At 37.5% G+C, this 55,374-nt stretch overlaps 1 protein-coding gene and 2 non-coding genes across 3 annotated transcripts; 2 read left to right on the plus strand and 1 right to left on the minus strand.

Moving 5' to 3' along the window:
- Positions 1 to 472: 472 nt before the first annotated feature.
- Positions 473 to 21,222, minus strand: LOC145674979 (uncharacterized). Its single transcript, XM_081745302.1, has 2 exons — positions 19,806 to 21,222; positions 473 to 4,405 (listed from the first exon to the last, which is right to left on the minus strand). Exon 1 carries the CDS (start codon positions 21,134 to 21,136, stop codon positions 19,916 to 19,918), a length of 1,221 nt encoding a protein of 406 aa, XP_081601428.1. The 5' UTR covers positions 21,137 to 21,222; the 3' UTR covers positions 473 to 4,405; positions 19,806 to 19,915.
- Positions 21,223 to 36,468: 15,246 nt separating this feature from the next.
- On the plus strand, positions 36,469 to 36,552 carry TRNAL-CAG (transfer RNA leucine (anticodon CAG)). The gene has a single exon. It is a non-coding gene; the product is annotated as a tRNA-Leu (tRNA).
- Positions 36,553 to 42,814: 6,262 nt separating this feature from the next.
- TRNAP-UGG (transfer RNA proline (anticodon UGG)) lies at positions 42,815 to 42,886 on the plus strand. Its single transcript has one exon. It is a non-coding gene; the product is annotated as a tRNA-Pro (tRNA).
- Positions 42,887 to 55,374: the final 12,488 nt, after the last annotated feature.

A 55,374-nucleotide genomic window follows, 5' to 3' on the forward strand; every position in this document is an offset into this window, starting at 1 on the left:
CCCACAAGTGTAAGATAGAATTGACATCTGGGCTTTGTGGAGGAGTCAGAAGCCGTTGTGGAGCTTTGTATAGTAACAATTCCCTAATTTTCAAAGCGGTGTGCTTAGGGTCATTGTCCTGTTGGAAAACAAAGACTCTGTCAAGATCCAACTTCTGCACACTGTTTGATAAGTTAAGGCGCAAGATACTAATATACTTATTAGCATCCATGAACTCTTCAATAAAAACTAAGTTTCCCACTCCAGAAGACGCCATGCATCCCCAAACCATCACACTTCCTTCTCCATGTTTTACTGTAGGGATAATATGTTGCGATTGCAATTCATTGTTTGGCTTTCGCCATGCCCATCTTTTGTCTTCTGATCCGAATATATTAAACTTCGATTCATCAGAAAATACAGCAGTATCCCAAAATTCGTTAGCTTTAGTATGGTATTCGTTGGCAAATTTTAGGTGCTTTTGTCGGTTTACTTCTGAAATCTATGTTTTTTATTTAGGCTGTCCTAGCATGAAAATTGGCACAATATAGTACATTTCGTATAGTTTGAGGATTCACAGTGCAAGTAGATGTTGACGCGATTTCTTCAGCCAAAGACACAGCACTTCTGAAGGGTGATTTTCGTGCTAAATTGACTACTTTCCGTTAGTAGCGACGTTTAAGCACTTTTCGGCGTACTGATCTTCGTCTATTTTCTGTTGTTCCAGTTTCTTGATACTTCTTTATGATGGAACTACAGTACCAAAACTAATTGAGAGAGTTTTTGCAATTTCACGATAACTCCTACCTTCTTTATAAAGAGAAACAACCCCATCACGTTGCGTCAAGGAAAGTTCACTTTTCTTGCTCCCCATTTTGACTACTAGCACTCACAACAAGAGCAGACTAACAGACATACAATGAGCTGCAGGTAGCGGACAATGCAGGTACAGTACGATTGCTCGAGTTGAACAGTACAAGTGTTCAAGGCACAGAACAGGACAGCAGTCCCTCTGTATGAATACTTTTTTGAGTATCATAATTAAGTGATTCACATTGTGTTCGCCTCCTTATAGTCTTGGCAGATTTTCAATTCATGCAACTGGTAGTACTCTTCCTTCTCTTTGTTTCAATATAACTTTTAATTTTCTGCTCCCTCATATAACTCACCCATGACGAAATTTTTGGGTGTATGAATACTTTTTTGAGGCACTGTATGTAGAGAGTCATTTTTGTGTTTTCTTTAAAATTAATTGTAATTAAAATGGTTTCATTTCACTTACTTATTTTTTTCCCTTCAAATCAATTTAAATCAGGGGCAATTGCCCTTTCCCCCAGAAGAGGAAACCTCCTTATTTTGTATATAAATAAAACCCATCCCAGAGTTTGGAGGTCTTTTCAAAGTAGCTCTAAGTAGCAGTATTAGAATCCACCGCTCTCTTCCCCCAGAAGTCTGTCCTAAATCCGCCCCTCATTTAAATGTCCCTTGTTTCATAAAAATAAAAATTTCTTTATTTTTATATCTAGAGTGTTTAAAAATGACTATCTAAAAATAAAGCCTTATATTTATGTTGTCTTTACAGGTAAAACCACAAATCTTCACGAGCTCCCATACAAAGTATCAAAATTTCAGCTTAGCATGTCAAGGGAATAATAATAATCCAGCATTCTCAAGGTCAGCCAATAGATTGCGCCACACATTGTTGCCACACTTGGTACAATTGTACCAAATTCAGCCCTTTTTGTTATTCATCGGCCCGTTGGTACCATGCTGGCATTTTCAGCCCCTTTTGTGAAAAAGTTGGTACTATTCTACCTAATTCAGCGCCATTTAACAAATACTGGCACTTGTCACATTTTCAAAAATGACCTTTCCTACCACTCACGTTGCTCATACTGTAGTGTTGGCCTCTTAAAAAATATTGTTGAACATTCATTGTGACATTGCTCCGCACGAACTTTGTGTGGAATTATACCGGGAAACAAATGAGGCTAGATGGACACATCCGCGCCGCGCATGAAGGACACGAGAAAGAAGCAGTGTGCTGGAAATTTTAGCTTGAAATCTTATCTTTAAAAAAAAAAAGATAATAAAAAAAATTGGAAGAAGACCAGCGTGTGCTCAAGTAACTCGTTGCAAATGTAAGTGTAATGTGTGTCGTTGCAAAGATTCTACACCAAAACGATAATAGCACTAGCACTAAAAAATATATTGACGTAGTTATCGGCTTACCGGGCTAATTTGCTTACTAGTGACGTATCTTCCCTTTTAATTAGCGGCCTCTGTTACACTTCCTACGTGCGACAAAAGTTTCATCTACTTCCACAGTTGTTTGGGGTCCTCCTACTTGGGCGTTTTTAAAAAGTAATTTGTAAAACGAGCACTTTTTTGAGTTGGACTCTTGGAAGAGGGGAGGAGGAAATGTTATAGAACTTCACCTCTTTTAGTTTCGTAATATAGAGCAATGTATTACACTGGTATAAAATAATTAATTCAGCCCTTTTTTTTTTCAATTTGGTACTATTTTTCAGCCCACTCCAGAGTTAGGACTGTGGCAACACTGGCGCCACACAATTTGCAGCAACTGATTTTTATAGTCCAAAAGTACAATGATGAACAGTAGCCCGAAAACAGTGATGCCAACCCATGGGGAAAATTCCATTTTGTGGGATTTTTGAGTATAATTTTTCGAATAGGGATAAAGGGAAATGTCGACAATATTTCCAGCACAAGGGCGCCCATGTTGTGGTTTCCAAGGGAGGGCAAGTATAAGCAACGTTTCAAATATAGTTACAAATTTTGCTGTAACTAATGTAAAAATTCTATTGGGTTTTCGATATTCCCAAGTACAATTTCCTCTTAGGAGAGGGCGAGCGCCCCACCTTGCCCCCGTGATGGCGCCCTTGTTTCAGCATATATGAGATTTTTTGTAAGTTTATTTAATCACCGCCAATAAAGTTTTCTATCTGAAGAAGTAGGCTAGTGACGTTTGAATAAACCTGAAATCACTGTTAATTGTCAAATTTCGTAATTTGAAAGTGCATGTTAGTGTGAAAGTGATTTATGAAAGAACTTGTGAATCTCGAAAGCAAGTAACAAACAATGTAAATTGTACTCTTGAGGCTTAAAAAGGAAAGCATGAACGGAAGAAAGTAAATTACCACATGAGAAACTGTCAGTTTCTAAAATGTCTCATATATATAACTGGAGAATGAAATTTCTCTAGTTTCATTACGTCCAGTAGAACATTATGGCACGAAAACATGATGAGAGTATTAAATTTTGACTACTAAATGTGTGTGTTTTCATCAATAATTTCAATAGTCTGTTTTAATTAAGGAAAATACTTATTAGGAATTTAGGAGATAGGCATTTACAAATAATTTACTCAAACATCGAAAAAGTAAGTAGCATAGGGCTATAGTAATTTCAATGTTCATATTTTATAAATTTTGAGCAAAATAGGAATTTCTCCTTTTAAGATGGTATTTTAGGAAGATTCCAGATTGGCATCACCGTCCAGAAGCAGTTCGCCGAGTGGGTAAAATAGGAACATAGGCCTACATGGGCACATGTAGACGATTTAGATCATCCGTCAATTACGCTTCCAGTTCGTTCAAATGTTTTTGATCATGGATCCGCGAATCGTGTGCTCTGTCGATCCTAGATTCACCTCCTACTGCTTGGAGAAAGCTCCACAAGTTGTTTTCGGGCTGTTGTTACATTTGTAATACTGTTGGACGATAAAAATCAGTTGCTCCAAATTGTAAGGCTCCATCTGTTTGGCAGACCTTGAGAATGCCGGATTATTATTCTATTGACATACAGAACTGAAATTTTGCTTCTTTGTACAGCTACCCATGAAGATTGGTGACATTATCTGCAAAGCGAATTGAGAGATATAATTATTTATTTTGAGATTGTCTTTTTTCTAACACCCTGTATAAACAAATTCATTTTGAAAAAGCCAAAGAGTTAACTAAACTTGAACAAAAACATCCAGGTACCACTGTATATTAAAAAAAAAAAAAAAACAGCATAAAAGGAAAATAATGTATATCTTTGAAATGACAAATAAATATGTTGCGCGTTAGAAACAAGACTGATGTGGCTACATAAAATTTCAGCATACTCTCCCGAACCAGCTATATCCATGTTAACACTATTGGCTAACCACCACACTTAAACGTTTATTCCCTAAATAATATCATAATAGCAAAATAAATAGTTTCATTCAGATGTTAATTACGATAAGATATGTGCTATATAAAATATTCACCACTGCACTAAACCGTAATCTTACACTCTTTTTTTATTTTTCAGTCCTCAACCTGACCACGCGCACAAAGTCCAGAGAGCTTCTTCCTACGGATAGATAGAAACCAAATAACTAGCACAGCTACCTTTCGGAAAAGCACGCAATCACCTGTAAAAGAATTGTGTTAGGATTAGTTATTGAAACTGTTTGTAACAGAAATATATTCTTGGCAAAATTAATTAAGTGTATATCATTGAAAACTTGGAAAATAAGTAAAGTATAAAGGAAACACAGAGACAAATTACGAGAAGGGATTTCTTACTCCTTAAAATTCTAAATGTTAAAAATCGGTCAGCTAACAAAATAACGATACATGAAGACATAATAAAAACCATTTAAATAGCAACGAAAGGTTAGTATAGGACAGGGAATTTTTTTTTAACAAAATGCTTAATTTGTTTGTAATATAATTTTCTATCTGTTACCTTTTAAGTTTTTAGATACAGTGATATATAAAACACTATATGTTGAAGAGCTTGTTGTGATGAGATTTTGTACCGACAGTATTCTTTACTAGATGACATTACGTCCCGTCAGGTCAAGGGAGATATTGGACGGCGAGATTTTTTTGGCCCGCCAGGATTTAGTCATACGAGATTTTGGCTAGGCGATATTTTAGGCGGCGATGGAGATTTAGGCACTCGAGGTTTTGGGCAGCGAGGTTTTGTACACGCAGTTTTGGCTAGGCGAATTTTGGGCCGCGAGATTTTGGTCAGGCAAGATTTTATCCCGCATGGTTTTACGCGGAGAAGCTTTTGGCCATCCAAGCGAGATTTTCGATCGCGAGATTCTGACCGCAATAGTTAGGCTACGAGGTTTTGTACCCAAACCTTACTGTATTATTCTCTTAGTTTTGTGGTTTGGCATACCTATCACATGTAAAACTACCGTAATCCAGAAAGTGATTTGAACTACATCGTGACTAAGTGGTTAGCATGGGCGCTTTTGGCATGGGAGACACGGATTGTATTTCGGGCAGGAGCCTATGTGATTCTGATCCATGTTAAGCTATAGGTCCACATCTCATATAGCCTTGATGCTGAAAGTGAAGCTAAACTAAAATCAAATAAAAATGATACGTAGGTATAGACTATATCATTGTCATTATGAAGTGTTCTGCCGATATAGCAGTAGCATAGCAATCAGGATCTCACATACAAATGGACGTATATAACATATAGCTAACGAAGGTAACATACATATATGTATGTAATATAAGGAAGGCTGTTAGATATAAGACATCCTGCAACGGCATGATATAATATCTAAGGGCAGTGCCTATCTAGCATACGGATAACAAATGCTCCATACAAATTTCTGTAGTAAACAAGAGAATTCCGTATATTTGTATAATATACCGCTGTCCAGAAAACGGATTTTTCTCACTGCACAATGATTCTTATTTGTTGGATCTCGATATGGCATGTTTTTATTATTATTATTATTATTATTATTATTATTATTATTATTATTATTATTATTATTATTATTATTATTATTATTATTACAGAGCGGATTTATATGCAAAATTTATGTTTTTAGTATACATGGAGAAACGCATGGAAAATATTTTTTCTGTCCGACAGACTTGTAAGGATTCGTTTGAGATGCACAGCGCATATAAGTGCATATTTTGAGTGAATTTCGAAGTGCATGCATATTTCGTAAACTTTGCAAGATACTGCATATTTCCGAATTTAATTACTGCATTCTAGCATATTTCAGAGTATACCACAAGAAAGTAGGTTATATTTAAAATGAACTGAATCACCTTGTATACGCAGATGTAGAATAATTAAAAAAAAAAGAGAAAAGAAACGCGTTGAGTTTGTTGCTCCCACTCTTAGTAACATTGACTTCTGATTGCAACAGAAGTCATTAAGGTAAGATATTTTTGTAAGAAATTGAAATTTTATTTCTTAACGTATATTTCAGTGCATATGTTAAATTTCTAATGCATATTTCAAAGCATATTTTTGATATTTTTCGGGCATATTTGCATGCATATCTCGGGGTTTGTTTGTGCATGGAAATCCGGGCTCTAATTATTATTATTATTAAGTCTATTTACGCTCAGTCTTCAGGACTAAAACTTACTGCAATATACAACAGAAACGGAACAGACGTCTTGCAAACAATCAGAATTTCCGTGAAGCGGTCCGGGAGCCTCATTCCGTAACAGCTGTCGCAAAAATTGTAGAGCGTAACGCAACGCAAAAATGTAAAATCAATTATACAGTAACTACTTTGTAAATCTTCGCAAACTAAAATGCATACTTTGCGTAGCGCTAACGGAAATCATTACGTAATGCAGCTCCGGAAGAATGAAGAAAAAAATCGTTGTATCCGGAGTTGATATATGGATAGGTGTCATTTAATTGATAGTTACATGCACTTAATTTAATTGTGAGTGAATTTCTCTCCCTACATCCATTTACACATATACATATTCTCTCTTTTTCTCCTCTCCTTATTACAAATGAAATTCGTTGCAAAACTCGGTGTGCTTGGTTCTAAAACTACTACTTTAAAAAAAAATCATACCTACTAACCGTAATTTTCATTCCATACTTTAATGGAACTTCATAAATACAAAATGTTAGCAAACAATGTCGGAAACCTTCGGGAAACCAATCTTCATACAGTCATTTAAAAAAAAAAATTAAAAACTAGAGATCAAAAGGTAGTACTATAAATCAAAAACATTTTCTTTCCTTTTGTCGGTTGCTTGATTGATTTGGAGTTTCATGATCCGTTCAGCACCAAGGATATATGAGACATGGAAATTCACCTTAACGTCAGATCCGAACTATATGAGAGAGCTTCCTCGTGGCTATATTAGGAGTGGCCGGAACCGGTTCCTGGTAGAACCGGTTTTCAGCTCTGAAAAGATTCGGTTCTAAAAGATCCGCTTCCGGAACCGGGATTTCGTATCCAGGTTTGGAACCGGCTTTTTGGAGCCAGGTCTAGAATCGGTTCCTAAGATCCGGTTCCGTACCGGGTGTTTTGGATCCAGGTGTGGAGCCGGTTCTGAAAAGCGGACCTCCAAGAACCAGTTTCTCACGGTACCGGTTCCACCGGAACTGAAACTTTGTGACCATCCCTACGCTAAACTCGAGCTGCTGGCAGGTTGTGAACAGTGTGCTAGATGAAATGGTGGAAGCGACAGGCAGGCACCCACGCGGCGGCAGCTTATCTCATTTAGCTAAATAAACTGGGTAACTGAAAAACTCATTGGCTAAAAAGGCAAATTGGCAAACTCATTTGGCTAAACACCCACTGGTGGACCAAAAATTTTTCTGGGAGGCACAAGCGGGTCTGGGCGAGGAGGCCACAATTCTCTTTGCAGTGTTTTGAAGGTGAATTTTGTGCCTCCTTTACGGGTCTTTGGGAGGCTTTTGGATCCAGGTCTGGAACCGGGTTTTTCGAATCCAGTCTGGAATCGGTTCCGGAACAGGTTCTGAAAACCGGATATCTAAGAACCGGTTCCGCCGGAACTGGAACTTTGTGGTCATCCCTAGCTATATGAGCGTACATGACTATAGCGCGGGAGATCCGGGTTTCTATTCCCGGTGAAAGCTCATGTTGTTGGGATCCCACTTCAAGCTGTAGGTCCACGTCTCATATAGAACTTTTGCTAAAAGGGACGCTAAACATAAATCAGATAAAGAAAACGAACAACATGAGCTACCACCGAGAACTGAACCTAGGTCTCCTACTCTGAAGGCTCGTACGTTACCATGTTTTTCATTTTTTGTCTTCATACTTATTAAACGAGTGTTAATGACATTTGAAAACCTATAGTCTAGAACATGTAGTAATTCGTACAGAGATTCGCCGAGAAAATTTCGTACAGCGACCTCAATCTGGGTCTCGAATTCGGGTGTCAAATAAAAAAAAAACAATATAAAAGCTTTGAAAGGAGGGAGGAAGAGAAAATCTTCCGAATTTTTTGGATCGTAACACTTGCATAGAGTGCCATTCAAAAGCCTAATCTATTCTAAAAGCCTAATCATAAATCTAAGGTAATTAGGATACGAGCAGCAGCTTAATATTCAAGTCTAAAACTTTCTCAAAAACAAAATTATTACTTTGTATTGCTTAAGAGACGAGACGAGAAACATGGTAAAAACGGAACGACACGAGAAACATGGTAAAAACGAAACGACACGAGAAACATGGTAAAAACGAAACGACATAAGAAACATGGTAAAAACGAAACGACACGAGAAACATGGTAAAAACGACACGACACGAGAAACATGGTAAAAACGAAACGACACGAGAAACATGGTAAAAACGAAACGACACGAGAAACATGGTAAAAACGAAACAAGACGAGAAACATGGTAAAAAAACGAAACGAGACGAGAAACATGGTAAAAACGAAACGACACGAGAAACATGATAAAAACGAAACGACACGAGAAACATGGTAAAAACGAAACGACACGAGAAACATGGTAAAAACGAAACGACACGAGAAACATGGTAAAAACGAAACGAGACGATAAATTTGTTGAGTCTCGTGAGCAACACTTGTTGACTCAAGCCTTTGATATCAAACATTGTTTTAGTGTTGTACAAAAATAGGTAATGTTATGTTTTGTGCGAAGTAAGTGATTCTAATTTGGATAATTTCTTTCTGACGGTGAGTCTGAGACAGTGGCGGATCCAGGGGGCGATTGGGGCAATCGCTCCCCCCGCCCCAGAGGAGAAAACTTTCTTATTTTATATACAAATAAAACCCATCCCAGAGTTTGAAGCTCTTAAAAGTAGCTCTAAGTAGCAGTAGCAACCCACGCCCCCCCCCCTCCGAAGTTCGTCCTGGATCCGCCGCTGGTCTGAAACAGATTATCGGGTAACAGGAACTAAAGTAGCGCCACGTGCTGAAAGGAAGTGCATCATCATCTGTTAAAGAAATATACTAATGTCAAAGTTCGATCTAGTGTAATCAGTATGGAGAAGACATGTGTTTGAATAGGGATGCACGCGAGACGAGACGAGACGAGAAATGGAAAAGTCTCGTCTCGTCTCGCAGCCTCAAATGTTGGTCTCGTCTCGCGTCTCGTCTCGTCTCGCAAATGTGAAGTCTCGTCTCGCGTCTCGCATAAAATTTTGAGTCTCGTCTCGCGTCTCGTGCGAGACTTTCTCGCATGGTCTCGCAGTCTCGCATATATTCTGGTCAAAATTTTGCAATGTCTTATTCTATGGCTGTTAATGAATGATGATGTGATATTCTGTCCGAAGGCAGATATTTGACCTAAAAGTCCCTTGGCAAGCTGAATCCTTGGTGGTTTGCCATTGCTTTCCCTGGGATGAATGTTCATAACATCCTAAGGAGACGGAATCTAAAGTTCAACATGGTATCCGAACTTGTGTCCCCTCCGCTCCAAATTAAAAGAAAAGTTGTGCTGGAATTTGATTCCTGGACCATTAGTTTTCGTCAAATTAACCCTTTCCGGTACCAGGCTTTTTGGGCTATTTTTTAAGACTTTCAGTCAAGCAGCTACTGCATCGTCACTATTTATCCTAGGATCATAGTTCATATCTCATTCTCTTCAGAATAGAGTGGCTTTCAAATGGTGTCACTTGCATGCTCATACCATATACCAGGAGAGGGAAAAGTGATGTCAAAGGGAAAATTTTGAGGGAAAATTTTTTCACACTTTGGGCCCCTCTGGAACGGCCCTGTGTAAACGTAGAGATCTCAAAAAACTCTGATAAATAGTACTTTGTATACTAAATGTATGTGCCAAATTTCAAGTATCTATCTTGAATACTAAGGGCGGGAAAATTTTATCAAGAATCCCCACAATGTCCCAAATTACCGTAAAACACCATGATCCCAGGTAAAAAATTTCCTGAGACATCTCTATTTACCCTAGGACTATAATACGCCAATCATTCTCTTCAGAATAGAACTGCCTTTCAGACGGTACCATTCACGTGTCTCCATCATGTATCTAAGGCGGGAAAATCCCGAAAACAGGGATTTTTGGGTCTAAATGTTTTTTTCAAGTTTTAGCCCCTCTGGACCCCCCTGTTTTAACGCAGAGATCTGAAAAATCTGATAAATAGTACTAGGTGGGCTGAATGTTTATGCACAATTCCAATTTCCAGGTGCAAAATCCCGCCAAAAAAAATATATACCGACACCATATTCCCGTATACAGAGGGAAATTTTTAAACATTCCCTGAGACATCCCTAATTATCCTAGGATCATGGTTTGCACATCATTCTCTTCGGAATAGAACTGCCTTTAAGGCGATACCATTCTCTTGTCTCCACCATGTATCTCAGGCGAGAAAATCCCGTGAAAGGGATTTTTTGGTAAAAATTTCCCTTTTTCAACGTTTAGCCCCTTTATACCCCCATGTTTTAACACAGAAGTACGAAAAAATCTCGTAAATACTCCTCGGTTGACTAAATGTTTCTGCACAATTTCAATGTTCTAGGTGCAAAAATAAGCCCGCAAAAAATAATACCGAAAATGTCCAAAATTCCCTTATACAGAAGTATATTTTCATAAAAATTCCTTGACACTTCCATAATTACCTAGGGTCATGTGTCGCACATCATTCTCTTCAGAATAGAACTGCCTATCAGGCGGTACCTTTCACTTGTCTCCATCATGTATGTAAGGCGGGAAAATCGCGAAGAAATGGATTTTTTGGTAAAATATCCCTTTTTTCAACTTTTGCCCCTCTGGATCCCCCCTGTTTTAACGCAGAAATCTGAAAAAATCTAGTAAATACTACTCGGTGGACTGAGTATTTGTGCAAAATTTCAATCTTCTACGTGTAAAAATAAACCCACCAAAAAATAATGAACATAGACCGGCCCTGCAATATTAAAAGAAAATATATATTGTGGAATTATGACGTCATCACCTCCTATGTCTCGACGCAGGAAGGTGTGAAACCATACGTAAAGTGTTCTACAATGCCTCTGGACTTGAAAAACAAAAACAAAAACAAAAAAAAAGCGGACGAAAAAGCTCAAATAAGAGAGTTAAACGCAATGTACCATGAAACATCCCGTATGGTACAGATTGTACCATGGGATCCCCAAACGGTTAATAGCATAATTTACAGCAAAACCAGCATAAATTGTTGCTGGATCCAACATTGTTTTCCAGCTTAGAGGTCTCCAGCAATATTTGGCTCTTCTAAAATATCGTCGCCACTATCAACATTTACACGTTTTGGCCGTTTCCTTGAAGGGTGATTTTCCATTATAAAAATGTTTTTATACCACCAAAAGCGCTTGTAGACAACAAAAGAACTCCTTACAACACGACCCAATTCTTTTGGTTCGTTCGCGCTTATAGCAATGTTGCATTATCGCATTTTATCAACTTTCGCTTTCAACTTATATAGTGTTGCCAGATCTAGAAAATTAAATTACTGACAGATATAGGGCCATTCCTACCATCTCGCATCAAACCTATAGGGCCATCCTACCAAACCAGTGTTTGAATTAAACTTCCGAACTAGAGGGGGATGTTTTTTTATAAATATATAGAAAGAAAATACTTATTCCATGTAAAAATATCATGTTATTTCTGCGAGCCGGACCCGGGAAAAACTTTGACGAGAGGGAATTTCCCCGCCATCCCCCAACATAAATCGCTAGTAGTAATGTGAAAAAGACAGAAACAACAGAAATACCATATTTTGCAGCAAATGGGAGTCTTATTCGCTTTTCAGACCAAAAAATAGAAGTTCATGTATTCGTGCGCGCCCGCGTGTATGTGTTTGTGTCGCAAAATAAAGTCCTAAATCGATGTTGTAATAAATTTTCAATTTACAAAGATTTTCTTTTTTAATGATGTTTAGAAACTAAAGAAGGCTTTAATTCTGAAAATCAACCTTGAATAATAATAAATCTCATAAAATGTCTATTGTCCCAATCACTTTTTTGTTCCTGGAGGCATTAACGCTCAACTTAGAAAATTCAATAAATGTAAAATCACTAGATATATAATTACATGTAATTCATAAATGTTGCGAGACTGCGAGAAGTCTCGCGAGACTTCTCGTGCGAGACTTGACTGAGTCTCGTCTCGCGTCTCGTCTCGCATGGTTTAGTCTCGTCTCGCGTCTCGCATAAAATTTTCAGTCTCGTCTCGTGTCTCGTCTCGCAAATGCGAGACAAGACGAGACTTCTTGCGTCTCGCGTGCATCCCTATGTTTGAAGCACTTCCGTACCATATACTATGTAAGCAATGTATAAATTGGCATATGTCATCGAAAAAGGAGACTCTCTCATTGTTTTCCGTATTATCAATGGAGATACAATATTGTTTTGAGAAGTGTTAAGTTTCTGATGTCATGTTCATCATTAATATAAATGTCTTTCTGGACACAAACGGTAATACCATACATCTGTGTGTTTTATTGTCTTTGGTTCCACTTTGTGATTACCGAACATGTATACAAGTTGTCATTATAACATCACTTGTGTTCTTATGTTACAACTCGAGAAATTATCTAAACTGTAAGGTATTTAAAACAAACTTAATTTGAACATTTAATTTTTTATCTCTACGTTACATACCGAATTAGTAGGTTTTAGTTCATTTTAAATGTTGATTTGATTTGGTTTTATTTTAAGTTTAGCGTCCCGTTCAGCAGCGAGGCTATATAAGACGTGAATCTACAATTTATCGTGGGATCCGAACCACATGAGCCTCCGGCGGGAATCAAACCTGGGTCTCCCACGCCATAGGCGCACACGCTAACCACTTACACGCAAGAAAGCTCTCATATTAACTGTTCTCGAAAGCGAATAATGCATGGATTCCCATCTTAGAGCCTTCATTCCGGCGAAATTAAAATACGGCTAATTTTACAGTAATTATGTGATATCTTCAAATAGACAAAAGATAATCGAAATGTGGAACAAGAGCGCCCTAGACAATATCATTTTACATGAAATACCGTTATCACGATTCACTTATCTGCTTTCGATTTCGAGCCATTTAGAAGATCGTAATTTATTTTCGCGTTTCTAAACGGCTGAAAATGGAAAGCCATTAGATGACTAGTGATAACGGTTGCTCACGCAAAACAATATTGTCTAGGGCGCTCTTGTCTACATTTCAATTATCTTTTATGTATTTGAAGATATCACATAATTACTGTAAAATTAGCGGTATTTTAATTTCGCCGGGATGAGGCCTCTTAACAGTTCTGTAAATGTTTCCACGTTAATGAAGAAGAGTAACAAATGAGATTTGGGACTAAATCGTCTCAAAATGTGTCGTGAGGTCATTCGTGGCTAAGCGGTTAGCGTACGCGCCTTTAGCGTAGGAGACGCGGGTTCGATTCCAGACGGGAGCTCATGCGGTTCGGATTTCACGTTAATCAGTAGGTTCACGTCTCGTATAGCCTCGCTGCTGAAAGGGACGTTAAACTTAAAATCAACTCAACTAGAAATGTGTCGTGGAAACAAAGGTGCAGGAGAATGTTGACTATATTAGGTATACTACTTGCTACTTTTTTTTCTTATTCGTTATAACACTGGCTCCACCGGGTTCGGGTCTCCCACAAGATTGTAACTCAATATACATTTGTACATTTCTCTAATAAAACTATACACGTTTAGCACAGAAATTATTAATGTAACACAGAGGCGTATTTAGGGGGGACTTCCGGGCTTAAGCCCCCCCCCCCCGAAATCTTACTTACTATAGTAAAGTATATGAAATATCTTGTAGAATTTTCACATTTTCAGGCAAAGGCCCCCCCGAAAGATAACAAAGCCCCCCCCCCGAAACAAAATCGTAAATACGCCACTGATATAGCATGAAGATATGATCTTACTCCTCATCTGTACTGTTTCTTTTCTTATATAAACAAACTAGTTCTACTAGTTTTTGAGAATGTAGATAGCACCTGTACTTAACAATTGTTATCTTTTTTTCTGATGTAAAATTACGTCGGTTTAATACTAGAGGGACATGATGTCTTGTAGTATTGGACCTCCTTCGAAACTTTGGATTAATCTCAACAAAAAGGTTGTCAGTGAGCGTCTGACTGCTTCTCAACCTTTTTTAACTAACGACACAATTTATGAAAGTCGAAGACAATGCGACTCACCTGTTTGAATTTTTCTGGATTGGATTTTGAAAAATGAAATGAAATCTGTGAGTTTTACGTCCTACGGTTATGCCGGTTAGGTTAAAGGAGACGGTGATTATGAGAAATGAATGAAATGGTGGAATGAAGAAAGTGGGAGAAAACGGGAGAACCCCGAGAAAACCCACGAGCACGGTGTTTGTCCACCACAGGATTGGATTTTGAGTTTAATGTCCCTTTCAACAGCGAGACTATTTGAGACGTGAACCTACAGCTTAACGTAGGATCCAAACCATATGATCTCCCACTGGGAAACGAACCCGGATCTCCCGTGCCAAAGGCACACACGCTATCTACTGATTTTTTTTAAATTAATAATAATATATGTTATACTAGTGTATGTGGGTATGTACGTACTACTGAGCATTGTGGTTGTAACTGGGGACATTCATTAGCAGAATGTCTCAAAATTAATTTTAACTAATCATTAATTACTTTATGATTTTTAAATCCTAAAATTTCGCGACAACATCGGTTGGAAATCACTGGATTATAACGCGAAAATTCCATTATAACACTGCATTGATTACTGTGTTTTGAAGGGGAAAACACACAAAAAATCATGAACTAAAGGAAATTTGGCATTCGGTAGGAAAGAGCACGAAGTTTGCTCATAATCTTTCAGTTTAAAGTCCCACGACTATGCCCTTTAGGCTAAAGGAAGCGGAAATTAAGGACGGAAGAATGGCGGGATGAGTATGTGAGAGAAAAGGAGAGTACCTCGAGAAAACCCACATATACGATGTTGTCCACCACAAATCTATTTAACTAGTGATCGAACCAGGTACCCCAGACACCAGAGGGAAGCACTCTACCACTGAGTCACCGTGGTCCCCAATTAAGCAGTTGAGTTGATTTTCGTTTAACGTCCCTTTCAGCAGCGAGGCTATATGAGACGTGGACCTACTGATTAACGTGGAATCCGAACCACATGAGCCCCCCAATAAGCAGTTGGGTAGATGCAGTGGGTTTTGTATTACAACGAGTTGTTTGTAGAAACATTAGAATAATGTTGTATTAAAAAGTTTAACAATTCGTAGTAACTGTTTTGAAAGTGTTATGCACGGAGAAAAATGCAAAATCCAGTCGACATGTAAATGCTGTTTTTACCAGGTTACGCGCGTCACCACATTAAGTAATATTGTTTCATCCGTAGTACGATTTACACCACCGTACAGCGAAAATTTTGTATTGTGGGACCACCATTTCAAATCTAGAATTAACGCCATACCCATTCCGACGGTGGTAACTTAGGTATATAATGTTATTACTACCTTCCTATGAGTGTCCCTTCTTGGTTCTTTCTAAATCTGTGACTCCCTACCTTACGAGAGTAATAGTTTTTAACACGAAATCCATCATGTGAATAAAATTATCCAATCACAGCGAGTCTAGTTCGACGCCGAACTCCAGACTTGGCATGGTGTTCCCACCTGCTGTAATTTTATACATGAAATTACATTACTTAAGGAGCGCACCCGCGTGAATACGATGTATCCACACGGAAATCCTAGTCCTTTTTTCCTCAGTGTGATTAGATATCATGGAACAAAATTATCATTTACAATTTACGCATAAACTAAAACAACTAAAACATCAGTTAGTAATATATCAGGATCTCAAGAAATATTTTAAGTAAAAGCATATATGAAACAAGTATATATATATACAGTGGCGGATCCAGGATATAATCAAGGGAGGGGCTAAACCATAATTTGCCGTTTTATTCAGTGTAAAGCTGAATTGAAACTCATTTTATCCAGTGTAAACCTGAGCGTCAAGGGGGGCGCTATAGCCCCGTAGCCCCCCCTTAGATCCGCCCTTATATATATATATATATATATATATATATATATATATATATATATATATATATATATATATATATATATATATATATATATATATATATATATATATATGTATGTATATATATCCAAATTCTATGTGTCGAGGTCGTGAAAATTCGAGAGGGAGAAATTAAAAAAATATATATCCACAAAAAGTCATATTTCAAACATATTGAAACTCTATATAGTATTGTTATTGTTAGGGGCGCACGCTGGCTCAGTGGTACAGCGCTTACCTCTTGAGAGGAAGGTCCCTGGTTCGATCCGCGGCCAAACAAATTTGTAGTGCAGAGCTCCTCCGTGGCAGAGCGGTTGGCACGCGCGCCTTTGGCGTGGGAGATCAGGATTCGATTCCCGGCGGGAGCTCATGTCGTTCGGATTCCACGTTAATCAGTGCGTCCACGTCTCATATAACCTCGCTGCTGCACGGGACGTTAAACTCAAAATCAACTCAACTCAAATTTGTAGTGGACAACATCGTGCCTGTGGGTTTTCTTCAGGTGCTCCCGTTTCCTCCCACGTTTCTCATTTTACCAATTCTTCATTCACCATTTACTTACTTTCATCCTTCTTCCTTAGCCTAAGGCGGATAATCGTGGGACATTAAACTGATATATTTCAATGACTTCTATATAGCATTAGTTGAAAATGACCGTTTATGGCTTTAATCTTGAAATCTGAACTTATTTTATGTTTTAATATGAGAAGCTTAAGATTAAATGTTTGAAGAACTACATGTAAGCGAACTCTTATGCCAAAGCAAAACTGTTTTCTGTATCTGTTTCTTGGTTTGTACACAGGGAGATACGCAAGCTGTGGGTCGTGAGAGTCCGGACAACACTTCTCCCCAAAAAGATCCCGACTTTTCTGCAGATTTAGTCTAATTTTAGGAATGACTTTACAAATTTAAATATAATTTATCCTCAAATTGAATTTGGACCCTCAAATGCTTTGGTTTTCCTGCTCGAAGTAAATTCGTATATACGTGCCTGATTTATAGTACTTATTTCTTGTTTCCAAGCTTGAATTTAGGCAATTCTTAAAACACATGACATATCTTTCATTTAGTTGGTAAGATGCTTAGGCAACCAAAACGACACCTGTGATATACTGAGTTGCATAACTTACTCTTGGTGGTGTCCAATGCCGTATCAGTATGAAACTCAACCATAATAGCCAGTCCCGTATTGAATACTGAAATGACAATTTTTAGTTATAGAATCCAGTACAGATAAATAAGTTGGTATCTATATAAGCATATCAAAGAAAGTATTTTTTTAAAAAAAATCGTAAATGTCTGTCTTTAAAAGAAACTGCTCTCTTTGGAGAAAAAAAATCTCCTTACTAAAACCAGCCGTCTTTTTTTGAAAGTCCTGTCTCGTCTCGAAAACTGTTTTTGTTGGGAGAGCTATGTCTCTCTTGTTTCGTGGACAACCTTAACCGAGAATCGAACTCGGGCTGCCCGTTTCGAAGGTACAGAACATGTAGTGTTTACATTTTCAGCTGTTCGTATGCAGCTAGAATTTTTTTTAACGCTACATAATATAAAGCAGGTTCTCCGTTTTATCTCAGATATAATTCGCGTGTGTGAAAAGAAACTTTTTTTGTTTGTTTTTTAAAGTATTGAATTAATTTGAGGGCTTACCTACTTTTGATTAGACGTGTTATGAGAAGAGCAAGCTGGAAACAAATACACATTTTATACCGTATAGTAAATGTGGTCAAATAACATTGTTTGGGAAACTTTTGTGTAACTTGAACCTCTCCTCATTTTCGACCGAAGGTGAATTTTCAACAGTTATACAAAAAAGTTTAAGTATTATTACACAATATCTTATTTATCTCCTTTCACTATTTGAAATTTTTGAGTTTCAGTAATAATTCTCTTCAAATTAGCGGGACAGGAATTTCAGAATTAAAAAGAAAAGTCCTATCTAAAAATACAGAGAGTGAATTTAGACTTAATTATTGATCAATTTATGAAATTTGGTAATTCCCCATTTTATACAGAAACTACATTGAGAAATCAAGGTTTGATTTTGATTTGATTTCAGTTCAACGTCCCTTTTAGGAGTGAAGCTATGTGAGAGCCGATAAAACTACATGAGCTTCCTCCGGGAACCGAACCTGGGTCTCCTAAGCCAAAGGCGCGTACGCTAATCTCTTAGCTACGAGGTAGCTCAGAAATGAAAGTTATACCGAAATGTGTGTTCAGCAAAGATCTTTTAAATAATGTATATCCCCCTTATTACTCGATGATTTTTGATGTTTAATTTTCCTTCCTCTTTACACCCCTTCTGGTGATGCCCTTAGTCGAATTTAATTATCTCAAATTGTCAGTATATCAATTAATAAAATAAGATTTAAGAATTCTTTTCCACACATACTAATTGAAGTTGTATCACTTATATTTTACATGGAACCAGACTTAATGTAGTGCTAGATATACTTTACTTGTTACCAGTTATACTTATATTTTACGTAGTACTAGATATATATTTACGTGGTATCAGATATATTTTACGTAGTACCAGATATATTTAATGTGGTATCAGACACAGTTTATGTGGAACGAGATATATTTTACGTAATACCTGATATTTTTTACGTGGTACCAGGTATACTTTACATGGTACCAGACATTCTTCACGTGGAACATGATATATTTTACGTGGTAGCAAATATATTTTACGTAATACCTCATATACTTTACATGGTAGCAGATATACTTTACGTGAAACGAGATATATATATATATATATTTTACTTGGTACGATATATTTTACGTGGTTCCAGATATACTTTACGTGGTACCAGACTTTACGTGATATTAGATATACTTTACGTGATGCCAGATAAATTTTACCTGGTGTCAAGTATTTTTACGTAATACCTCATATACTTTACGTGGTATCAGATATTACACTTTTAAATATGTACACGAATACTCTGCTGTGTTATTAGCGTTTAACTAGGGGAAAAGATGTCGAAGGGTTAAAAAAAATACCAATTGATAAATCTCATCAAGCTGAACAAAATTATACCGGTGAGTGTAAATTCTCATGCGCAATTTTTGAGAAAATCAAGTAAAAATTAATTTTTATGACGCTAAAAAATTACGTCGTTCGTTACTACCAATAATTTTTGTTCTGCTCGAACAGATTGTTTGTTTATGTATGTAAGGTATACTGTGTATATTTAAAAAAAATACGCTGTTAAATTGCAATTATATGTATATTTGTTTGTGTTCTTGTACCACTACACACTTTTACCTAACAATGTTTCCCGGCGGGAACTTATTTGATTGGGTTCCCATGTTAAGCTGTAGGACCACGTTCCCCATAGCCTCGCTGCTGAACAGGACATTAAGCAGCAGCTTAACCAACCAATTATTATAGTTACATGGTACTAACAGTGACACACATAGGGTCTATTCCTAACAGTGACACATATCTACATACTACCTGTAATAAATAAATGTAACTATAATGTATATTTAAATATTTACTTACTTGAATCTCCAGTCTGCTCGAAACCCCTTAAATCTTTCTCGTTTTATTGATGTTGCGTCTTCTAGAACCACTATCTGTTAGCATTTTCTTCTTTGAGTGCACTGGATAAGTTAATCATTGTCCTGCTCATCTCCCTTCTCTGGTTTAGCCGGTTTAGACACCACTTCATCCGAATCTTCTTTTGTATTCTGCTGGCTACGTCCATTCTTGGCTTGGTGTGTTGAGGATGTTACTTTCTGCTGTCTGCAAGCAGCGTCTGATGGATGATAAAGGCAGGTCAAACTCACTGAAGGCAACAAGTACCCCGTTTCATGACCATCAGAGTTTTCATCATCATAATCACTTTCAGCATAAACATAATAGTCGTCGGTGGTTATCTCGACTTTTCTGCACTGGACAGGGTACGCTGGAAGTTGAATGTAAATAGGTTGTTGCTGCGTAGGTGCGAAGGATAAATATGGAGATTGCACTGGTTGGTTGTAAACTGAGGGTGGCGCAGCATACGATTCTGGTTTTGGTGCAGATTGTGGTGCCAAGTACTCAGGTATAAGCTTATAGTAAGTGGGTATTGCTTTGGGAGGATTTGAGTACTGTTGAAAGCTGTGTTCAGGGTATTGGTATTGGTATGTTGGTGCAGAGTATGTCGGGTTGATGTTATGGTACGACGATTGCGGTTGGTAAGCGGATTGATAGGGATATTCCTGATGTGGCTGTGCTGTTAAATAATTAGGGTTTGTTTTGTGATATGAAGAAAGTGGTGTATTCTGAGGTGCATGTGCTTTATGAGGTGTTTGGTTGTATTGTTTTATGTGGTACGGTAAGGGATGTGGAGAGTAATCTATTGGCGTTTGTGGGGGTGGCGGGGGAGGGTGAGCTGGAGGATGATAAACAGGTGTATGAAGATGTGATGTTGCATGATGATTCTTGTTCTGGTCATGATGGCCGCTATGTGCTGATTGATGGGGATGATTAGATGATGGAAATGTTATTGCTGAATTGTCAGACTTTGATCCATGGTTGTAATAGTCGACCGGTGATAACGAGGGGTAAGAGTACGGTGGGTACACGGGTTGGTGAAAATCACGATACGACTTGCGAGTTCTTCCCAATTCTTCAAGATCACCATGTTCTAAAGCCGGGTCTGCAACAGGCACAAACACAATTGGGAGTCCACCCGATTTCTTGATCTTCATGTCCCCATCTGTATTTTCAACAAAATCATTGACTTCCGAATCTTCTCCAGGTAGTTCCAGCTCTTCTTCTACATCTTCCATTGACGTGCAACAAGCAGCACCTGTGAAAACTAGCCACAACAGAAGTGTAGCTTCCATCTTCCTACTGAAACAATCAAACCACGGAGACTAAACACTAACACATCAAGAGCAAAACTTATGGCACTGAATCATTTGAACAACATACCAACTGCAAATTAGTCGACTTAAAAGAAAAGGATGTGATAGATTGTTCTTCCTTTCTTTTCAAAGAGCTACAAAAGAAAAGACTAACACAGCATAATTGATATCCTCTTCTAAACGTCAAAAGCACGTTCACTTTGTTTACCTATATCCTCATAGCCTTTGTCCACCTCTTCCGTTGTCCTTTGTCTTATGCTCGTCCTGCTTATTAGATCAGTTTTATTTTCTTACAGAGCAGCAAGAATTTCTGATGAAGCATGCCGTACTGCAGACAATGTACTGCATATTTCTATAGTTATAATGTTTAGTATGTTTATGAGGCTTAGCAACATAAATATAATAAGTTGAAGATAAATGTTAAACTTAGGATTTCTTAGAGAACTTAGGTTAAACTTAGGGACTTCATTGATATTTTTATCTTAGTCTTATATTAAAAAAAAAAAACGCAATTTTCTCGAGAATGATTCGAGCCGCATTAGATATATTAATCATGTCCCTACAGTATATTATTTGGAAGGCATGGCAACTTAGAAGTCGAGCGCTCTCTTCGTACGAAGGGGTCGTTTGTTCGATTTCAGGACATGTAACTTGGGTACGGGTTTTTCTCTGTGCCCTCCCGTTTCCTTTCATTCCAGGGGTAAAAGTGGATCTGAAAAGGTAGGGGAACGCATGACGTCACGCCGTCCCCCTCTCTATCTTTGCCCATTGTAATTTTTAGGAAGTGGAGGGAGGCCACATATATTTTTTGGGAATTAGGGGACGACGTTTCTGCGTTCCCCCTCACTTTTGCCCCTGTTCATTCTATTCAATTCCATTATCATTCACTTCCATCTCTTTAGTAGGCCGGCCACAACTCGTCCAGAGGATAGGACAGCTGAGCCAAAGTACAGTACAAAGCACAGTACCGCATTTTGACTTAAGCACTTGCTAGACGGAAAAGCTTCTCGTATGTTGTAATTGAAGCACGCGGTCCATGAACTCATGCCTTTCTTTCCGCATCCTCCCCTGCCTCCCTCTGCCTCGGCTTTTGGCTGCAATGACGTAAGTAGGGGGGCCAAATGGGGCTTGTGCCCCTACAAATTTTTCCGAAAAAGCGAAAAACGAAAAAAAAACAAAAAATGAAATTTCCGAAAATCGAAAAATAGATTTTTCGAAAAAGGCCACCTCTACATGAAACATTGTAAACTCACGGTATACCTATCATAGTCTGGGTTTTAGAAATCCCCAGCCCCGAGTTTTTACCTTCTAAATCCGCCACGGGGAGCAACGAGCTGTAAAAACCATACAGTACTGAAGAGACAACCTCTAACTGCCCCCTCAAGTAATCGATTTCGTACCCTGCTGGGGCCGCGGTGGCTCAGTGGTAGAGCGTTCACCTCTGGTGCTAGGGGTCTCGGGTTCAAACCCTGCTCCCGCCAAGTGAACTTTGTGGTGGACAAACACCGTGTGCGTGGGTTTTCTCGGGGTTCTCCCGTTTCCTCCCACTTTCTTCATTCCACCATTTCATTCATCTCTCATCTTCACCGTCTCCTTTAGCCTCACCGGCATAACCGTGGGACGTAAAACAAAAAAAAATCGTACCCTGCTCATTAAGGAACCTTCATTTGTCCATAATTGTTATAAACTTCTATCGATAAGATGCAGGTCAACGCTTTCTAGGTACAAATTATGAAGAAAACAAGTAGAAAGTGTCACATGTACACCACGTGAAAGGAGTTTGGTTTACATGGTGTGATATTTTCGCAATTATTATGTTGAAACCGAAAGTGGTTGTGGATTTTTACCACTTCCGGTTTTAGTACAGATGATTAGAGTGGAGATCGGAATATATTCTTGGAATGCTTAATTGATTGTAAAAAGCGCTTCTCGCTATCTATTACATTTTTATTAATCGGTTGTAGCGATCAACGTTAAAACCGTGGTTGATTTCTGCCCCTTCCGGTTTGAATAAATGGTTAAGAGATAAGATGGAATATATTCTTAGACCGCTAAATATATTCGAAAAATATATTCGTGAAACGCTTAACCGATAGCAGAACTCCACTTCTCGCTATCTATTACCGCTTTTGATCTATACTGGTCAATGTTAAAAGCGAATATAGTTTATTTTACCACTTCCGGTTTGAATATCACCTCTGCATCCGGTCAAAATTTATACAGACTTTCTTGTCTGCCAGACGGACACTGACCAGACAGGATAAACATACAGGGTGGACCATTCATCTTGATACGCTTTTGTGACTTTTAAACTAATGGATAAAAGAATGCTGAAATTTTGTACTACTATGCAAATATCAGCAGGAAGATATTATTTGGCATACTGTACGATATCAGAAAATTAACACTGTTAATAACTCAACTTAAGATTGGATTTTCTTTTAAATGGCACCAATCCAGCTGTTAAACATTTCAAATCTATATGTTAATCAAACACCTACATTATTACACTTATTATTAACTGTTGCAAACTAAGAACGATATAGTATCACAAAGAATCAAATTTTCGTGACCTTTATAACAGTAATGAAGCAGATGAGGCAATGCACATCAAAGTGCTCACGTATGGTAAGATAGCCCCACGACTTCAAAAAATTGAAACAAAGACTAGGTCATTCGTTTGTACCGAAAATATTTTCGTTTGTACCATTTTCCTTATAGGATTACTTGAGAGGTCAACTGGGGGGCTATCTTGGTGCCACGATAGCGCCCCCCCCCCCCGTATCACAGCACAAAAAATTAAAATACACCATTCGAAAGCAAATCGTTTGTACCGTTTGTACCTAAAAAAGTTTTGTTTATACCCTGATAGTTTTTTAAGAAAGAGGGGATGACATTTGGGGGGGGGCTATCTTGGCACTAAGATAGGCTCCGTAATGTGTATTTTTCCATGCCCATTAATAAGTATATGCGTTTATTCGTGCAAATTTATGTGTATTTAGAACTCTGCTTGTGAATATCCAAATAGAAAAAGAACTTTTTGGGAATAACTCAACATTAAAATTGAATCAGCGAGTGGGAAAACAGTGTGGCTCCAAAATAAGCCATTTGGAGGGAAAGGGAGAAATAACACTAACGGTGTAGAAGTACAAGTTGTAATGAAGAGCAGTACAATTAGCAAGACCTCGCACGTTATAGCAGAATGCTATAATGTCGACTGTACATTTGTGCCATCAACAAACGAAACTTCTTTCTTCAAATATCTCCAAATGCGTTTTGTGGACTAGTAGTGGTTTTCCATTCACCGATTCCAGTGGCGTATTTAGAGGGGGCTTCCGGTCTTAAGCCCCCCGAAATCTTACTTACTATAGTAAAGTATATGAAATATCTTGCAGAATTTTCGCATTTTCACGCAAATCCCCCCCCCGAAAGTTAGCAAAGCCCTCCCTGAAACAAAATTGTAAATACGCCACTGAGCGATTCAATTAAATTTTCTCTATTTCTGTCCTTTTCCGTAAGTAAATATCGTAAAAAGAATAACAAATTGTGTACAAAGTCAGAAAGAAACTGGATTGACAGAAATAACTGGATAGCTCAATTCTATATTCTAAATGAGACGAAAGGAAGAACGCGAAATATTGTGCCACAATAGCATGTAGGGGCATTCGCTATATCGTGCGAGGCCGTATGTAGAGCAAATTGGCAATCTGGGGGCGAAGCTCTACCTAGGCGAAGGTTAGTATAATATAATTTTATTGTTGTAAGCATAGGTAAATTATACCATGTTTCTAGGAACTGCATTTAAGAAGTTACCTAACAGAGCCAATTTCCTAGTACTAACCTGGTCTAATGCTTTTTTTTTTTTTTTTTTTTTACATACATACTTAATTACAATTTTTACATACTCATTTACACTGCAATAGTGGTTATTCGGACAAAATACCGTATACAGAGCATCATCCGAAAGAACATTTTCAACATTAAAAAGGTTAAAGACATGGCTACGATCTCGGATGGTGCAGATCGACTTAGCGACCTGGCATTACTATATACGCACCGAGACAAACGTAGATTACGATCGTGTCATCGACAGATCTCCAGGAACAAGAAAGGACGTAGATTTGAGTTTGTGTTGTAACTTTCATAGAGATGGACTGCAAAGTGGCTAAGGCCGTTGTGTGGTTTCTGCCCATCGTGGTTTTGGCCCGTAATTATTTTCAATTCGTGGGTATTCCCCAAAAATCATGAGTATGAGTCTAACGTTGAACTCTTTCTATGTATCTGACTCGCAAACAAAATCAAGAAAGACGAACGAACTCGAAAAAGTTTTTGAAATTGCTTTTTTAAATATTTAACTGAAACAAAAGAACACAATAACAATCGTAAAAAATGTGTACCGGTATATAGACTAGTATTTTATATTTTTAATAAACAATGCCTATGATATTTGTTTGTTTAACGTCCCATGGTTGTGCCAGGACGGCTAAAGGAGACTTTGACCTTCTGATTATAATGGAATCCGAACCACTTTTTTCGTTCAACTGTACCCCCACCGGGAATCGAACCCGGGATCACTCGCACCAAAGGCAAGCATGTTAGTAATTAGATCAAACCTTATTATATCTGAGATTAAAGAAAAACAACAAGTTTGTTTTTGTACTTTATTCTCCATTGGTGATTTCGTTTAAAGGTGAGAATTTTTCAAAATTAAATTTTAATTTGCATTTTTTCAAATATCTGATATTGTCGAATACTATCGCCAGTCGGAATGTTAAAGGAAATACAGTTTGTGTGCAGTAATGAACGAAAACATCACTTTGGTTTTACATTTCAGATCTTGTTTCCTTCATTTTGTTTTTTACTATTTATCACTATAATGGCTTATATTGTGATTCTATATAATTGTAATTCATATTTTAATTCATGTCAAATTTATACACATTTAGCGCTAGATCTGACAAAATTTCTGTTGAGTTAGTGTAAGAGAAAGTTTAGCATTGATATTTTTGTTATTACATTATTTGCAATAGTTTATTGAATAAATTATGCATTTGCCTTCGTAGTGATTTATATGGTTAAGGAGTACCTGGGATATATTATATTTATATAGGATTTATATCCACAATTCATTTCTTTATATGTTACTGCTGTAGTTTAACTTCAAACCGTCGCTCTGGGTTACTGTTAGTAGTACAGTACAAGGTTTAAATGCAGTGAGGGTTAGTATTATGTATTAGGAAGTGTATCCATTTCATTCTCCTGTACTCGATCTGTGTCCTTAAGTGCGCAAGCTAGTTCTTTTAAGGCAAAAACCATAACATTCTTATTTCGGGGGAAAGCCACGAAATGCATGTTTCGTCAATCACTACCATGGGGAATAATCACGGAACCACTAAGCATCCTTGGAGTTCAGTTTGATTTTTTTTTTTTTTAAATTTTCAATTTGCTGAATTATATCTGATGTAAACAGAAATGAAAGCAATATGTAAAGATTGATTCCCTATATTTTGGTTCAGTTGGAACAATGTGTGACTATTAAACATCAGTTTATAATTAATTATTGTATTATTTTATTATACCAAGAAATTTACATAGAAATATCGTCATGTCTTTTGTTATTTGTTGACATTTTGTATTATTCTTTATTCATGTATATTTTTGTTATTTATTTTTGCGTAGATCGAGTCTCTTTTTTTTTTCCATCTGTTGTCCCGCAATTGTTACTCAAAATATAAATGATTAGAGCAAATTGTACACTCTTTCGTTAAAATGAATGTCATCGTCAATACAGTATTTTCTTTTGTGCAAATACTGTGCAAGACAGCGCATTGATACAGTGCGGTGACTAGTGAATCATGACACCGCCATGCCTCCGAAACGAAAGTGCGTATTTAATTTAAATCTACAGAAAGAATATACTTTCATTAAAAAAAAAAAAAAAAAAAAATTCGGGTACCAAAATGGAATCTGGGAATCAGGTTTGCACCCACCCCCCGTCCAGTCCCGCATTCATAAGCGTCTGATTCTTGCAAAGAAAAATTATGGTCACCATGAGGGTACGATCATCTTTCAGGAAGCGAACCGCTCCCCCCCCCCCAAATGATCCTTCTGGATCCGCTAGCGATGGTATTATGGTCTCTTTATCAATTCGAAAGCCATCTATGTAATTGTTTCTGATACCTTTCTAACAAGTAATGGATATGAACGTGTCATCCGGACATCCGAGTCAAACCTAGTCCATTAGATAAACATAACAAAGATATGTTCGTGCACAAAAAATTAGGTGCTATGGACAATGGAGTAAGCCCCTGAGGCCCATTAGCCCTGTTAGTATAAAAAAAATCGTAGACTCGCAGTGAAATAGCTATTGGTTCTACACTGTTCATTGGAAAGTCATGGTTTATAGTTCATTCTCCTCAGCATAAAACAAGCTTTCCAGAGGTGCTACGTATTGACGCCCATATCGTACTTGAACTGAAAAAAATAGGAGAATGTAGGGAAAATTCTCTCCATAAATCCCTCTATAACTTTTGGCCCCCTCTGGAGTGGCCCCCGGGAAAAAGTACCCAATCCAAATGTATCTCGAAAAATACAGGGTGCGGCACGTAAAACCGGCCCGTCGTAATATTCTGGTATATTGTGTTTTTGGCAACACTTAAATAATCTACCTTTCTACCAAGAGATGGCGTGTCGAGGTCGGGTCGACTTACGTGACCTGCAGCAGTCACGTGCAGCCGCAGCCAGTGAAACTTGTCGAAACCAGTTGAATAAGTAAGCGGATAAGTGTTGTGCAAGAACTGAAGGAGCCTGACCTGCAGAAGAGGGTGCATTTCTGTTCATGGCTGTTGAGCAATGTTGCCAGTGGTTTCTTGGATCCACTAATGCTCATCATGAGTGACGAGGCGTGGTTCCACCTGTCTGGGTACGTAAATTCCCAAAACAACTGGTATTGGTCGACAGAAAATCCACACGCAATCCACCAGGTACCCTTGCATGATGAGAAGATTGGTGTTTGGTGTGCCATTTCCGCCACACGCGTTATTGGGCCCATATTCTTTGAGACGACAGTGAACAGTGACGTGTATATGGGAATCCTGGAGGAGTTTTATACACACTTGACCGAAGAGGAGCGTCAGTTATGTTACTTTCAACAGGGCGGTGCAACATGCCACACATCAGCTGCATCATTGTCCCTTGTGCATGAGATATTTACACCAGAGAGGACAATCAGCAAAGGCTTGTAGCCTCCTCGGTCACCAGACTTGTCCACGTGTGACTTTTACTTATGGGGACTGTTAAAGGGAAGAGTATACGAAACAAATCCACACACAATTGAAGAACTCAAGACCAGGATCCAGGATGTCACCAATAGCATTACAACACAAGAACTGACAAGGGTATATATGAATCTCCTCAACCGTGCTCACATGTGTGTTGAAGTGGGCGGAGGACACTTTCAGCACCTGCTGTGAAGGTGAGTAGTCATATTCAATACATTACATTTCATTTATGTGTTGTAGTTAATCATATTCAATACATTACATTTCATTTTATGTGTTCACTTTACGGGCCGGTTTTACGTGCCGCACCCTGTACTATAGGGGATAAGAAATGAGAGTATTAAGTTTTGTTTTGATGGACGGAATAGGTATGAGGGGAAAGGTTGTATACCAATACGCTCTGTACATACAAAAGCGAACTTATGACCTGAACTGTAAAGAGAATATAGCCCTAATATTAAAAATATAAACTCAATAATTATTCTGATATCAAGATTTGTACCATATTCTCTGTAAAAATGAAGCAAGCGTTTCAATAGTTATCACGCATATTGTTCCGTGACACCTAATTTTTTGTGGATGAACATATCTTTGTGTTTATCGAATGGACTAGGCTTGATTCGGATGTCTGGATGACACGTTCATGTCTGTTCTTTGTAAGCATTTTTTTTTTTCGAAATCAAGTTCTTCGGAAAAGTCAAATTTTCAATTTCTTCTAATTTTCTACTTGTTTATTGAATCGATAAACCTCGAACAACGGAATATTGCGTAGAAAAAATAGTGCGGGAGATTCTTGCAACAAATCAATCGCGTTATGAAAGGTATTCCTGTGTATAGGCAGCAAGAATTTTGTGATTAATATGGAAGTGAATAGTCAGTTTTATTTCTACCAGAACTATACATTTACACATACTATACTGTTATTTAGTGTAATACACTGTATGAGGATAAGCTCTATTGTTATGCAAAATTCTGTGAAGGTCACACGTGTTGACAATTTCCTTGTTCCTAGAATTTCATACTCAGCAAAATATGCTGCACGGTCAGAGTTGTTGATTATTTCCTGCTATTCAATGACAACTCAATTGTTCATTATATATAGGCTTAAGAAAAAAATTCCATTGGCATAGATAAAAATATTGGATGTAGGATACTTCTCAAATCTAGAAAATGAAATGAAATCTTTAAGTTTTACGTCCCACGATTATGTCGACTAAGCGAAAGGAGACGATGATGATGAGAAATGAATGAAATGGTGGAATAAAGAAAGTGGGAGGAAACGGAGAACCACGAGAAAACCCACGCACATGGTGTTTGTACACCACAAAGTTCACTTGGCGCGAGCTGGGATCGAACTAAGGACCCCATACACCAGAAGTGAACGTTCCACTACTGAGCCACCGCGGTTCCACTGCTCAAATCTAGAGTTAGAACTTGAGTGTATACCTATCAAAACTTGTAGCACTACACCAAAGCCGTAGCTAAAGATTTTGGCGCTCCTTAACGCTCGCTGCCGATCGGCCCCCTGTTTAGCTCTTGCCGTGTCTCGGTTAGATAGCATTCGTGCTTTTTAGCGGCCATCTAGCACAAGTTGGTTCGTGCTTTATGCACTACTTTTAATGCCATACGTCTACACTGTATTTCGAGTAATATCGCTACCAAGTGAGCCAGGGTCACAGCTAGTGATGGACAGTGGGAATATTTCCGGTGGGAAGGAAAATTAAAAATGGGAATATTCCCGGGTTTTTTCCTGGCATATAAATTCCCGGGAAGGAATTTATTTCTATTTCTTTATTTTATTTTCCAAATTATAAGAATCATATGACTAATAACTTTATTTTCATTTATTATCATTTACTTCTAGATTTTAAATAATTTGGAGGTTTAAAAATTGAAATTCGTTGACTTTACGTTAAATAACTAATTAATAATATGACTTTTAAAAAAATCCATTTCCATTTGCACTAGAAAGTAGCATAGTACTACTTTATAAGTGATGAAAAGGAACCAATTTGTAAGTAATCTAGTAATTCTGTAGAGATGGAGGCGAAGTACTATCAATACTTCCCGAACCATCGTTAGTAATAAATGTCGGTCTGTCTGTTGTCTCTGATTCGAATTTCGCTTTCTAAGAAAGAATCAAATATTGAATAAAGAAGTATGTGTAGTCGTAAATACATATACTTTTAAAATGTAACGTTTACATATCAAAATTAGAGTTGTTTCTCAAGATGTTTCATTAGTACCGGTGTTTCCGGACCTGTGTTAATTAGGATTTGTTTGCTTCTTTTTACGCGTGTCAAGCTTTATTGGCGAATTATTGTAACTCCTTGTATATTGTTCGAAACAGACTATCTTCTTAAATTAGTAATTTAATAGTGATCAGTAAGAACGCAGTAACAAAGCACAGTGTACCTCAAAACAACATTCTGTACTGGTATATTGCCATCCCATACAGTGGCAACCTTACGAATTTTTCGAGAGACTACGTATGTTTTATGGTAGTTACTAGTGCTGTCGAAATCGGTTTTTGAGAAAACCGAAAACCGGTTTTTGAAAAAAGTGAAATTTCATAAAACCGAAATGTCGGTTTTGAAAACCGCATTTGCGGTTTCGGTTTCGAAAACCGCTTTTGCGGTTTCGGTTTCGAAAACCGCATTTGCGGTTTTCGGTTTTCAGAAAATCGGTTTTCTGAAAACCGAAAACCGCAAATGTCACAAAAATTCTACAGCACTAATATCAAGTAACGACGAGAAAACAGCAAAGAATCTTTCCCCACACCGGCTTACAGTTGCCAGATGGAGGGAAATTTCCCTCGGCGGCGTAGGGAAAAATGATCAAAATTTGCAGAAGGAAAAGAAGGTATTTTTTCTTAAAATGTCCTAAAGTGTAGGGAAATTCTATATAAATATATAAGTTGCAATTTCTCAAAGAGGCACGGCTATCGTTATTGGGAAGTAAAAAGATACAGAATAAAATATGATCGGTGTTTCCGTCTAGTATAAACTATTGCAGGTGTCTGGGACTTGCGATAAGAAGCCAGTCGACACATGCAAAACCACAACATTCACATTTATCGGAGTAGCAACAAATCAACAATAAAATTGTGTATTGCGATAGAGATTTTCTTTCTTTTTTTCTCTCTCTCTCTCTTTCTTTATATTAAGAAAGGGAGGTGGTGCCTTTTTGTTAACTTTGTGCCAAAAGAAAGAGTGGCAGTACTTTTTTAAAAATATGGGGAAAGAGTAATAATAATATAAAAGATGTTAGTCTAAGTGGATGATATTTCAAATTGAATTTCGTGAGTTGCATGTGTAGTGATCTTAAATATGGATATACCTTATTTCTATTGAGTGTTGGCTTATTACCCTATTTTAGCGGGTACCACCCGATTTTCAGGTTATATATTCGTCCCCCGCTTAAACATATCTTAATCACGAGAAACCACCCTCTTTTTGGGATTGGAGAAAAATCTAAGAGGACTTAGTTGATAAAGTGTTGGTATGGTATATTCAACGTAAACCGCTACACCTTTGACAATCTCAATCGCGATTGAGTTAAATTTGGACTCGCGCTCAGGCTCAGGCTCTGGACTGTCTGAGCAGTGCGCGTGTGCAGAATCATTTGCTAATAAGAGATCTGCTCTAATGCACAATGGTTTTCTTTGTATAGTTCATGTGTTTTCTATGTAATGTATTGGAGGTTCTATACGAATGAATATTCGTTTGTAGATGTTGTAACAAACATACTTGAATTATTCATGCCTTCACAAGCTACAAGAATGCCGAACGGCAATTTCAAGTGTAACTTTAAAGACTCTTATAGAAGCGAATTTACGTTTCTTAGCCAGGGCAGAACTGAGTTTGAAGCAAAATGTACACTCTGGAAAACTGTTTCGTTTGAAAAGTAGGATGCAGAGAAGCAAATTGGACCTCCCCTGATTTTTATATATTTTGTAAACTTGATCACGAGGAACACGAATCTGAAGGCGTTTTGACATTCCGACCTCCGGAACTCGAGATATTAAAACTTAAAGTTTAATATAGACGCTATATGAAAAAAACACAATATTCTCTATACGAAACATATTATGTCCTGTGAGATATATAAAGGTAACCAAGAAAGTTCTGTCGGTTTTTGTGGAGTTCTGTGTAAAATTGACCCTCATACCGTGAGTTGAATGCGAATGGAGATAAGGCGAAGGTCAGTTGTTGGTGTGGGTATATCCGACATTCTACCTGGTTGTGGAAGTTCAGTTACACCGTAAATGTATGTAAGGACGGAGTGAATATGGAACCTCCACAGAGCGTCATAGGGGCGTGTATGCTGTACGAGTTCCAACTTGGATCAAACGCCACTGTAGCGGGGCGGAAGATACCTCAGGCCTTTGGTGAGGGTGTCGTGATTACGCAGACAGTGCAAGGGTGGTTTAGCAAGTTTAAGAACGGTGACGAAACACTTACGAAAGACGCACCACACGTGCCGGAAGACCAACACATGTACAAAGTGAGGATCTTCAGGTAGCAATTGAGCCGAACAGACATATGAGGAACTGGTGCTAACATTCAATGTTAGTCGAGAAACCATTCGCCAGCACCTCCATCAATTTGGGAAGCACTACAAGTTGGGTCTATGTGTCCCAGATGATTTGTTTCCGGGCCAGAAGGCTACGCGTGCTGACACTTGTGATTCTTTGCTGTCTCGTCTGAGGAAGGAGCCATTTCTGGACAGGATGTTGACATGTGATGAGAACTGGGTCCTGTACGAAGCTCCACGGCGCCGTCATCATTGGTTAAAATCCCATGAACCGGTTCCAAAACAGCTGAAATCAGCAATGCAACAGAAAGTCCTCCTGTGTGTTTGGTGGACTGCTCATGACATCGTGCATCGGGAACTGCTACCGGGCGGTCAGAGAAGAACATCAATGCAACTGTCTACTGTCAGCAGATGAGCCGTGTTCAAGAAAAACTCAAAACCCTGGAGCCAACACTTCTCAATCGCTAAGGGGTTCCCCCATTACGGGACAACGCTATGCCCCACATAGCTAGAATGAGCCGGAACACCATCCTACACCTTGGATGGGAAACACTATTACATCCGCCATACTGTCCGGACATTATACCGTCCGGTTATCACCTGTTCCTTTCCTTGGACACTCACTTTAGAGGACTCCAGTTCAACTCCGTAGTAGAGGTGCTAAATGCACTTGATACCTTCTTCGCTTCACGGCAAACCAAGTTCTACCGCGAAGGAATCCATGCCCATCCCGAACGTTGGCAGAAGGTCATTGATACTGATGGGTACTATTTTTGATCTTCCAGATACGTCTTAGGTGACATATCGATGCTCTAAGTGATAGGTCAAAAAGCGACAGAACTTTCTTCGTTACTTTTATACATATTACATAAAACTACTGTATAAGTTCTAGTATCTCGAGATCGGGAAATCGGAATGTCAAAATTCGTTCAGATAATTGCTAATTTTGGTCCAGTTTACAAAATATATAAAAATCAAATAGTGTCCTTTTTGCTTCCTGGTTACTTTATGTTCGAATATCTCGAGTTCCGAAATTCGGAATGTCAAAATTCCTTCAGATTCGTGTTTCTCGTGGTTTAGTTTACAAAATATATAAAAATCAGTTGGGGTCTAGTTTGCTTCCGTTTTCACTTGATGTTCGAATATCTCGAGTTCCGAAATTCGGAATGTCAAAATTCCTTCAGATACGTGTTCCTTGTGGTCTACTTTACAAAATATATAAAAATCAGGTGGGGCCCAGTTTGCTTCCATGGTCAATTTATGTTCGAATATCTCGAGTTCCTACATTCGAAATGTCAAAATTCCTTCAGATTCGTGTTCCTGGTGGTTTAATTTACAACATATATGTAAATCAAGTGGGGTCCAGTTTGCTTCCCTGCAGCCGAAAAGTACATTGAAAGTGTCGTCAAAGAAATAACTAAAAAAAAAAAAAGCTAAGGATCGAACGTCAGTATTTGTCACCCTAATTTAGCTGTGACTTTTACAACCATCGAACTATCCCTTTCGCACTGTGCTGCACATATTACCATAATAGTCTTGCAGCAAATAAAAAAAGTTAAAACACACATATAAATCAATACATTTGTCTCGATCGATAGATGCTTTCACAATTCTTAAAAGGTGTAATTAAAAACAGCAAACATTGTTTCTGCTTTGAAAAGGACAATCCCTTATAAAACCGCAAACACGGTTTCGGGCGGCTTTCGCTTTCGAAAAGAGCTTTTTCGGTTTCAGTTTCGAAAACCGCTTTTGCGGTTTCGGTTTTGAAAACCACTTTTGCAGTTTCGGTTTTGAAAACCGCATTTGCGGTTTCGGTTTCGAAAACCGCTTTTGCGGTTTCGGTTTTGAAAACCGCTTTTGCGGTTTCGGTTTTGAAAACCGCTTTTGCGGTTTCGGTTTTGAAAACCGCTTTTGCGGTTTCGGTTTTGAAAACCGCTTTTGCGGTTTCGGTTTTGAAAACCGCATCTGCGGTTTCGGTTTTGAAAACCGCATCTGCGGTTTCGGTTTTGAAAACCGCATTTGCGGTTTCGGTTTTGAAAACCGCATTTGCGGTTTCGGTTTTGAAAACCGCATTTGCGGTTTCGGTTTTGAAAACCGCATTTGCGGTTTCGGTTTTCAGAAAATCGGTTTTCTCAAAAACCGAAAACCGCAAATGTCACAAAAATTCAACAGCACTAGTAGTTACCAACCTAATTTGTATATAACATTTAAAAATTTAATAGCTATAATTATAATTTTAGCGGTAGGGTCAAGTCTAGAAAATCAACTTACATATACATTTAAACTGTTTTAGCGTTGTACAGGTAGGCCTATGTGGACTTTCTATATGAGGTTTTTTTCTACATATTTACTCGCATAAAACATATTGTAAGTAAACACATTCGTGCTTAGTCTGTAAATAGAATAAAATGATAATAAAATAAAATAATACCGTTCAGAGTATACATTTTAAAGAATACTCGAGAGACAAGAGTAATAAGCAGGGGCGTCATTTACGGGGGCAGGAAAGGGCATTTACCCCCCTGAGTTTGAGATTTATATAGATATGATTAATAGAATAGTAGTAGGTCAGTGAAAAACGCAAAATTTTACTTATATCAAGAGGTCTTAACCCTTCCCCCCCCCCAAGCCAAATCTGAAATGACGCTACTGGTAATAAGTATACTATGATAAAAACGGATTTTATTTTGAAATCACAATATAGTAATAGAATGCAATTTTCTTTATGTTTGTACATAAATTCCCGGAATATTCCCATTTTCGGGAATCTTCCCAGGGAACATTCCCGGAAAATATTTTCACGGGAATTTATCCATCACTAGTCACTACCTAGTACTTTGGGGGAGAAACTAATTAGTTTCCTCTTTCGATTTTCGTGTGATCCGGCGATACATCAGTACCGGTATACCTAATATCTGGGAGGATAGGAGAAAAGGTTCGAGGATCGAAACGAGCTGATAATTGGAGAAAAATTTATGCAAAAACTTTATTTCTTTTCTCGTCCAGTTTCCTGGGCAACATTAAATACGACATAATTATCATGAATAAAATCTTAAGTCTATCATATTATTTTCAATAACTGCAGCTACTTTGCCATCGATTATTTTAAGTTATGTACCTCTATTTACTTTCTATCAACACTATATGACAAAATAATAATTACGGCAGTTCCTTCTAGAGTAGGCAGGATATTAGTAAAGTTTAAAAAACATTCAGCGGTGTGTTTTTAAATTCTTGTATCTTTTACCGTGCTTTTACTTTCGTTCATACCTCGGAAAGAAACGATACTTCAATTCACGATACTTTTTTTTTTTTTAATATCATTTCTCATTATAAGGGATCAGCTTATAATGAGTCTGATGAAAAATTATAGAAGAGCAGAGCATGAGAGCAAACATATAAAAAAAACTTCGAATTACAACGCAATACAGCTCAAGGCCGAGCCCAGAGTACATCTACGCGAGAAATAGCTTTCTATGAATGCTTGCGTGGCAAGTCAGGATGGCCGAGCGGTCCAAGGCGCTGCGTTCAGGTCGCAGTCCGGTCTTCCGGGCGTGGGTTCGAATCCCACTCCTGACACAACTCTTTTTTTTCATCATTTCTAAATTATCATATTAATTATAGTATTTAATAATAAATACGTCTTATTTAGTTTGCTTATATCTAATTCACGAATACTGTTAGTATTATACATATTGTAGTATCCTTAAATTGCATGCCGAATTGTCATTTATATACAGTAACAACCGTATTTTGTTGTGAGTAATGCACACATTTTGGGCAACATTTTCGAAGGGGAAAATAAGGATGGGTAGCACTCAAGGGCGCCCATGTTGTGGTTTCCAAGGGGGGGGGCAAATACAAGCAAGGTTTCAAATATTGTTTCAAATTTTGCTATAAAAATTCTATTGGGCTTTCGATATTCTCAAGTACGATTTCCACTTGGAGGGCGAGCGCCCCCCTTGCCCCCCCTGATGGGCGTCCTATGTTTTTAGCTCTCATATTGTGTGTTTGCGCGGCTAAAGTGTTATTCCTGAAACCAATATTAAAGAAGTAGAAATTACCGGTAATACTATGCAACCCTACACAACCAAACAAGGGCGTCGGATTTTGAAAATCAGTATGAGTACTTTCACAGTTTACGAGCCGGGGGATCTCGGGGTATGGAATACCACTCGAACTTAGCAGGGGATTCGGGAGTCTTTTCTCACAAAATTGTGAAAATTTACCCTTTTGAAAATATAGTTTTAGGTATTTTTGCATGAAAATTGGTTTTTATAGTGGAAAATTTTTGAATGAATGTATGGTGACATAATCATGGAAGTTCTATGGTTCTAACCTTCAATCTAAGTTCTCTTCATACTATTCCGAACGGCGACCATTTAAGATAATAGGCTTGGGTTAAAAAAAAAAAAAAAAAGAAAGAAAAAAATAACACGGAAGGATGCTAGTCCGTCATATATGGGGGTGCTCGAGCACTGGAGCCTTTGAAGTCGGCGCCCCTGTAACCAGATTTATTAAACTTACCATTGTTATGAAAACAATTATTGTTATTTCCAAGTATAAAGAACCGAATAGTGACATAAGTGCTAACCTCAGAGCAAGCACTTGTTTACTGCATGGCGCTAACTTTATTAAATACAAGTATTGATAATATTGAGTGAACAGTGCTTAATTTCTGTTTGTGTACTTTACGTGGGAACTAGCAACCTACGTTAGCTGATAGGCTATTTTTCAAAAGTTGAGAAAAAGAAATTAGTCAATCGTTCTCATATCAAGAAAGTTTTAACCCCACAGTTACGAGTAGTGTGTGCGTCAATAGTATACATGTCATCGTTAGGAAATATTGTTAGTAAACGGGAGTATTTTGTCACATATATAACACATAAGTCTAAATAAATAACAATTTTTCTTCCAGCAAAATTAAAACTGTTAACTATCATGAACAACGAATGATATATCATTTAGGTCTCAAATGTTTTCCTTCAATTATCTCAGAAACTGCACATGAGAATTCATCCTAAAGTATGTGATCTGGTTCAAGTCGATGTAATTAATCGACTGATATTATGATATATGTTTATACTTGAACAGTATTTTAGTCAAGGCTCAGCGGTAGAGCGTCCACCTCTGGTGTGTAAAGTCCCTGCTTCCAAACCAGCTCGCGTCATGTGGCCTTTGTTATGGATAAACACCGTGTGCGTGAATATTTTTCGAGGTTCTCCCACTTTCTTTATTCCACCGTTTTATACATTTCTAATCATCATCGTCTCCTTTACCCTTCCTGGCTCAACCGTACGACGTAAAATCGAAAAATTTAATTTAATTTAGGCTATATTCATTTTATTAGGTTTCATTTCATTATATCAGGCTTCATTTCATTATATTAGGCTTCATTTCATTACATCAGGCTTCATTTCATTATATCAGGCTTCATTTCATTATATCAGGCTTCATTTCATTATATTAGGCTTCATTTCATTATATTAGGCTTCATTTCATTATATTAGGCTTCATTTCATTATATTAGGCTTCATTCCATTATATTAGGCTTCATTCCATTTATCAGGCTTCATTTCATTATAACATGCTTCATTTCATTATATTAGGCTTCATTTCATTACATCAGGATTCATTTCATTATATCAGACTTCATTTCATTATATCAAGCTTCATTTCATTATATTAGGCTCCATTTCATTACATCAGGCTTCATTTCATTATATCAGGCTTCATTTCATTATATTAGGCTTCATTCAACTTAGGAACACTGTCTTCATGTTAGTGTCATAGTAAAAATATTAACGAGAGAATATTTCAGTATCAATTTGACCTCAACACTTGGCATGGTTCTCGTATAACATTATTTTTAGGTTTACAGATTAATCTTTTCTCGAAAACTACGCATAAGATTCTACACTCACATATATCATTTTGTTTAGTTTCATAAAATCTATTAAGGTACTGGAATCATATATCGTTACGTTAAGACATTTTGGGTCCCTGTGAGAAAACGGATTCAACTATCAGTCTCGCAATTAGCTTATAATATTCCTTGAACCTTCCTCTATCTAATGAAGGGTTTAATTATTATAAATATTGATACATTGGGGAAGGAAAAATTTCAAAATGGACCCTTGAAAAGTGACCATATTTGGAACAGGGTCATCTAATATGGGCACAATTACATCAATGAAAATAAGACTCAGTTAGAGTACGTTAGCTTTATCTTGGCACACTTCCCGCCAATGCATTTGGTTGGTCTCTAAAATATTTTCTGCTAGCACTTACGTGAACGTTTTAATCCAATAGATGGCTTACTGGTATTAAGTGTAGGTGACGTTGGTTATCAGTCAGCCCATCAAATGAGGTCTTTACTGTTTGGCGGGTATTTTAAGTGCTTAGTTGCCACATGCGAACAAGTCTGTTACAATGATTTGTGAGTGGTGTGGCGTTTTGGTCTTTAACCTAGTGTATTGTAACTCTCAACTTAACTGTGGCGTGCTCTAGTACGTACTCTAGTAAGTGAGAAATTATTGTAATAAGAGAAACACTGACATTAAAGTGATTAAATACTGTCAGAAGCACAATAACAGTGTTGTAAGCATGTTATAACATGGGTGTAAGCAAAACTTGATTTTCATTAAACATTATTTTTTAGTCGAAATTTCTAAGATAAAAATAATAAACCACAATAACACTCATGGGCAGAAATAACCCTTAATCTAATCGTTTGTCTACAAACTCCGTGGCAGATACGGAGAAACCTGAAAATGTTCTATGGTATGAACGAAAGAGGGCACTGCGAAGCACATCGCCATGACAGGTGTCCATTATTAATTCCTATTACGTAATTTAAACAATGGCTTCTACAACAACACCTAATAAAATCCCCTGAAATATGGCGTTTCTATTTTAGTCTACAAGAAGTTTATACTATTTAACATACCTTGCTGTGTAAAATCTCTTTAATTAGTAACTTTATAAAGTTAAAATGCACTTACCAAATATTAGAGAGACCTCACAGGAGCTCTTAACACAACACAATACACGCTCCTGAACTCGCCACAAGGTTGCCAGTTCAGAGTCAACTTAATTCTCCTTCAGTATTGAACACCATGAACATTTCTACATTGCTCAAACTCCTATTTCAAACATCCAGTGTGGAATACTGAAAGGTGCCCATACTAGTTACAGTGCCCATATATAGTTCCAGTGCCTTAATTGATAAATGTCTCATTTTCGCACATTTTTTTTTTTCTCATTAAACATTAAAATATTATAGAATAAGTCTAGGCCTACATTTATGCTGAAAAAGAGCGTACTGAACCCATATAAAAACAATTGTTTATCGTTACCTGATCGTCTTCCACTATGGCGATTATCGTTGAAATCGGAAGCCGTTGATTTTCACCAGTTCTGGTTTACATATAAAGATAACGGTCGAGATAAAATTAATTCTTAGGAAAGTCAGTTAAACATGTGATAGTACGTTTCTACCATTTCTGATGTTAGTAGATAGTTTGCAAGTGAAACTGTATCTTTCCTTCAGACGTTGATTCGATTTAAGAAAACAACGCCTGTTTTTGTTCTACTGCGATCTCACTTGAACCCGGAAATGGTTGATCTCTACTGCTTCTGGTTTGAATCTAGTGTTAACAGAAGGTTAACGGTTAATAAAGGGTTAACGGATGAGATGGGATCTATTATTGAGACGTTGGTTCGATTCCAGAGAACTGCTTCTCGCGTCTCTTACTGCTTTTTCTCTATAAATATAAATATTGAAACCCGAAATAGTACTAAATTTCTACCACTTCCGGTTTGAATAGATGGTTACCGGCGGAGTTGGAACGTATTCTTGGGACGTTGAATCGATTGTTCTTTTTTGCTTGCTCTTTTACTCACAATTTTGGTTATTGGACAGTGGCGGCTTTAGCGGGTAGGCCAGGTAGGCACGGGCCTACCCAAAAAATTGGAAAAATATATGAACGCTAAAAGGTACAATAGAGTGAATATATTTTCCACTATTTATATTAATGGTAGATAATTATTTAACAAATACCATCAACCACTACTGTAAAAGTAATTTCCTACTGTCATTAATCAATCAAATGTGTATATGTATCAATATGCAAGGGAGCGAGTCTACCCAAAATTAAAATCCTAAAGCCGCCTCTGTAATTGGACATGAATTTCATGTGCTTTGAACGCTTCACATGTGATTAGTTGGCTTTAACGCTTTTATAGGTAATAGCTTGTTGTAATAACTGTATTAGTCCTATTAATGTTAAAGGCTAAGGAAGGCCAGAAATTAAAAAAAAAAAAAAAAAAACATCGCTTCTAAAATTTGTCGCCCTGAGAGGTCGCCTAGATCCTCTATATCAGCGTTTCCCAACCTTTTTCAACTTGCGGCACACCACGGGTGTAACTTGAATTCTCGCGGCACACTCATAGATAGTATTATTTGTAAATATATAATACCGTGGTATTTTTTTCTGTGATTACTGATCTACTTCTCACAGAGAAGAAAGCTCGATCACTGTTTTTTTCCCGTGGTAAATTATTATGCTTATTTTTCATTCTAATTTAAAAATAGAAAACAATTGCAATGGAATATTAGACTCAGGTTTTTAAAACTAAGCTTTCTTTTTCGAAAACTGGATCCAACTTTTCACTAAGAAGAAAGATCACTAAATAACGAACGAACAAAAAATCTCTTTTAGTATTAAAACACAAATGTAGGTAGTTTGTAAGCATGTTTGCTTTGTCAAAAGGATTGAATGATATTTTAAAATTTCAAGTTACGAAATAGTCTGCAGCAATAAAGAAGCAATAATAGTCATAACAATGATAACAAATACTTTTTTCAACATTAAAATGTACAGAAAAGTAACACGGTATGAAACTTGAAGTTGTAGATTCATAGTAATGTGAAATACAAATATACATTTTTCCTTTGTATTGCAATTTGATTGCTATAGAATTAATAATTTGTTTCGATTTCCTCGCGGCACACCAGCGGTCAATTCACGGCACACCAGTGTGCCGCGGCACACCAGTGTGCCGCGGCACACCGGTTGGGAAACGCTGCTCTATATGGACAAGGCGGCTCTGCTCGTACAGGGCACTGATTACGGTACAGGGTGTTGTGTCTCCTATTTTGTAAAAAATAATTCGACCGTCCTGATTGGGGAACAACTGTCCAAAGATTTGCTTTAAAAGAAATCAATTACAGAATAGGAATCGTTTTCTATTAGAAGATATTTTCCCCAATTTTTAACCGACTTTAAAAAAAAAAGAAGAAGAAGGTTCTCAATTTGTCTTGTTTATATGAGCTGCTCGGATGAACATTATGGCAAGTGGAATTGGTTGTGATCGCCCAGCGCAAATGTTTTGGAGAGCAGTAAGAAGGAAATTAGTGAAATATTTATAGGCCTATATGTTTTTTTAACAATTACTTGGAGTGGTGTGTCTAATCTTGACGTGCACGTTCCACTCGTGACACCACATTCTGAACAAGAACTAATAAACATAGATTAAGGAACTATGGTAATAAATTCGAACATTTTTTTTTCTCTGATGTAATAGACTCTCTACTTCTGAAGTTTTTTTTTTTTTTTTTTTCATTTTCCTTTTGATACGTTAATATACTGCATTTGCTCAATCCTTCTATTTCCTTTTCCGTTTCACATTCTAGGAGTAAGAGAGTGATACGTGTACTTATTAGCACATATCTTAAAAGGGTTATAAATTGGAGGTCAATTACACTTGCGTTGCGAGTTCCAGCAACACGACGTGTCTGAAACGGAAACTCGCGAGAACTCACCTTCTTCTTCATCGCGGCTCAGTGGTCTAGGGGTATGATTCCTGCTTTGGGTGCAGGAGGTCCCGGGTTCAAATCCCGGCTGAGCCCGTTTTTTCTTTACTTCCTCTAAATATTTTTTAAAACCTTTTTCTCCATCATTGAAGTTTGTAATTTCTTTCTTACGATTTTATTTCACACTTCATTTCACCGAGAACGCTATTTCTATATTCAAAGGAAAATATGCATCGTCCTCAGGGATTTATTTGTAGCCAGGGAAGCCTGAGAATTTCCCCCCTTCTAAGTTTTGACTTCCTTGTCTCTTAGTTCAGTCTTCCCAGGGAAAAATACCCCTTTCATAGGCTATATAGTCTGTTACAAAATACAAGAATTCAACTTCATGTTTTAGTAGCAATCATTTATAAAAATTCCCCCCTTCTACAAAATCCACAAATAAATCACTGATCGTCCTATACGTAATGAAAGAGACAAGAACACAAATGAGGATATGAGATAGTTGTGGTAAAACATCTTGAAGTTTGCATCTGAAGTAATGTTCGTTAAGTAATGCAGTAATTGTTAATTTCTTTTCTATGAGAATATGAAATATGAAAGAGTTAACATGAGTTGACTCTTTAAAATGTGGTTAGAAATCAGGACATTTTACTTTTTATCGACAAAGGGGAGAAGCATTTCATTTTTGGTCTGGTTTTGGAGTCTTGGTGATAACTTGCTCGAGTCTCATGGAAAACACGAGTTTCCTGGAGTCTCAAGTTTCAAACCCTGTTTTGTTGTTTCATTATTCATATATAAAAACTATAAATAGATGAAATGATTGTAAACTCATGAAAGGACATCTATCAACATTTATACTCTAGTTGTAAGTATGGTTAAAATGTTAATCTTATAATTTAATACATTATAATTCAATGGCTTATCTTGAAAAGCTACAGGTGCTTACCGCACTTTATATACCACAGATTTTATATAAGATAAAAAGTGTACGTAAAACGCAGAAGCATTTCTCGATAGTCTGCATCAGCGTTTCCCAACCGGTGTGCCGTGAATGGGCCGCTGGTGTGCCGCGAGGAATCGAAACAAAATTATTAATTTTGTAGAAATCAAATTGTAAAACGTAGGGAAAAGTGTATATTTGTATTTCACATTACTATGAACCTCTACTATGAATCTACAATTTTAAGTTTCATACCGTGTTACTGTTCTGTATATTTCCAATGTTGAAAAAAGTATTTGTTGTCATTGTTATGACCACTATTGCTTCTTTATTGTTGCAGACTATTTAGCAACTTGAAAAGTTAAAATACCATTCAATTCTTTCGACAAATTACCAACATTTGTGTTTTAAAAAGTAAAAGAGATTTGTTTGTTCGTTCGCTATTTAGTGATCTTCCTTCTTAGTAAAAGGTTGGATACGGTTTTTAAAAACAAAACGTATTTTTAAAAACTTGAGTCCAATATTTCATTGGAATTGTTTTCTATTTTTAAATTGGAATGAAAAATAAGCATAATGATTTACCACGGGGAAAAAACAGTGATAGAGCTTTCTTCTCTGGGAGGAGATCAATAATCACAGAAAAAATACCACTGTGTTTTATATTTACAAATAATATCTATAAGTGTGCCGCGAGAATCCAAGTAACACCCGTAGTGTGCCTCAAGTTGAAAAAGGTTGGGAAACGCTGGTCCGCATGTTATATTTTGATATTTTATAACGTGTGCATCAATAATCATGTATCTACTACATTGGCGGATCTAGAAGGTAAAACTGGGCAGTCGTTCTTTCAGAAAAAATGTTTCCGGGGGGCACTGCTGGTACTATTCTATTTATTAATATATTGTAGACGTTTATTTTGGTGTACTCCGGGGAGGTACTCTCAGAGCGCTGGCCCTCCAAAAAAAATCATCTAGAAGAAACATGAAACTGAGAGTGGGCAGTAAGTATTCTTAGAGAATCGAGACGAGACCTCTACAAAATTTAAGAGACGAGACAAGGAAGCTTTATTTTTCGTCTCGTCTCGTTTCGTGAGTAACGTGACCATTGGAAGTTCGATATAAAGTATTTATTTGGAACCTACAAGAGGTTACAGTTGCTTAGATGTGTAGCCTTTCCCTCTGGTCCCTGATTCTATCTCAGGGGATGTAAATTTGTAGCAGAAAATCGCATGACATTGTCTGCGTGAATTTTATTAAGGTTCTCTCCAGCAGCATCGTTTCAGGCCTTGCAAGAGGAGATGGGGGAATTGTCTACCGACAACAGATTCATGTTTGTCTTTAGTATCTTAGTATACAATTAGTAAAAAGAAAAAAAAGAGAGAAGAAAAGAAAAGCAGAAAGTTTCTCAAACTCAGGTTGGGGGAATTGCCCCTGCCATCCCCAAATGAAGCCTTCAATCCCTCCCATTTCTCTCACGTTCACATTCCCCCACCTCTTTCACAATCATTCCGTTTCATTAGTCATTGTAGCTAAGCAATTAGCGTACGCGCCTTTGGTGTTTGAGACCTGGGTTTGATTCCCGGCGAGAACTCATGTGCTTCAGATTTTATGTTAAGCTTAGATCCACGTCCCATGCAGTCGCGCTTCTGAAAGATACACTAAACGAAAAATCAAATCATTAATCATTCGTGTCTTTTGCCTACAGAGCATTCGTATGGGACGTAAATTTACTATTCCAATTATACCAGGAACAAATAATGCGAAAAATACGCCGGTAGTATCTAAAGCTTGATTGAATGGCGTCCCTTTTAGCATCGTGGCCAGGAACGCGCCGTGGAAAATCAGCGCCCGGGGCGAGAGTATACGACGACGCCCCCATACATATATTCCATGGAATTTTTCTCCCCCCTTACTTCGGCGCCCGGGGCCGTCGCCCCGTTCGTCCCCCCCTCCTCACGGCACGGCCCTGATCGTGACCATATTTCTATGAGATGTGGACCTAAAGTTTAACGTGGAATCCAAACTACGTGAGAGCTCCAATAAGAAATTGAATCCTCGACTCCCCACACCGACGGAGACGTCAAGCTTAACCTGTCCCTTGTGGAAATTCATGTTTTGTATACAGCAGAGTATAGTATTATGTAATGAAATAATATTAAAATTTAATTAACAGATGAACGCCTCGTTTATTTTCTAGTGTTTTATCGTTTCATAAAGATTTATTATTATTATTATTATTATTATTATTATTATTATTATTATTATTATTATTATTATTATTATTATTATTATTATTATTATTATTATTAAAGACAAATGTCCCATTCTAACAGTCTATGAGTAATGCTATTTTTTTTAATTATTTTCATAGTAAATAATCACGCTAATAAATAACGCTGCATGCGCTGTAGTTTGCTTGCCTGAGATCGGCTGCTCACTAACCAGTACGGATACGCACGAGACGAGACGAGACAGAATTTTCCTGACAAAATTCGAGTTGAGATCAGTGGCAGATCCAGGGGGCGATTGCCCCCCAGAAGAGGAAAGTTTTTTTTTTTAATTTTATATATACATAAAACCCATCCCAGAGTTTGAAGCTCTTAAAAGTTGCTGTAAGTAGCAGTATTATAACCCGCAGCCCCCCCTCACCAGAAGTCCGTCCTGGATCCGCCCCTGGTTGAGATACAACTCTTCCAATAGAGAAATATACATTTTTCCAGTCGAGACAGCCTTAAATCTTGTCTCGTGCTCATCCCTATTAATCAGAAGCAGCCAGCCAAGCCGAAGCAGAGAATGACAGCAGAGGGTGCAAATGAAATCTTTAACGTCCCATTATTATGTCCGTTAGGCTGAAGGAAACGAATATTAAGGCAAGTGAATGATAATGGAAAAATTGGTGGAATGAGAATGTGCGACGAAATGGAGTACCCGAGAAACCCCACGGACACGTTGTTGTCTAGCACAAACGTACTGGGATTGTGACCTTGCGTAGCGTGAACGCTAACGTTCTCTCCTTTGATGTGAGCAGTCCCGGGTTCGATTCCCGGTGTTCGATCCGAAAAAGTGTAAGAGCTTTTTTTTTCAGACCAGCCATCCTGATTAAGTTTTTTCTCATTCACACCAGGCAAATGCCGGGATAATACCTAACATATAAATCCCAGGCCTCTTCCCTTTCTTGGATAGTGTAATCGCTGATGGACGTCATCCCTCATACGTAGCAGGCTACCATTGCTCCTAATGCTAACATCCCAGAAATCTAATTCCCAATCCCAAACTTAATTCCTGGGATAGAACCAGAAACCCCATAGTCGGTGTGGTTGGTGGAGAATGCGATTATAACCTGTACTGTATAGCGGGCCGAGTGCTTGAGGGGTGTGAACAACTGTAGTTAGTATATTAATATAACAAATATTCATTGTATTTTTTTTTTCTGATTTTGGGTCCATATTTTGAATCTGTGGCACTAGTGATGATTTCAAGAAATGGTCTGAGGGGAATTCCAACCAGAAACCAGGGGCGGATCCAGGACGGACTTCTGGGGGGCGGTGGGTTGTAATACTGCTACTTAGAGCTACTTTTAAAAGCTCCAAACTCTGGGATGGGTTTTATATAAGAAGGATACCTCTTTGGGGGGGCAGATCGCCCCGATCGCCCCTGCCAGGAACTACGAAAATCCCCCAGGAATATGAAATGGAATTAAATATTTCAGTTTAATATTGAATGCTTCCCACGATTATGCCCTTGAGGCTAAGGGACGATGATGAGTAGACTAAAGCAAGTGAATGATATTAGGAGAAGTGGGGGAGTGAGAATGTAGAAGGAAACGGGAGTTCCCCGAGAAAGTCCACACAAACTTCCTTGGCCGGGAATTTTGTGCACTACGTTTACAACTTAGGTAATCAACCTCTTATCATTACTTTCTTCTGCTTCAAATAATCGTTTAATAACAGGTTAGTTCCATGTGTTTGTTTTACTAAATAGCAACTTTATTTATTTATTTACTGCCTGATAAGAAATATTTGAACCCCTTGCGCATTAAGATACACATTTCAAAGTGTAATAACAAAAAATCATAAAACAGTAGTTTTTTTCTTTTTAACTCCCTACCCAATTAAGACCCTTAAATGGGTGTGCAAAGTTTGGTCAGTTTGTGGTAGAAAGTAAGACAGATAAAGTTGATTGTTTACTTAACAATGGTGGCCTCTAACAATGAAACTAACAACAATATGTGAAATCGGCACGCACCATTCCCTAGATTTTTTAACGTGCATTAACCGGATTATATCCCTTTTTGCTTAATTTTTGAATTATTCATTTTATTTTTGATTGTTTTAATTTTATTAGTTGTATATGTTAACATTGGTGACAGTGGCGCCATCTACCGTTTTAGACACAAACTATTTGGGCGTTAAAAATAACGTTAATCGAAGTGGCATGATGAAACTCAAGCTCCCATGACCATGGTGCGATCACAAGCGACAAATAATACCGATGTGCCGAAAGAAAATGCTTCTTTTTCCTCCCCCCTTAAAACACAAGTCCAAAAACGCTGAAAAGTTTGTATTATTATTTATAATGAGGAGTTGATATATCGTTCTCTATGTTACTAGCTTGAGGGGCTCGTGAGGGAATTTTTAGCCCATCCACTGCCTGGCCCGTGAATTTATAATGTGAAGCCTGACCGGAGTCCGAAATATGTTTTAGCATTTAGGCCTGAGCCCGGCCGGAGCTCGTGATCAATCAAATGGGCCCGAAATAAGCCCGAATTGCAGAAACATAATAAATAACGCAAAATTATATTTTTATTTACAGCAATTAGAGGTTTAATTTTACAGTTGTGCTTTAAAAGTTCTCCAGAAAAAACGGTCCAATATACATCGTTGTACAGTATATTTACAAAGTTAGGCCCGAAAAGGCCCGAGAAATATGGTTCTATATTTAAAAATTTACGGCCCGAGCCCAGCATGGGCCCGAAGTGAAATATGCTTTGCGGGCCCAAGTCAGGCCCGCGAGCTCGGGCCGAGTCCGTGCAGATCTCTATTGTGATGTAATCTAATTTCCGCATCGTAAAGTTTGACTCCCACATATCCCCTTTGGGTACTCCCTTGAATCAAAGTAACATGTGAAAAACGTAGGTCAAGATAGATACTTACTTTATTTCAAAATTCATTTCGAACAGTTTACCTGAGCTCTCTCGTGGCTAAGTGGTTAGAATACGCGTCTTTGGCGTAGGAGACCCGTGTTTGATTCCCGGCGGGAGTTCATGTGGTTCGGATTCCACATTAAGCTGTAGATCCATGTCTCATATAGCCTTGCTGCTGAAAGGGATGTTAAAAGTCAAATCGAGTCATACTGCTTAGCCGTTTTCTCGTAATGCGATTACAAATATCAGAAAGCAGTGTTGCGGACAAAATGTCCAATTTTTCCGGGCTTGTACACGTTTCTGTTTATTTGTAAATGAGTTTATGTATCGTTCCTAACCTTCGTAATTTGACGAGCTCATGAGATTTTCGCGTAAATTATCTCCATTTCCCCGTTAGGATATGCATTGTTACATGACAGGTAACATGATAAGAACCCAGTTCAACGTAGTTAATATATATATTTAAAAAAAAACATTTTAATCGGATCAGTCATTTTTCTGTGATTTGAGCACACCCCATCAGATCACTTTCATTACTATACGTAGGCCTATACTAGCCTTCGGTTAGCTGGGGACTTCGCTGCCAGACCCCTACATTTGCTCAGCCTACGGCTTCACACTGCAGTTATCTAACCCTGACAAATTTCGAGATCTGGCCATCCAATTACACCAATTGTAACCCCTTCCTTTCTAGTTCAAATAAAAGAACGCTCAAAGACGTGTCTAATTATTTTAAATAACAAATTTATATAACACGTTTCATGCCTTTAACATTCGAAGATTTCGAAATTAGGCAATTTTAAAGATAATAATTGCCACTCCTCTTTAACCTCCTAGTCGTCGAATTTCCAAATGTCCCTCCTTAGTGGGACCTTACGTCACAAATCTTACACCCTGTCCAAATTTCAAGTTTCTAGTTTAAGCGGTTTAGCTTGGGCATTGTTTAGACCTAATCAATCAGTGAGAACTTCTTTTGTATATAGAGTTTATATTGCTTTTAAAAAAATCTACCTTGTAACTCAAAATTCCAACTTTAATAGTCCAGAGCTCGACGCATATGATTGAATTTCATATGCGTGCTGAGTAAGTGAAGTCTATTATTGAACAAGATCGAATGATCTCGAATTCTGTTTTAATTATGCATTTTAATGGCTATTACAAATGATCTAAGCGCTTATACATTCATTGCAAACTTTTTCCAAAACATCAACTGAGGTGAATAATACACTATTTCCACTGTAAATTAAAATTTTGAAGAGTCAATGTGCCTCTGTATTGGGCTACTCTGTAAGCTTGATTTGTGGCAGTACGCTAACAACTACATTGAAGTTCCAGTTTTCCTCACAAGGTGGATGGGAACTTATTCTCTTTCTAACAATGGCTAAAAGATGGCGTTGGGTGCGAAAGCGACAGAATCGATGAATGAGAAGCGATCCTTGTAGTTGCAGATCTCAAAAAAGAGCGTTTACTTTACATGATAGTGCAAAAAAAAAAAAAAAAAAAAAAAAAAAAATCTACTATTTGTTTATTTCTTTATCATGTAGAAACTATTGTTTTCAATTCTTGTTTTAAGATTAAGTGCAAATTAATTTATGTTCTCTGGTAAATTGCAGTAAAACTTCATTCAAAGAATAAACGAAATAAAGATAATTTTCTAAAGTTATAGTAATTCCTTATTTTTTCTTTTAACTTTCAAGCGACGATATTAAAAAAAAAGTACGATGATTTAAAAGAAAAATTGAATTAGAGATTTCAATTGATTTATCCTTTCATGGCCCTCATACCAAAATAAATAAATAAATAAAGTGATTTCTTGATATATGTTTTGTCTGTCCATTCATCTCTGCAATGACTAACCCAGTTTAATTTCTTGGGCGGCAGGGGGAATACCCCTTGTCCTCCTATATCGTGATCGTGGTCACTTGTGTCTCGGTTTTATTTATACTTGCTTAGAAGCCATGCCGTTCAACGTACTTACGTACTGTACATACATATCTGCACGAAATTTTAAACTTAAGAGCCTGCCTTTCTAAAAATAATACAAAGTTTGCAATTTTTCTTTTGCTTGTTTCTCATAACTGAAATGAGATAATGAAATTCAACTTACCACAGTCATAGATAATGTAATTCTACAACAGAAATTATGAATCTGAAGAATGGTCAGTGTTGCCATCCATAGAAACTAAAGTGTTGCCACAATAACAACGCCCCTAAACTCTAAGTTAAGGCAGAAACTAGAGGAACGAACTCAACTTCATTTGGTTACGTATCATCTTGTTTTAGTTTCCTGTGAACTACTTTTTAAATAATAATTGTATTTAGTTTCCAATAAACAAAATAGTTTTAACATACAGTTATTAACACTAAGTAATAATGTTATTTAAAAAGTAGTTCACAGGAAACCAAAACAACATGATACGTAGCCAAATGCAGTTGAGATCGCTCCTTTAGTCGTTGCCTTAACTTCGATTTTAGGAGCGTTGTTTTTCTGCCAACACTGTAATTTTTATGAATGGATGTACACTGAGAAAAATCCGTTCTCCGAACAGCGGTATATTGTATAAAAATACGGAATCCTCTTGCTTACTACAAAAATCAGTATGGAGCATACGTTATCCCTGCAACATAGACACTGCCCTTAGAATGCCGTTGCAGGATGTCTGACATCTAACAGTTTTCCGTATATCACATGCATATACTTATGTTACATTCCTCAGCTATATGTTATTTACGTCTGTTTGTACGTGAGATCCTGACCGCCTATATTGTTTCATGCGGAAAGTACGGTATGTTTATACGGAAAGTATTATAACACACTCGTTTTCAGTTATACGTCTGCTGTACGTTTAGTCCAATAAATACAGGAATTATGCATGTAACCTACCCTTTTAAGTACGCCACCTACAATTTGTTTTCTCAGCGTATTTTCCCTAGCCTCTGAGTAGGAAGCTAAGAGGGAATACTCTTTTCTAATATCTAGGTATCAGATTGTCTAAAAAGTATTCAGGATTTGGAGATCAAAATTGGGAAGATATTTATCATGATTTTAAAATAATATTATAAAACCTGACATGTACATTATTTTGCTCGATGTCTTTCTGCCATTTCTCCGGCAACGTCATAATCCTGTAGCTATTTATCTGTGATTTCTGGTCAAAAAATTGTGACACATGGTCTTGACTGGCCTCTTTTGTAACTAATTTAACCGTTTTCAGGGCATTCTGCAAAGACCGGAACAAATTATAGTCTGATATTGCTAGGTCTCTCGATTTTTGAAAGGTCGTTAAAGATGTATGCGCTCTGGTGTTGTCAGCATAGTATACGACACTCTTTTGTCTTAACCAGCTTTGGTCGTTTCTTTCGAAATGCTAAATGTACTCGCGCTAATTGTCAACAATACAGGTCCGAGTCTATCGTTCTGGCCGGCAGTAGCTCCTGATGCACAATGCTCTTCCAATCACACCAAGTGCACAGCACGACTTTCCTGGTGTCTGTGGGCTTCCTCACAGACTTTGGAGCTTCTTTTCCCTTCAACCACGATTTTTTCGTTCATTCGTGGGTTATCCAATTTTCATCACTCGTGATCAACCGTCTCTGAAATGACTCTAGCTCGATATGTTTCAGTAGAGATTCGTAGGTAGAAAATCGATCGAGTAAATGTTTTTGAGTTAGATCATCTGACACCTAAACATCAAGCTTCTGGTTTTTTAGACAGCTTTCTTTAAATAGTATACACTGTTTGCTGATGTCGTCACTGCTTAAGAGTCTTCATCCCGCCGAAATTAAAATACCGCTTATTTTACAATAATTATGTGATATCTTCAAATAGACAAAAGATAATCGAAATGTGGAACAAGATCGCCCTAGACAATATTATTTTACATGAGAAACCGTTATCACGACTCACTTATCTGCTTTCGATTTCGAGCCATTTTGAAAATCGGCATTTATTTTCGCGTTTCTAAACAGCTGAAAACATAAAGCCACTAGGTGACTTGTGATAACGATACCTCACGCAAAATAATATTGTCTAGGGCGCTCTTGTTCCATATTTCAATTATCTTTTATCTATTTGAAGATATCACATAATTACTGTAAAATTAGCGATATTTTAATTTCGCCGGGATGAAGACTCTTAAGTGCCGATCTCCTCAACTTTTGTCAGAATATGATCCACTTTGCTATGATTGGTCTCCCACTGCCAGGAACATTCCAGAACAAAAGTGACTGAAGCATTTTTCGTTGTTGCTTTTGATAAGATTCCTTTCCAATGCACAACAGACTTCTTCACAGGCCTGCACATCATTTTCACCTTTATCAAAATAAAACTGAAAATGTAGCGCAGCCTTGCGGGAAAATCATTCATCTACACGGCGCAATACTTACTCTCTAATTCTAAGAATTCCAATCTACTAGTTTTGGCTCTCAGCTTTTAAATAACGTTAGGCTTTTCCCGCTGCAAATCATATCCCCTGATATTTGCGACACTAACGCCATCTCACGTACAAAAGTCCCACTTTTTTTTTTTTTTTTTTTTTTTTTAGACTATCTCATATTAATTTAATAGGTGTACTCTTTCGACAATTCTTCAAATAATTAAGCGCCTGTAAACTCAAAATGCAGCCCTCTACGATAACTGGAACTTCTAAGAAAGCATTTTTATTAAATCCTATTCCAGGCGCAACTTGGTTGGAATCGAAGGACCGGAAGTTTATTAGAAAATTATTGATAGATCATAAGAAAGAAATACAATAGGGAAAAAATGACAGAGAACTCCCACTTTCTTCATTCCATCACACATATCATCGCTCATATAGCCTGAGCCAAACTTGCCAGAATTAATCTTGCATCCGATTCTTTAGAGCAAGCTTTCTTGCTAAGCGGCCCTACTTTGTCCAATTGATTTCCTATTTCCATCTAAACATGATTCAGTCAAACAGGAATTCCTGTTTCGCCGAAAATGACTCACCTGGGTTCGGCGAAACAGGCATAGAATAAATCATCGTTCATGTGTTATCAGTTTATCTGTTGTCTTAGAGGACAGTGCTTAAAATGGACAGTTATTTTCTTTACTTTCGCAAACATACCTTTGTTTTATGAATTTCTGTATTATGAAATATTACACATTTATAATGTAATCTTGTTGATTGTGTGTTTGTAATATGCTTATTTGTATCTATTAAATTATTATCTGCACTTTAAATATGACTAGTTTTTCTCTCAGGAGAATTTACAATAATGATACATCATTTTACATTGTAAAACACTTATATTTGACAAGAAAAACACTTGAAATTTGGCACATTGCACAAAGAAACTTGTTGCTTACATAGGATTTTACAATTGTATAATTTACAATTGCCTTGTAAGTTACTTACATTGTAGTTTTAAAAAAATAAAACAAATAATACAGTGCCGTGCCGTGGAGCGAGAGTATACAGCGGTGCCCCGTACATAGTTTCCCCTTTCTTTTCTTTCCTTCTTTTTATTTTTCTTGTCGAATTTTGCGCCCGCATTACTTCGGCGCCGGGGCCGTTGCCTCCTCACGGCACGGTACTGAAAAAAAAAACACCAGTAACAACTTTATTGCAAATTCGTTTACGTGTCAAACGTTAAAAAGTGATTTGTCAAATGTTTTGTACACTGAGGCTCTCACAGTGAGTAGCTACTTCACCTAATAATACATTCTTATTTGTTTAAAGTTTAAATCAGAAGGAAATACTACGCTTACGTGATGTTCTTGGTGAAGGGGGTGTAGGCAGAGCAGATATAAGTTGTTTTTGCATTCCTTCACAGGGTTGCCAGAATATCTGACTGATAAGATTAATGATGGACAGAAAAAAAAAAGTGTTTCGGTTTCCGGTTTTTAGAAAAACCGAAACCGGGTTTAGAAAATTTTCAAAAAACCTGTTTTTCGCCGAAACCGATTTCGGTTTTCTTCAAAACTGGTTCCGGTTTTCTCCAAACCCAGTTTCAGTTTTTTCCAAAACTGTTTCTATTTCTGACCAGAATAGTGCTTCGTTGGTCTCCAGAAACCGATTCCGTTCCCACAGAAATAAAACAGTTTCCACCGAAACTAGTTTCGGTGAAAACCAAACAGGTTTTTGGAGAAAACCGAAGCCGATGTCGGTGAAAAACCGAACCGATTTTGAAGAAGACCGAAATGTCGGTTTTTCGGATTTCAGTTTTCTAGATCATTTTCCTCTTCTCTAGAAATTGCAGTTTATAAATTGCAACACAACGTAATTTCGTCCGGTACAAAAAGAACTATATACAGGGTGTTAAATGAACTTTGTGCTATAAATTTATGATGTTACTGCTCATTTGAAACGAAAGAAAAAGTTCTAATAAACACCGGTAGGCAAACGCCTTCGTTCAGAGTATAAATCGCCGAAAATGCCAAACATTGAGTTCAGAAACGTCTTGGTTTGAAAATTATAGGGCCTCTCGTAAATGATTCAAAGAATTACACAGGAATTAGTATGTGCTTTATCTAAATATG

The sequence above is a fragment of the Thermobia domestica genome, chromosome 18 (genome assembly GCF_964235325.1).
Source record: "Thermobia domestica chromosome 18, izTheDome1.hap1.1, whole genome shotgun sequence".
Lineage (NCBI taxonomy): Eukaryota > Metazoa > Arthropoda > Insecta > Zygentoma > Lepismatidae > Thermobia > Thermobia domestica.

What these genes read in the sequence shown, in the direction of transcription:
- LOC145674979 (XM_081745302.1), bottom strand. Translation starts at nt 21,136, where the DNA reads ATGGAAGCTACACTTCTGTTGTGGCTAGTTTTCACAGGTGCTGCTTGT.